General features: G+C 44.7%; 1 protein-coding gene and 2 long non-coding RNA genes across 4 annotated transcripts; 1 reads left to right on the forward strand and 2 right to left on the reverse strand.

The window, feature by feature from the left end:
* Positions 1-20,358: 20,358 nt before the first annotated feature.
* Positions 20,359-22,417, reverse strand: LOC135374166 (uncharacterized). The gene is made up of 2 exons (XM_064607179.1): positions 22,175-22,417; positions 20,359-21,671 (listed from the first exon to the last, which is right to left on the reverse strand). The coding sequence occupies exons 1-2, from the start codon at positions 22,415-22,417 to the stop codon at positions 20,988-20,990; spliced, it is 927 nt and encodes a 308-aa protein (XP_064463249.1). The 3' UTR covers positions 20,359-20,987.
* A 19,547-nt stretch (positions 22,418-41,964) lies between these two features.
* Positions 41,965-49,061, reverse strand: LOC135374155 (uncharacterized). 2 transcript variants are annotated; one of them, XR_010416785.1, is made up of 4 exons: positions 48,934-49,061; positions 44,526-44,668; positions 44,136-44,290; positions 41,965-42,484 (listed from the first exon to the last, which is right to left on the reverse strand). It is a non-coding gene; the product is annotated as an uncharacterized LOC135374155 (long non-coding RNA). The 2 variants fall into 2 exon arrangements; XR_010416784.1 differs by lacking the exon at positions 44,136-44,290.
* LOC135374157 (uncharacterized) lies at positions 44,286-46,891 on the forward strand. Its single transcript, XR_010416787.1, has 3 exons — positions 44,286-44,316; positions 44,541-44,688; positions 46,872-46,891. It is a non-coding gene; the product is annotated as an uncharacterized LOC135374157 (long non-coding RNA).
* Positions 49,062-60,948: the final 11,887 nt, after the last annotated feature.

Genomic DNA, 60,948 nt, shown 5'->3' on the forward strand with positions numbered 1-60,948 from the left:
ACGCACGATCTTGGGAAGCGCGGAAACGAAGTGGTATTTTCCGGTTACTCTAAAATAGCGTAATATTCTGTCGTGTAAAGTGCGTATCACGCAATGCTTTGATTACTGGAGAGAAGGTGGAATAGATGTGTACCTTCATTCGTGAGAGATACTCTTTGACGGTCTTGTTGTAGAATTCCCCTCCTCTGTCGCAAAAGATGCGTGTAGGTGCGTTACCTCCCCGAAAAAGTCTTATCATGGCCCTTTTCATTTCGGCGGGGCGCTTCGTGCGCAGGGAGGGTGCGCAGAAAGTGGGAGAGGGAATCGATTGCCACAAGAATGTAGCGGTAGCCACCGTTGAATCTCTTGTATTTTGAAAAATCTGCGAGGTCCATTTGCCACACGTCGTTGATCTTGAGCGCGATGATGCGTCTCCTATTATACTTTCTTCTGACCGGATGGTGTAGCGTGTAGGCATCTAGCTTTCTGAGAATGGCGAGAGCCTTCTTTTTGCTCAAGTGATGCGCTTTTCTATAGCAGTCCACACCCCCCAAACCACCCTCTGGTTTCTCATATCCCTCCATAAGTCGTCCACCCAATGGAGGTTTGCTGCTGCTGTTGAGACTCGCGAGATTTGGGCAGAGAAATCAGGCGCAATAGTTTCGAGACTTTGGGGAACCAGGTAAGCTTCTTTTCCGTTCTACGTTGCAACAAATAATTGATGCGTTCGTAAACGGAGGAGTGCCTGATGGGCTTGCCCGACACGGAGACACAACCCTCGCGATCCCAGGAAAGAACCTTCTTTAATTCCGAGACGACCCTTTCCGCTTCCTCTTCGTCCACCTCTGGAGAGAGGAGCGAATAGTCGAAGTCATTTATAGCGTCGGACGCCTTGTTTTTATTGTCGTAGGGGTCGAATCCGTACTGGCTGAGTATGTGATACAGTGCTTGTAGTATGAGTTTCACTTTGACGTCGTCACTCTCCTTCGAGGAAATAATGTTTCAGATGGAGGAGGAGGTGGTCACTTCAATTCTCTTGGCCATTGGCGAAAAGGTTCAACACGGCGGAAAGTAGGAGAGTAACCACCGAGGAAAGAACGCCCTGTCCTCGCTGCTGAGACAGTTAGCGCTTCAAACGTTGCAGATTCTTGTGAATCCTTTTGTAGGCGAGCCATCGTAAGAAGCGTTTGTGTTTCTTCAAACGCGCGAACGTGTCTGGAGCTAGAGCCAGCTTTCCATTCAATACATTGAGGCAAATTTCGGACAGGTGTTTCATGTCGGACGAGGAAGAACGTCTCAAGACGTCGCGACGGCGCGGAGGGGGTAGAGTGGAGAGTACTTTGAGTAAAGTGAGGTGAGGGCAGAGATTCATTTCGGGGCGTAGATATATTGACGGTCACCCGGAAGGATATTGCTACGCAACCTGTGATCCTCGTGCGTATAGTTGTGAAGATCCACGAGTAAATAAGCGTGGGGCGACGACATCGCTTGTTTATATGCGTCCAGAAAATACTCCAATCTTTTTCTGCCAAATAGCTGTTGGCCGAAATGTTCCATCTGGTGCACGTTGCGCCACAGGACGACGTAACTGGCGTTGTAGGATATAGTTCTAAAATGGCTACTGTCGAAAAGATGTTTTGAACGAGCAAGAAGATCGATGCGTTGGCGTGGTGAGAACCCCGAATGAAAAGATCGGTCACCTCCTTCAAGGAACCGGCGTCGGTCATGTGATCGTCGAAGACGATCGGCATAGCGCGCGACGTGCCCCATTCTTGCGGTAGCTCCTTGGTAAATTTTACGATGTCCCCAAATTCGTCCTGCATGCTCGGCGAAGCATATTTCTAGAATATGCAGAATATAGAATATAAGAGAATATAAGAGAATATAATATAGAATATTGTAGAATATTTGTGACGGAGGCTTGTCCACCACGTCGTTCAGGTTCCTCAGCACGTTCGCAACGAAAGTAGATTTACCGCACATGGAGGGGCGGCTTAAGATACAGCGAAAAGGATGACGGAAACGAAAAGGTTCAGGGGAAGACATGTTGCATGCGTACACGTTGCACGAAGAAAAAGAAGAGACTGAGACTCAAAGAGAAATGCATCGCTTTTATTTACATGTCATCGTCGTCGTCCTCTAGATCGGAACTGCGTTCCCAATACAGATTATCCAGGCTAAAGTTGGACTCCTTTTTCGTCAGTCTGTCCGCCGCTAAGATGCGGTCGAGCGTCTTCATCTTGTCCTGACACATTTCTTGACGTGCTTGCAACCATTCCAGGTGGTGGACTTGAAAGGCTTCCTCTACGATGCCGCAAATAAATTCGCGAAGTTCTTCGGTTTTTGTCTTTCCTCGCCGATGAGAAACGCAGGAGAACAAACCACACATGGTGTTTTCCAAGTATCGGTCAGAATGATGAGGCAAGCGCGGTGCGCGCTGCCTTTATACAGATAAACGCGACAAAGAAAGGAGAGCGAAACCGAAACTGAGAAGCCACCCATCGCCGCTAGAAGCGCGCGCGCGCAGCGGGAGGAGCGGAGAGGCGAAACCGAAACCACCCGCGGGCGGGCGGCGCAGAGGGCGCTAGCAGCGCGCGCATGCGTAGCTGCCGCGGCGCGTCGCCCCAGTCAGGTGCTCTCGTGGAGAGCAGACGTGCGCTCGGTTGCTCCGCACTCTCGGATGGAGCAGTCGCCGTGGGGGGAAAGTGAGTGATTTGCCGCGTTGTTCTACCGCGCTCCTTTTCTTGCATGTTTGCTGTGCCCCCGTATTTAGCGGTGACCAACGAGTGATTTGCCGATGTTTGACTGCGCTCGTGTTAAGCCTTTTCTCGCATGTTTAGACTTGTTCAGCAGTGACCAAGCCTTTTCTCCGTGTTGACGCACGCTTAGCGGTTCCCGCCTTGTGTTAGCTGCATAGTGTTGTGGCGCTGTAGTTAGGCCTAACCGATCCCTCCCCCTAAGCCTTTTCCCCGATGTGTACTGTTTTCTCCGTGCTGTTTAGCAGTAGCAGTTAGACCTTTTCTCTTGCATGCCTGAACTTGTTCAGCAGTGTTGCCATTTTTTACCTGCCGCTAGTGTCTTGTTCTGTCTTTCTCGCATAGAGCTACGATGGTGGCGCCATCTGGTGTGATGTCTTGCTACTAAGTGGCCACCAGTCGTCTCTGCAACTGCTGGGTGCCAACTACGAACATGGCGGACGCTGGTCACATGGACGTTGCTGGTCACTCGGGAGAGCGGTTTCTTCGCCGCGCCATCATCGATTTTCGAATAAATTTTTCTCTCCACTCTATTTCTATATATCTATCTTATTTTCTACCTATTTTTTTATTTTTATGGACTCTCGTAGTGCACAACGCTCAGCTGGTCTGGACATGAGTTAGATGCTCCCCAATTAGTGCGGTGGCTCCCTGGAGGGTGCTGATTAATGTGGGGGTCCCAGTTAGCTCTAATTGCTAATTAATGGCATCAGATGACTGTGTGACTTGCCGGCTTCTTGAGCTGATCCCATACTACTACTACTTTGTCCATTTCAGACACAGGCTTGTTCTTCTCTTCTTTCATTAGTTGCACGTGTGTCTCGATAATTTTAACAAATGAATAAAAGTGCGAGGCTTAACTGTTGCATAGTCTGGAAGAACCTCATCATAAACATTGCGGAGTGAGGCTAACACTCCTCCATGAAGGGAGTGCACGCAACACCCCTCATTAAATACGATCATGGAAGGGTGCCGCTGCAACGCCTTCTCCGTTCCTGAGGGTGTCCGAGAACCATTTGACTCCCTTTTGACTCCTTTTTTTTCTAAGAATGTGGAGTTTCAACCCCTGTCAGTGGTTTGTGGGGTAAATGACCTCATTTGCCCATAAGACTCACCAAAGAACACCTCAACTGCACCTGGGTTCTGTCCATCAAGCAGTGTACTTGTTTACGTGTTGCGAGGTATTATGAGGGACAGTCAGGTAGTTTTGTGATCTCAGTGTATGCAATAAAGTTTGGTCTATTCAATGTGAAGTGTAAAATCACAGTATCTGTGGAACGTCTGGAGATGTGCACTGATGCAAGAAGTATCTTGGCTCCTGAAACCAGCATGCAGATCTAGATATAATAACGGTGCAGATTGCGTATGGAAGCAACTCATCATCTTGATGTTTTTTCTTTATTATTTTTTTAGTGGGTGACTACTGTGTTGTCACATGGCTGCATTAGACTAGTGAACCAGCCAAAATAAGGTGCGAAGATATCCCTCATAATTACACTTGCACGGTGTACTTGTACTGTGCAGTGTATTTTTACCATGTATTTTTTTTCTTCATTCTTTCTGTGCAACTCTTGAGCTCTCATAAGCCATGTATGCCCTCATGTAAGTATCTTGCTTGTTCTTGTACCTGGTGCTTGCTTTCTCGACAGTGTAAAATTTCGACAAATACGTTCATCGCGAATATGCACTATAAAGTTGTCATTCACGCCTAATTCGTACGTACGTGCCAACACTGTGTATACGATAACATGGCGTTGCCAAACACAACTCGTTCAACCGTTTATGATGCCAAGAGGTGTGATCACTGCTCACGTCAAACGTGTGATCACGTCAAACGCCAGGTATTCGAGAAAGAGAGAAAGAGGTGTGCAAGTGCATGCAGCGGTGAGCCATAACGATGAGAGAGTGAAGTCTTCAATTAAGCAATGGATTGACTTACTTTATCAAAGATATCTACAATGCAAATAAAAATATATTTCGTATGTAGGCGTAGCACAGTTCGGTTGACAATACGTGAAGTTCATTCTGTTTTTCGCCAGTTTGCCGCAGGCCGGCAACATGACAGCATAATTGCACGAATCTTCACTGCACAAGCAGTATCAACAACGAGTTTTGGCCAGGGTGTCGGAGCGAACCGAAAACCGGAACCGAAAACCGAAAAAAAAAACGCTATTTTGGTGCGAACCGGTACGGAATCGAAACCGTATACGTTTTTTTTTCGCTCAGGAGGGAAATCGAAAAATATATTTAACGGTTTTCGGTCCAAGAAAAAACTTCGCCGGTTTGGACTACGGGTAGGCGAATGAAACAGACGTCGTGTGCTCTGAAGTCATGTCATGGATACTATACGAGGGTTACGGTTACGGTGGAATGTATGTCGGTACGTATAGCATGACCCTTAGGCTGCCTTTCTAATGGTTTATCCTTGGCGCACGCACACAGACTTCGAGGTACATGTGACTCTCTAGCAATGTGCCGTAGTGTTCGTTTTCATTTGATCCCCCCAAACTCTCCTCAACTAAACAGCGACCCAAGGGGCTGCATAACGGCTTCGTTATCGGTAATGTCGCGCAACGTGTCCCTTGTTTGAGAGCAGCTAAGTTGAATACATTTACGTATACTCGAGGGCAAGCCCGTGCAAAGTGGTAACTCTTTTGTGGACAGGGCACGAAGAAAATAAAACGGAGCCGTCGAGCGCGTTTGTGAGTGAAGGTGTTCCTCGATTTGCGTCGTACTCGTGCGGTGGTGCTTGCTGGCTAGACATTAGCAACAGACATTCGGATGGGACGCAATCGCTCCAACCCAGCAAGAAAGTACTTTACGTATGACATCACGACAAACAAGTCCATTTGTAGCATGCGCTCCAAGAAAGGAGAGAGCCCATTTGAACAGAGAGTAACCTACAGGAACCAGGAGCTACCAATTTCACAGCTGTCTATTAATATTAAATACCATGTATGCGGAATAAACGGGTTTAGATTTTGTAACTTCGATGATTATTATTTTTTTGTGGGGATGAATATTCCCAGCAGAAGCGGAACCGGTTAAAAACCGGTATTAACCGTTATTTTTTTGCTCCGGAGCAGAACCGGTACCGGATCGTTTATGATGTAACCGGAACGAAAACCGGAACGAAAAACGTTTCGGTTCGACACCCTGGTTTTGGCGTTGGCAGATTATCCCACCAATAAAAAAAAAAAAGAACGATGCAATTACGACGCCTACGTCGATCGAGCAGACGGTCCCTGCCACAATCGCCTGTCTACTAGTGATGTGTCGTTCGCGAATGAACAGTTCGGAATGAACGAATCCCATGCACAAACTGAATGAACTCATTCACTATTGTCGATCGTACTCGTTCACCAGTTCACTTAGACGTCTCCGTTTCGTCAAGTTTCGCTGCGTTCGCTTCACAATTTCTAGTATGGTAGCTAGAAAGGGTGGTACTTCGACCGCGCCGCTTCTCTCGTACATCGGAGCACGCCGCCGCTGGAAGACGGCGCCAGCGGGCGCTGGGAGTCTGAGGTATGCTATGTTCGCCGCGTTCGCGCGTACGTTTTGCTTGCGTCCCCGGCCCGCTCGTCTATTTTTTTGCCTTTTTAGCGTTTTGTGTCTCTCAGCAAGTGACCACTTGGTTCTCTCAGCGCACAGGGATGACACCTGAATGCCTGGACAACGTAAGCAGCATGTAAAACACTGTTTTGTGCCCGGCTGCAACACTGGATACCGTTACACAACTGGAAAGTTCGCGCTCTTCGCCGTTCCGCAGGACCCAGAAAGGTTTCAAGAATGGAATCAGCGTACACCAAGTGCAGACATGCCTCTCCAAATGCATTCGGCCGTTTGCGAAATACACATCGACGATTGCGCTTTTACGCCAAAGCACCTGTCGTGAACGTCAAGATCGAGCCGATGAAGCGTGACCGGCCTACCCTGAAAGATGGTGCGGTACGTACAATACTCCCGGACCCAAAAATTTCCGGACAAATTCCAAGAAACTGCCCGCTCAGCGCAACAGCAGGAACGGCAGCGTGGAGTCGCCAGTGCCTTGCAAAAGAAGGAATACATCTGACCCTGACATGGGCGATGAAGCTGTAGACGCCGGGAATACGTCGGCAGAGAAGGACCCTTCCCTTCTTCCCTGTTTCCTTGGAAGCAGCTTTCACTAGATTTTTCAACATGTACAAATTACATTCTGACAGCCTCCATGAGTTGACCACCAGTGCTCGAGCCTCAACACACCAAGTTGGTTGGGATCTCCACAGAAATGAACTAACAGGTGCTGAGTGCAAATTTTATTTCATCACAAGGCTTTATTTTTACGTAAAAGGCGTAAACCTCGACAGAGAAGAGTACGCAGGAATATGCCCAAACAGTCTCGACTAAACTAATATAGCACGCAGGAAGACCAGGCCAAGCGCTTTGTTTATTTATTTATTATTTATTTTAAAAATCTTTATTTATTTTATTTAATATTTATTTTATTTTCGTTGCGGTAGCTGCTATGCTAGTCGCCAAGACTTCAGGGCAGGGCTGTATGACTGTCCAAGCCATAAATAGTCAAATGTATCCTGTTTGTGCAGTAAAGTGCCGTTATTGCTGAGGAAAGGGCGGATAACGAAAAGGTATAATATGTAATTGGAGCAGCCGCGGCAGCTTTTTGCGCTCGCTAGAATCCGTCGGCTGCTATCGTACGAATTGCGTTTTGTTGTTATTGTTTTTTTCGTGTGAAAGCCCCGCAATCGTTCAAGAATACACGTAGCCCCTGTTCGTAGTGTCTCGGCTAAGAATAAACTCGCAAGAAAATGCTTCCGAACACAATTATTGGCGAAACTCATCGAAATGCGAACCGCCGACTGGGGAAACAACGCATACCTCCGGCTCGGAGCGCCCTCTGCGCCTTTCTTCCAGCGGGAGCGTGCGCTTCTCTCGCCGGTCGGGGTACCAGTTTCTAGTTTCTCCACTCTCCAGTCGATTGTGCGCGTGTCGCCATCTATGTTCGCCGCTGTAAAGCAGTGTTGAACGCATGCGCAGTAGTTAGCCAGGCAGAGCTCAGCGCGCGTGGCCCGAATATCTCATGTGTTCGTTCAAATCAGTGAACATTAGCGACTCGTTCGAAAGATTCGTTCGCGAATCATTGACACCAGTGGGTCGTGTGACCCTGATCATTACTAGTTTTCTATGCGGAGCCTCTACCGTAACCACTGAGGCGCCAAATTCGAAGTAGGCAGGCACCAGGGGACTGGCCGCCATCTCACATACTAGCCAGAAAGGGCCTTTTCCGGTATACCTGACAAATAACTTGGATTTATCGAGTGCAGATCACCACCAGCGATACGTAGAGCGAGCCGATCATAAACAAAAAATCAGAAAACACATTTTTGATTCTGAATACTTCCACCCATGCGACGTCCGCCACAAAGCTGGATATCGACGCGCCGTAGTGAACCAACGCAAAGGGCCAGTTCTCACTTGGCGACGCCCGACGCGGCGTCGTGAGCGGGCGGCGGAAATCGACGCGCATTTCCGGAGTCGGGAGAGGAGAGACGTCGAGCCAAAAAAACTGCCATGTCGAACTTCTTTCACGACGTCGGCGGGAGCTGCCGAGAACGACAGCTGGCGACCAATTAGGTGACACAGAAAGGCCACGCCCCCTGGTTTTTCGTCTGCTTTGGACGACGGAAGGCCACTGTGGTGGGAACATGAAAATTGTGCGCGCTGACGGGGCGGCGGATATGCGGCGCTCACGACGCCGCGTCGGGCGTCGCCAAGTGAGAACTGGCCATAAGATTCCAAAGGAGCAGCTAGAACAACGCAATTGTACGCAGCGAGTCGCGGAGAACCGACGAACCAGTGCACCGTTTGAGAGCAAACGATTCCGTTGCTCTTCGATTCAGCTTGCGAGTGAACGGTTCTCTCGTTCTCTTATTCCTTCGATTCAGTTGAGTTCTCTATCGTTCTTCGATCCCCGGCTTTGCGACTAGCTTCAGTGCTCTCCGATTCATCCCAGATCGTGGGGCTTGGCCAATCACAAACCGGTGAGATCTCAGTGTGGCCAATCGAGCTCGTGCCCTGTCATATTCAAGCTTCAGAGGAATGCCGACAGATGGCGCCCGCACGGGAATAGTTGAGTGTTGATTCATTCGATCGCCGGGAACGGCAGAAACACTACCTCGATTGGGAAGTAAGCTCGATCGTGGGTGGCTTTCGATTCTTAGTAACAGGTCGCAGTGAGTCCCGCTATTTCCCGTAGACTAAGTTCATTCTTTTCGAAAGAAAAGTGCTGCACCGGTCCAACACCAGTTCTTAAATACATGAGAAGTCAATCGAAAAGAATGTGAGAGGGTTGCACTGCTTGAACTAGTTCAGGGCCGGGGTGGAGGCGAAAAGAATGGACTACTATGAAGGGGACCAAAAAGTAACTATGAAAGTGAATTTGCATAACCAAAGAGAGCCCTGCCGAGAGGCGGAAGCAAGCGGAAAGTGGACTGAAGAAAATGTAAACTACGAGAGAATTACAGTGCGGCAGAATGAATTGTTTATTTTCTTCATGAGAGCGAATGACGGTCCCATAAACATGTATTCGCTTATCGCAACATATGATCAAAATGGCCGGCAGGTGGCTGTCAGATTTAACGCGGTAATGTGCTGTACGAACCCCCCCCCCCCCCCCCATCATGGAACACACTCGCCCACAAAACAGAACTCTTACTCAGTTACTGTCTACAACCCTGCACATAAGTAGATGCCGGTTCGCCGTTGAGATCGGTCACATGATGTTATGACGTCACGGAAAGTTGAACGAAAGAACGAATCTTTTGAACGGTTCAGTGAACCAAACTGAACTGTACGAACGAGTTCACCAAAGTGAACTAGATTGCCTATCACTACTGTCTACATTCCCGTATGCGCCGTAGAGAGGGAGGGATATCTTGAAGCACACTGATATCACCTACGTCAGCGGTATAGACCGCGTGAACAGCTGCCGTCATAAAAAATGGCGGCCCCCATGTCTGTTTCGAAATGGTTAACTTATGATTATTTAAAATATGGGGCTGCTCTGTAGAAATGAAGGGTGGTTTCAGACATAGTTCGGTATGGGCTTCCAGAACATCGTTACAGTTTCAAGAAGTCAAGGTATCCCCGGAGCTGAACTTTAATATACACAGTCTTAACATCTAAATCATGCCACTTACTGTTCGTACTGCATCCTTGAGGGGAGACAGGTGGCGTGAATTCTTCACTGCTTAACAGTGAAATACACTTTCGCTTGCCTCGCCCATTCAGGTCAGACGTGTTTCTCTGCTTGCGGCAACATTTGTCTTGCCTCACTGTATGCGTCTTAAGGAAAAGTCCGAACATATTTCTGTTTGATGATTTCAAACCATATCATGCCATATTCGGCAATCCTCACACATGCCGACAGCCATATGTATAGGGCTCCTTCGTTTCCGTGCGTATCCCGGCCTTCTGTTCTTCTTTTTGTGGTGACCTGTAACACTGTCTCTCACCATTCATCCAAGACCTTGGGAGAACTGCTACTGTGTTTTGTTCCTCATTAAACTGTACGATTAGGAAGGGGCGTGGTTCTGTTTATGGAGATACAGCATTCGAAGAAAAGCACCCGGACATCATATCGACAGCAGCAAAGCCACAGCACAGCCAGTCCACGTGGGCACTCGTATGCATAATTTTACGTGACCATTTTGCAATTTACGAATGGACAATGCTCTGTTACAGGAAATTATAACTCAGGCATCAAGATCATTATAAGCAAAGCCAACCTAGCTCTCCCACCGCATATACACAGGTTTCTTTGTTTTTTGGGGCTTTTGTTTTTTTGATATGTAGAAAAAGAAGACATATCAATACGCAGCATATTTGCGCATGCAACCACAATGGCAATAACGATAGCGGGGGAGGGGGACCGATGGGGGGAAATGCATAGGGGACATGTTAAAAGAAAACTGCAGAGTATGTGCCAAAGGGAAAACAACGTAGTTATTGCTCCTGTGAGGAAACCGGATGCATTTCACACATACATTAGAAAAGGGACATACAGTTAAGTGTGATCTCCCTGAAACTGTGTGAATGTCTACAGGATGTCTACAACTGGTGAGATAACAGGGTAGACATAGAAGTAATCAACTTTCTTAAACCTTCTGCCAATGATGCAGGTTTCCCCTGTTGCAGGGCTACGGGCCACCCCTGTAACTTCCATAAATGTGCCATTCGGGTAACATATACAAGTGTTGTCCTTTGAATTTGCCTCAAGGCAGAAATGCCCAGGAACAGTTATACTTCTAACCAGTGGAAACCTAACCTTCTAACCAGGAAAGCATCGAGTCTCCAAAGATACACTCTAGGATTGGTCACCCTTAGTAAAGGTGAGAAATTTGCAATTTTCTCAACCTCCCTCCATAGGTGACGCTATAACACTTACGCAAGGGGGACACAAAGGCTTGTCCATAAACAAGGGTGACGATCAGGGTCGCTCTCGTGTCCGTGTGCTAGGGGTGACGCAGAGTTGCTCTTGTTGTGCGAGTTTGTATCTCGCCCTGATAGAAGGCACAAATAATTACCCTTTTAGTGTGCTTCACCTCTTAGCAGCTGTGCTCTTCAGCGAAAGCCCTCTTGCACTTCTAAATGTATCCCGTTGCCTACTAGACGGGGACTTGCAAACCTATGCAAGCTTGAGCATGTAGGCCATGTCTGCAGACTGGTGAATGAATGAGTTAAATGAACCGGCTAAAAATATGCTTCCCTACTGAAAATAATTCCCGAGGTTACCTCAGAGTTCTTTACAGTGTTTGAGTTACAGAATCTTCTCAGAGTTACCTCAGACGTCTTGAGGTATTATGGGACATCTGAGGTCTTGAGGTTGCCTCAGAGCTTGAGTCCCTGCGGTTACCTCAGGGCCTGAGTTTTCCACAGATTCGACTTGAAGGCATGGACAACGCAGAGTGCCCGTAGCACGACTTCGTGTTCAAAGACTTTTTATTAGTGTTGAGGCCATCAGGTTCTAAATATTTTTCATACACTTTAAACTTGTCGTACAGTGTCGCGACTCTCTACATTTTCTTTGTGGTTTCTTCCCCTCTTCTCTTTATTCCCTCTCCAAATAAGCTTAGTAGCCCTATGCATATACCAAGAATATGCGTATAGGTTGTGAACAAGACAAAATAACGAGAAATGCTTGTCAAACGATCTATGACAAATCAGTCTGGTGAGCAGCACCCTCAGGCACGTTGTTGAATGAAAAGGAACTGAAGGACAGAAATTTTGTGTCGTGTTAATATACCGTTCAAGATATGTAAACAGTCACACTAGCCTACGTTTTCTGCGATTCCGGCTCACGCCTAGATGGTTTTCCTATCCTCTTTCGTTCGTTCGTTAGCATGCCGAACTTGGTCTGGCAGACCTTTCCGTTTAATAAAGACCTTAAAGGAGCATGGAAGTGACCCCAAAAATATCTTTAGTTTTTTGCTGCAACGTCTTCTACAACAAATAAAATGAGCTGCTGCGAAAGAACGATGAGCGCAGGTATCCCAGAGAGCACGCGCAAGGCTCTGTTCCGCACAGCTTTAAAGGGACTATGAAACGATTTTTTTCTTCGTTTCGTTCGAAAGAAGACATTTTTCTGAGTCTAGAACCGAAATTTTACTTTCGTCGCGCGAGCGGATTTCTCGGGAGCGAATTTAAACGGAGCGGCGAAGGGAGGACAGCTGGCGCCGCGCCGTGATGAGCTGCCGAGCGGAGACACAACGGGTAACTTGACGCGACCACGGCCGGCTCAGCAACACGTCATCGTGACGTGTTGCCGAGCCGAGGAATCCCGCCAGGAGCATGCGCCGTAGGATCCCGCGTATGCGTTCATCGGGAGTGGAAATCTCCATGACAGCAGCTTTCACGCGATCGGCAGATTTCGGCAGTGGCGGCAGCCACAGCGCGAGCTCGCGGCATTAGTTGCCATTGTGCAACACCGGTGACGTAACGGGGAACCGAAGAGCGGTCCGTACAGTTACACCATCGGCAGGGAAATATGCGCGGGAGAGGATGAACGCGGAAGAGACATTTCCAGCGCGCGCTCCTCGCAGAGTGGAGCGATTTCGTCCGGAAAAATTTGTGGCATATTAGTTTCTCTGCGGGAAGAACAGTTTCCATCGAAAAAAAGTATGGGGGTTCGGGAAATTTCATAGTCCCTTTAAAGAACGCTCTCCACATCCGAAGAGCGCCGAAGCGAAGCCGAAGACGGCGTGACATATCACGAGCTAGGGCACGTGGCCAGTGACGTCCAACGGCACAGCTGAAACATGTATAAGCGGCGCGCGAGCCGCGGTGAAAAAACAAAGAAAAAGGCACCGAGCAGCTTGTACGTCACACGGGGCTCGTGTCTCTCTCCCGCGACTGCCGTTCTCCGGCTGTCTTTTGTAAAGTGTATTGCGCAGTGACATTACGCCGCAGGTAGGAAATATTTTGCATGGTTACTCCTTGTGGACAGCTTCACAGATGAGGCAGGTTTTCGAGTCATGGTAAATGTCACTTCCATGCTCCTTTAAAATAAAAACCTTTCCTTTTAAAATAAAATTTTAAAATATATCCCCCCCTCTTTCGTTCGCTGCAGGCCTTAGCGATATCCTCAGTGCCTATCACGCGACATGCAATCGATCTGGAATGCATCGTAGGGAATCTGAAAATACGGTATGACAAATACTAGAAATTCAAAGTTACATCGACTTTGAAAGTGCTACTTTCCATTCACAAGATATTCAAGCATAATCTTTCGTTTGAAACAAGACACACGCACGCACGCACACAGATATAGCAAAAACTGTATGCAAGACAATTTCATTCACATACCTTCCACACTCCACAGAGAAGCTTCCACGTGTTTTCTCGCCCTCCGTCCGGAAAGTAGCGTGCACTGGATATTCCGTGTTCCGATTGAAAATCTGTGCCATCGTTGTCTTCAGAAAAATTCGTCACTTCGTCCACAGAAGCAACAACTCGAATGTCGTCAAGAACCTCACGTATACACACGTCACCATGACACCTTATTAATAAGCGCAAACAGGACGAAGCAAATACACACGCATGCCATGGAAGCCGGCGCGTATAACTGCTCTAAGCAGAGGGAGGTGATTCCGAGAGTCGCTTTACAAAAGCGGGAACTTAGTGTACGGCCCCCAAGCGAAGCCACTGAGTGGAGCTGTAAAAGCGACGCCGACACATGTTTCCCGCCGTTGTTGTTTTCTTTTTTTTTTTCTTTCTTGTCAAAACAAAACGGAACGGAATATTCCATCTTTTGTAGATTCTCTGCACCACATTCCATTGTGGCGTACGCCAACCTGTTTGGAGCTCATAGAAGCAGAAAGTATCGCAACAACTCCTGCTTGCAACTCTATCTATCCATCTTAATTTTTCTTGTATTATTTTCTCTCACTGTGTGGCAAGTTGCCGCCCGTCTCGGCAGGCGCAGACCGCTCTCTCTTTCTTATTTTTTTTCTTCCTTTCGATAAACGATACCACCATTATAGCCTCTGATAGAAATTCAAGAGTCAATCTACCGTTTACCCTATATTGCGCTTATTGTGTTTTCAGATGGCTGGTCATGCCAAAAATTTGATTTGTAGTGTATTTCTCACACGAGCAATGTGATTTCTGTTAGCATATTACCAAGCCCCCGGATAGGGAGCTACGAAAACAGACGCACGCGGACAGTGTCCATCCAGCCACTTTTTCAGTGTCCATCTGTTTTCAGAGTTCCTAGCCTCGGGTTTTAGTAATGTCGATTATAATTTCCTGCTCGCTTGCTTTTTAGCAATTCTTTCATTGTGAGTTTTGTGTAACGTTCGTGTTGGTGCACAAGTTGTAGGCGCTTTGTGCTGGCAGAGCTTTAATCTATAACCGAATATGATTGACTTTGTGCCTTCCTGATGGTTTATGTGGATGACCCTTATGAAATGTCACGTTTTGGCGTTACGGTTTGGTGTAGGCTTAATTAACATTGTCAATTTAATGAAGGTAACATAGTTAAATTACAAGTCCCCAATCTAAATTCTACTCCGAAAAACCTTGCGAACCTCTCCAACAACAAAAAAAAAAAAAAGAAAAGAAAAGAAAAAATATTCCGAGAAATTCCCACAGAAATTCCCAAGGTTGTATGGTGTACAAAGGTGTGAAGCCTTTGTTGAATCTCAGGATTCGCTGAGGTAACCGTAGGAGAGCTACGGCCTGGTCTGAGGTCTTGATGCGGGACCTTAAAAGAATCACAGCGGGGTCTGGGGTTCTGAGGTAGAACCTTAGAATTTCTTGAGGTTACCTCAAAAGAGCGAAAGCGAGGTCTGAGGTCCTGAGACAGAACCTCAGAATTTCTTGAGGTAACCTTAGAGGAACCACAGCTGGGTCTGAGGTCCTGAGGTCGAGCCTCAATATTTCTTGAGGTAACCTCAGACAACCTCAAGATATCCTGAGGTAACCTCAGGACGTTTTCCAACAGGGTCGTGTTGTAAGTGATGCAATAGGAGATATGCGAAATGAAGCGCCATCTCGTGCAAACCAGACGAAACGCGCCCGCCATCTTTGCTTAGTCGAGAAACAGATGTCCGCATGCGGCCCGCTGCATAAATTGTTCATTTTTTGCTCCCTGTGGTACTCAGCAAGTCAACTCTCGGGCTGAAGGCACAGACTGTAAGTAGCTGCAAACGTTCTTCGTCTCCAGTGAGACTGAACTATAGCTCAAATAATTTAATGCCATCGTTTTTCTAAGGAAAGAGCGTCGTCCGTTTCACAAGACTGAAGATGCTGACACACTGCTGTGTGCCGCTGTGCAAGCAGAGAGGGACAAAAGATTAAAACGGCAAAAAAGTGCGTATTAACCATAAATAATAAAGTAATAAACTTGAAAGCAAGTTTATTCCGTGCTGCGGTCTTCGAGAAGCATGCTCAAGGAATAGGAGCGATGCAAAGAGCATGCACACAGATCTTATGTCCCTACCAAAACAATGCCCCTTTGCCTACTCTGCTCGCGTCCAGTTTATATGACTCTGGCAAGTGATAACATGTGTACAAAATTCACTTGTATTGCAGGTCTCCTTTCATCGTTTCCCGAGACAGCAGGAACTTTACAAGAAGTGGGTTATCGCCATAAAGCGGGATGAAGGAAGGCATTTTAAGATCACAAAAACCAACAGTAGTGTACTCGAGACACTTCAGAGAATGCGACTTCCTTCCCAACATTGCTAGCGGGCTGCATATTTTGCGGGACGCCACCGTGCCATCGTTGTTTGCATTCAGAAAGACTGTGCCAGCCAGGAAGCCACCAAAAGTTCGGACAAGTGCATCAGGAAAGGCAGTGCACTTCAAAAGTGATGAAGGTTTACAGCAGCTCGAATCCAGCATCCCAGTGTCTGACAATGCTGCTGGTGCTACCAGTGTGATGGAGCCCATCAGTGAAGATTTGCCACTGAGTGAGTCAGATGTGCCAACCAAGTGCACCAATGCACACTGCAATCTGCTATTTAAAGAACAAGAAAGTACAATCAAGTGCATGAAGAACGAAATAGAAACGCGCAGGAGTGAACTTCATGAGGTCAAACAGAAAATGTACAAGGCTGAAGCCGAGAAAGAACTGATGATGAATGAGCTGAGAAAGGAGAAGGAAAAAAAAACACCTTTCTGCATTGAACGCTTCGAGGACTCTGATGATGATTTCCACTCATACGCAGGCATGGTTGATTACAGTTACTTTTGCGCACTGTTAGACCGACTAAACCCAGGACCCGATGGGTGCAATGTACGGCGAGGCCAACCAGACACTGAAGTGAGGTGCAACGGAGGTGGGCGTAAGAGGGCCCTAAGTGTCGAGAACGAACTTTTCCTAGTCTTGTGTAGGCTCCGTGTACGCCTCCTGGAGTTCGACCTAGCCCATCGCTTCGGGATATCACAGGCAACTGTCTCGCGTATCTTTACCTCCTGGATAAACTTTGCATACTTAAAACTGGGTGCCCTACCCCTATGGTCATCGCGACGTCTTGTTGACATGACAATGCCCCCAGCTTTTGTAGAGAAATACACTCTTAAACCCGTACCTTTTATTGTAACTTTTAGAAACATGTAACTTCTATATAGACGTAGATTTCGAGATTTCTTATAGGTTACACCACTGTAACGTATATTTAGAGGTTAAAAGCGACCAAAGTCATGTCTTTACAACACGAATAGAAGTTACATCTCGGAAAAAACAAAAACAGCTTGTTGTAACTTATAAATGTACCCTCTACTCCGACACTGTAACTTCTAAGCGAAATCTCCAACGATAATTTCTTTGTTAGTTTCTTATCGTTTGTTTTCCTTCTGTTTTTCAGCATAATGCCCCGTTTCAGCCTCCCATTCGAGACGACAGTTGCGAATCTACGCTGTTATTTTTTATCTGTTTCAGCGTCATCTATACGTCGACTACATGTTATCAACGCTGTATGAACACGGATTATAAGTTCGCAGTCTGGAATACTGATAGTATGTTTCTTTCTAAAGGGTGGAAAACCATTGTCAATGCCGCAACCGCCAAGATTTTCGATTTCGCTGCGTAGCCGAGCTTGGTCTAGGTCTATCCACACTGAGAGCGGTTTCCTTGAAACGCTTAACGCTCGTCGTCCGTCCGTTAACAAGTGTAATCTGTTTTAATCAGTGGTTTTCCTCGCGTTTATCATAGTATCGTCAGGAACAACGGAAAAGCTAGATGTCGCTTGCAAACAAGGATATTTTCGGTGTTCTCAGGAGAAAGTGTAGTGAGTGCGAAGATTGCAAGGAATATATAACCGAAAACGAACGTCACCACCGCAGCCCTAATTCACACACTTCATACACTGGGTAAGTGTACTTTTTGTGCTAGGTACGTGCGTTATTGTGATAGCAAGAGCTCTTAGCGCATGTTTGTTGTGATTATGGCAAGCGTTTTGCGGTCCTGCAAATGAACGCCACTAACGCTTGCTACTTTTCAGCTCTTACTTGGTCGCCAAGTCAATAGACCTCTATCTGTTTGTAAACAAATGACGTCATAGTGTTCGACAGCGCCAAGAGTTTGGTAGAGTTGAACAAAGCTAGTGGCGAACAAGGTCATGCCCGAAAGCCACGGTTTTGAAGGGATTACGATGGTCTCTGCAAGGGACGCGACCTTCGGTTCTACTTTTCTTTCAATAGGAGGCAGCAAACAATTGCCAATTCGTGGAACCCAGCTCCCCCCTTCCGAGCTGTTTCGGTTTCTGTCTGCCTACCAACGTCATGATGACGTTTCTCGGGTAGAGGTTTATACACCGGCGTGCATTTTGCGAGCTGCGGATATATGCATCGAGATATATAATTCGCAGCTTCCTACTTGTTGTATTCTTACGATATTCTAAGACTCAATCGCGGAGTGAACGCCTTCCCGCATTTATGCTGCTTTATAGCTTGTGCTTTGTACGGATTTGAATGGTTCCGTAAATGTTACTCTCATTGCCCAAACTTTTGTTCCCAGGATCCCACATGCAGGTTCACATACCGTCACCAACGCAATGCAGTACCTCACAAACTCGTCCCAGAGCGCCTCCAACGCTGACAACGCAGTAAGGTAGTGTCTCCTGCGTTACTGTACACTCATATTCCTCAAGGTTGTGTGCGTTTTATATAATACTGCATTGCCATTTGCGCTCGCCTCTGCAACACGAATGTGGAATAAATTTTTTTCTGCTGCAATTCTCCATTGCGTTGGGTCTGTTCAGCTTAGCAAACATAGGTCAGTTGTTTTGACTCGCTGGCTTCCTCGCACTTTTATGCATTGCTTCTCACTTAGAAGATAGTTCTTTTTTCCACATACATGGTAAAGCGACCATGGTTTCTCCTCACATCAGAATCGCACTTGTGCACAATGTGTCACCTCTCGACAGACTTCTGTTTTTGTAATATACATATGTTCAAGATCTCCTTTTCTGCTGGTTCATTTTGGTACCTTGGTGTGTTCTGTAAAGGTCTGTCCATATCCCACGCACAGGGTGTTTGCTTTTGTTCGCATCACACCAGCGCCCATTCGACAGGTGGGTTATGTTAATTTTCGCAAATTAACCCATCCGTAGTTACAAACATTTCCGACATTTCCTGACGCATGTGTTTGTAACTACGGATCGATTAATTAGCAAAAATTCACATAACACACCTGCCAAATGAGCGCTACTCTGTTGCGAATAAAAATAAACATCCTGTATAAAAAGCCGCACGTTGGCGTAACCTTTAGGGGCAGGTGCTGGATTGAAGGCCGTAACCTCTAATTAGTGGGTTTCCTTGTAACTTTTATAAAAGGTACTGCTCAGAGGGTACCTGGTAGCTTCTGAAATAGAGGGTAAAATATTGCGATTTTTTACCCTTTACTAAAGGGTACCGAGTTAAGAGTGTACCCGTCAACCAGAGTCATCCTCGATGCCACTGATATACGGTGCGAGGTTGCCAGTTCACTTGGTTTGCAATCAAGCACGTACTCGAACTACAAATCGGCAAATACCTTTAAATGGCTGATTGGCATATCACCTATAGTGGGCTTGTGTCTTTCGTCTCTGAACTTTTTACTGGCTCTGCATCGGACAAAGAATGTGTGGTGAAGAGTAGCTTTCTGAGGCTTCCGTTTGAGCAAGGGGACTCCGTAATGGCGGACAAGGGGTTTCTCATTGGTGACGACCTCCAGCGCCTTGGTGTTCAGTTGAATATCCCTCCATTCTTGAGAAATCGGGAACAGTCACTTGAGGAGCTGAACGAAACAAAGGAAATAGCCTCGCTGCGTATCCATGTAGAGCGGCGGATTCAGAGAATGAAGTCATTTCATATTTTTGATACCCCAGTGTCTGCAAAATTATGTGGGGTCATTAATCAGATGTGGACGGTGGCTGTCATTCTGACTAACTTTCAGGGACCAATCATTGTCAAGTCCCTTACCGGAGAAGGACAAACGTCTCAGTGACACCGATCACATGTTTCAAGTCCTTTATTTTCATTGTGCGTGTGTCTCACACAGTTGACACCAAAGTTGCCTCTTGTACAAAAGTGGAGGACCAACCAAACTTATTCAGAAATATTTCTTTAGAAGTTGTTTATAAGGTTTTATATATAATGATAAAATATTGCACACATTTTGGACTAATGACTCTTTGCAGTGAAGAGCACCACTACCTTGCCACACTTCAGATCAACATCCTGTCATGCACCATTATCTCATGACTTATTACAGTCTCATGAAAAAGTGGTAGTGAAACACACAGGCTCTGCAAAAGGCTTCAATACATCATGACTATCACAAACACTTGGGCGGTGAAGGAAAAAATACACAGTCCAGTCTGGTAGTAGTGGGAACACAATAAGTCCAGGGATGAAGCACTCTTTGAAATAAAACTTTAATACACACAAGCTTGCGTGCAGAACCTGCACTTCATCAGGTGAAGATACAAATAAACGTACAGCAGAACTATAATAGCCCGGTTCTGCTATACGTTTATTTGTATCTTAACCTGATGACGTGCACGTTCTGCACGAAAGCTTGTGTGTATTAAAGTTTCATTTCAAAGAGTGCTTCATTCCCTGGACTTATTGCTTATCAGAAACACAGAAATTCACCACATGGCTTCACCATGTTGTGCAATATCACTGAGTGATTAAACATCACACAAAAAAATCCCAGCAAAGGGCTCCACTTATGAAATATCACAGTACCACTGAACAATCAAACAAAAATTCAGCACAGGTCTTCACTGTTATGAAATATCACAGCGTCATTAAATGGTGAAACTAAAAAATCCCAGCAAAGGGCTCCACTTATAAAATATCACAGTACCACTGAACAATCAAACAAAAATTCAGCACAGGGCTTCACTGTTATGAAATATCACAGCGTCATTAAATGGTGAAACTAAAAAATTCAGCAAAGGGCTTTGCTATCTAGTGCCCTATCACAGTGTCGTTAAACCAGTGGTTTATCCAAAATCCCAAGCAAAAAAAAGGGGGGGCATTGTTAGTTACGTCATGACAGCTTAACATATATTATATAATATATAAATGCAGTGCAAAAACAAGATAGCAACGAGTGAAGACAAAACAGAACAAAACACACTCAGTGCAGCACAAGAGTTCAGGTTAAAAACATTAAAATATATCGTACCAAAAGTAATGTGATGCAAAACCGAGATAAACAGAGCAAAGCAGACTACATATTACTAGATGCATCACAAAAAATCAGTTCTTAGAAAAGTAAGGCAACAAGTGATTGAAGTAAAAATAATCAAGCTTTCGCTTGGCATTCTTCCATTTGTCTTCGTCAAAGTAAATTCTCTCTACTATCATGAACTTTTCTGAAAACACAACAAAGTCTCCCCACTTCAACCCCGTGATAGCCATCTGTCCTAGTATCTGGTAGTAGTAGTCGCTCTCTCTCTTCACCATTGGGTGACCACCTTCATCAGACTGCATTTGCTTCAATTCTGATTTAGCATGTTCAAGTTCACTGTCCCTGAGGCTGTAAGGACACTTTATTTCGAGAACCCCATGGGGTGGGGACTCCTCTGGGTCAAAAACAAACCTATCAGGCGACGCGCCTAACCAAGGGCAGCTCGGATGCACAGCAATGCCACAGTGAGAAACTACAATGTCATGCCCCAAATTCTGCAGGGCTCTGCAATAGTGCTCTGCAGCTGTGTCCTCGTGTTTTCTTCCATAGGCAACAGGTCGACATCTGCTTAAGTCTTTATGTGCAGTTAAATTGTGCAGCCGTTGCTGTGTCCAGTTTTCACGACGCATTACCAATCCAAATTTAGAAGCGGTTAGTCTGTATTGTTGGGCTGCAAGCCACCGGTCACTCTTGCTTTGTTGTTGGGTATTTTTTTCCAACTCCAAGGCTGCTGCTTTCGTGAGAGCAATGCTCTGTAAGAGAAAATATTTTGCATGGCGGTGTGATCACAATGCAATGACAACAACAACAAAGGGCGATACTCTACCCCATTGCTGGTGGTGACGGGGGGAATAAAATAGTGAGCCCCTTCAAAATAAGGATCGAACTCCCCTGGTCTCCAAAGTAGGTGAAGAGAGCTTTGAGGGCTGAACGTTAGTGGGCTAGATGTGACCAGGGACCAAGCAATTTTGTGAGAGAGAGGGGGCGAGAGTCCAGCTCGTTCAGGGATCCGGAGAGTACGGTTCAGGAAGGTTGGTAGTGTGGGCAATGAAGAAGAATGTGTTCTACAATGTATCTTTTGCAGCCCGACAGTACAGACTAACCGCAGAATTTAACTGCACACAATGCAATGAAAAGAACCTGTTACATAGCTACTATTCTTAGATGTGAGTGGTCTAGGTTAGAATTTGGTACATCCACACTAGCAATCAATCATGCGTTTGAAATGTTGCATAACATGGTGTAATATCATTACCCTGAGAATGTTGGCATGAGAGATGTCAGTAAGGGTGGGGACCTCGTATTCGGTGGACTCCTGAAACAGAAGGGGTGGCACAGGGATGCTGCTGGCCTTTGCCCTGGTCAGTGCTATATTAGGTGACATCCACACACTCCGATCTTGTAGCGACGGTGACTGCTGGTATACCAGCGGCGACCCAACGGGGGCAGGGCCAAATTTCGTGTCTGCAAATCCAAAGCTGGCTTCTTCAAGGACCATGGCAAAATCTGCACCCCCCTTTTGTCTAAAAAATTCTGCGAGCTTCGTGTTCATCTCAACTGGTCTTGATCCGCACCGGCTGCTGCCCTAACATCCTGAAGGCGAGGTGGAGCTGGAGTGTCATTACCACCATCAAGTGGCCTTCGCCAGTCGATTGTTTGCACAGGGACTGGCCTTATCGCACGCTTCCTTGGCCTTCTCCAAGCCTGTGGGAGGTCCGTACAAGACAGTTCAGGTGGGGCTTCGCTGTAGCCACGGTCTTTGAGTATTGCAACAGTTCGCAGGAGTGCCAAAATGTGGCTGCATGCTTGTCCAACACCTGATGGGCACTTGCACCATGCTCCAGCAACCGCCCCTGAGGTCTCCAAGGCCAAGTATGCTGTGTATGGATCCCCCGTCTTGCACTGGCTCCTGTAACACTGACCACGGATATGCACAGTGCCAGGCCTGGATGTATAATGGTTTAAAGTTAGAGCGCATATATACAAAAGAAAAGTAGTCACACACACACACACAAATGGGACGATGATGTGGTGGGTCAAGTAGTCAAATGTGTGTGCATATATTCAAAAGCTTAAGAGGGCAGTTGACCACGAGAATGAAATGTGTAGGACAAGTCAGAAGACGAGAAAAAATTTACAGCAGCAGTCAGCGCTGCCTTTGATGGGACTGGGCTTTGGTGACAAGAACACGCATTATATATATATATAGATATTACATACACACACATAGCACACGTAGATGGGAATAAAAGTTGCGCAAGCGGTAGAGCTTTTACATGCTACGCTGTGGGACCATCCCGTACTAATATTTTTTCAGCGCTAAAACTACTACGCTCTTGTTCAGCATACGGCGAACCGCTTTGATAGCTCATGCAGCCCGCGGGTTGGTAAAGCGAAAGCCAGCAAACTAGGTAAAGTTCTTGCTGTACAGCGTAAGACCTGGAATTCGAGGTATTTTATTTTTTCCAGTGCCCACGAAAGTATTTCCTACTTCTAGTGCACCGGTAGTCACAGCTAAAGAACACCCATAAGACTTTGAAAAGCGTGGGTCCGCACACACAGTGCACTGTCAAGATATTATGCATATATTCTTGGTGGACATATATCATCTTACATAACGTGTGCTGCGTTGACCATTATGGACGCGGCGTCAACATAAGACTCCACAGCGAAGCTGCACGATTTCTGCTTCTGCCGCCCGGAGTGGGGCCTCGATTCGCAAAATTCTTGAACGCATTCTGCAGAAATTGTCGGCACTGCGTTTAAAAGGCTGCACCAGTTCTCGTCGTTGTCATTTGGCAAGAACTTCGGTCGCGGATTGAGTTGAGACGTCATGGTATTTGCGTAGAGCCGCTAGCGGCTACGCATACGCGCTCTTCTTTCCTTTCTGAGGGCCACCGGCCTCCTTCACGAACTGTAGGGGTTTCCTTCCCTCGTCATCCTTTCATGTGAACCTTTTTGGAATGGGGTAGGGTCCTGCACTCAACGCAGGGAAACATCCCACATCATCATCATCCATTCATCTATGTTGTTGTTGTTACGCATACGAATGGAGTGCAGGCTAGGCAGGCTATCAGCCAGCCTTTATCATGGCGGCTGCTGCCGAAGTGCCCGGCAGTTGGCGCCGTTTTGCATATCTCCTATTCAGATTCCGCGCTTTCCAAACACATCACGCTGTATGCAAGAAAAGCCAGGATCAGTATACTTGTTTACATATGTAGTCAATTTTTGATAAAAACTTCTTCAGCTTTCTACTCATGAGTCATTTAGCACTGCTTTCGCCTTTTACAAATTTGGACTGTAGAAGGCCCAGGAGCTGACCAAAGTGGGAAGGATATACCACTGCCCTTTAACGCAGTACACAGTTGGGCACAAAATTAAAGCTCGCTCGAGCGTACAGTCCAAGTTTAGAGTTACAAATTTGTTTTCTTCCGCTCCATCAATGCAGTTACCTGTAGACCCAAAGAAAATTTTAGGTCATGGTGTTACCAGTGGGAAGGGTATATCCGTCTAGAAGCGCTGAGAAAAAGGAAGGCATAAGACGTCGCTGATTCTCTAGTGCAATGAATTCTCTAGTGCAATGGTGCAACGTTATTTCTAGAGTTCCGCGTTTTCGGCTTTAATCGGAAAACACCGAAAAACGCTGGGCAAATTTTCCCTCATTCCGTTTTAATCGAAAAACACCGAATGTACAGAGAGACATTTCAGGAACGATGGCAGAGATAAATTCTTGCCCATGCCCTGCAAGTTGTTTATGCAGATCAGAAACCATACAGAAATATGATGGCTATGAAGAATGTCTGTTTACTTTTTCGTTAACCGCAAAACGCCACCGCAGCGAATAACGCCATTGTTGAATGGGCGTCATGCGGAAATTAAGGCTGCGTTCCAACACCTCGCGCCTGCGAAGCCGCCTGACTAGGCAGCTGAGTAGACCCCTTTGCTTGTCACTATAGGAACAGGCTTGCCTAGCCGAGGCGCCAGTGGAGCCATCTCGTTGCTCACGCAAGAAATGCGTACGGCGCAAGCGCAGCAGGACTCCAATACCCTAAGTTTGTAGGACATCGTGCATAAACTCTCACCTTCACAACCAAGGCTGCGTTCCAATACCCCGGTTGGTCGACTGCCTAGCGGTCTAACCGGAAGTGCCGCCATGGTAAGTCTCGTTCCAAATCTCGCCAAGTCCGCTATTCAGTCGGCTACCGCCTAGTGCGCATCGATGCAGTCTAGTTATACGTTTGACCATCTGACAGCCGGGGTGGAGACGCGCGTTGACGGTATCAGCGTGCCCGCTGTTTCTGCTGGCTTTAAATGTGAAGTTGCACATAATGGTATGTTTTTTTTTAAACTGCGTAGAGAGTTGCAACACATGTTTAGTTGTGAAGATGACAGTTTATGCACGATGTCCTACAAACTTAGCGCATTACAGTCCTGCTGCGCTTGCGCCGTACGCATTTCTTGCGTGAGCAACGAGATGGCGCCACAGGCGCCTCGGCTAGCCAAGCCTGTTCCAATAGTGACAAGCAAAGGGGTCTACTCAGCTGCCTAGTTAGGCGGCTTCGCGGGCGCGAGGTATTGGAACGCAGCCTAAACATGTGTTGCAACTCTCTACGCAGTTTTAAAAAACATATGTGCAACTTTACATTTAAAGCCAGCAGAAACAGCGGGCACGCTGGTACCGTCAACGCGCGTCTCCATCCCGGCTGTCAGATGGTCAGACGTATCGACTAAGCGTAAGATTGCATCGATGCGCACTAGGCGGTAGCCGATTGAATAGCGCACTTGCCGAGATTTGGAACGAGACTTAAGATGGCGGCACTTCCGGTTAGACCGCTAGGCAGTCGACTAAGGGCCAGTTCTCACTTGACGACGCCCGACGCGACGTCGTGAGCTAGCGGCGGAAATAGACGCGCATTTCCGGCGTTGGGAGAGGAGAGACGTCGAGCCAAAATTTTTGCCATGCCGGTTTCGTTCACGACGTTGGCGAGAGTTGGCGAGAACAATACACTGGCGACCAATAAGGTGTTACAGAAAGGCCATGCCTCCTGATTTTTCGTCTGCTTTGGACGACGGAATGCCACTCTGGTGGGAACATGAAAATCGCGCGCGCTAAACGGGAGGCGGAAATGCGCCTCTACTTCCGCCGCCCGCTCACGACGCCACGTCGGGCGTCGCCAAGTGAGAACTGGCCCTAACCTGGGTATTGGAACGCAGCCTAAATTTTGATTTCTATTCGCCGATAACTGTCGGGTAAAGCATGTCCACGCCAGGGAAAATATGGAAAAACGCCGATTTTGTGAAAGTTAATAAACATCGAAAAACAAGCGCCGAATATGGCCAAAAATAAAAAACGAAAACGCGGAGCCTTAGTTATATCATTAGGTTAAGTGAGATAATCAAACAATAGAGGGCGCTCAAACACCGGTTTTGTCTCTCGCCATTGCTTTCGTGAGTTTTGTCACTTGAGAGTTGCAATTTATTTTACAGACACGAGGAACCTCTCGTGTTGAACCCCGCATGTTCTTGAGCTTCCGTCATACCTTTATACAGGGCGGTTCACTTTAAAAGACATATATTCCACAATCTACGTTGTCTACAAGCATCCATACACACCCTCATCCTGCTGGTGTACACACTACCAATCTGAACTACTGCTGAAGTACGACGTTGGAATTGTCCATGGTGTGTACAGCTGCTGGGTGTAGGGTGCTCGTCCGTGGCGTCGGAGCTGCCCACATTTCTGGGCAGTTGTTCGCCATCGTTCAGTGGTCACGTAAGGCAGGTTCACTGTGGTAAAAATAGGTTAGAGAAGAAAATTTACACAAAAACAACAGCAAGAAGAGACTGGCACTTTGCATCGCCACACAAAAAAGAAGCAATAAATTGGAACACGAGAACAACTTGGGAACCCTCTGCTCACAAAAACAACAACTTTATTTCAGGATGATGGCTGGGGAGTTTCATCGCCGATACGCTACCCCATTGCTGGAGGTGAAGCAGGGAACGAAGGAATGGGTCCCGTTACAATGAGGATCGAAGTCCTGTGGCGTCCAAAAAGGCGAAGAGAGCCTTGAGGGCAGAGCGTTGGTGAGGTGGATGCGGCCAGGAGCCAAGCAGTTTTGTGAGGGAGAGGGGGGCGGGAGCCTAGCTCGTTGAGGGAGGCGGAGATTACGGAGCGGGAAGGGTGGTAGTGTGGACAATGGAGAAGAATGTGCTCGAGATCTTCAATAGCACCGCAGTGACTGCAGTGGGGAGAGTTAACTTGTCTCAAGCGGTAGCGCCACTGTGCTGTGAAGGCTACGTCAAGGCGCATTCGATGAACTAATGCGGCGTCTTGACGAGAGATATGTGCTAGCATGCGGAAAGCGAGTGCTGGGTCAACTCTGCTCAGCATGGCGGGGGGCAGTATGTCAGCGGTCCGCTGGCGGGTAGCCAGAGGAGTCACAAGTCTTCGAAGTATGGACCGCCGATCGCCTCTCAGCAGTGCAATACGCGTCCGTGTCCGAGAAGAGAGAGCTGCTTCGGCGGCGCTGTCCGCCAGTTCATTGCCTTCGACACCTCACATGGGCTCACAAAAAAAAAAGAATGCCGTCAGTACTTTTTTTTTCTTTCCTTCGTAAATAAATAAATAAATGCTCCCTCCCCTATGCTGTTTTATGGAGTCGTTCCTGCTCAAACGTCCCAGTGGTGTTGTTCGACCAACGTCGATTTCTGATAAAAAAAAATTATGATGTTGGGACATGCGTAAACGTGGACCAGAAAAAAAAAATCCCAACGCACTCTAGAAGGGCCGTAGGGCGGGATCGAATGTCGGCTCCGGGCCAGAAACCAAGGCGCGCTTCGGCGTATCCATTTGTACACACGTTACAAAAGCTAACACCGCGCATCAACAGCACTGCACTGTACGAGTAGCAACCCAATAAAGCAAAACTGCGCCCAGGGGTGGGAAAGCGGAGGAAGCGACAGTCATGGTCATCTATGAAGGGGATTCCCTTCCGATAAAGCACAGCCTCCTATACAGGATGTCCCAGAAAACGTGTCACTCAATTCTAATCTAAAAAAAAGAAAAACAAACTACGCCACATAAAATCAGGCGGTCAACGGCATTTGTTCTATTTGGTTTTTGCCACCTCCTGATGAGCACGTCATGTAACCTCAGTTTAATTATGTAAATTTTTGCGAACTGAACTCGGAAATTTGCCAAGTAAATGTCACTTTTTTACCCCACTAAAGTGAAGGGCGTGCCGTATTTACTCAAGCTACCTTCGCATAGGCGCACAGGCCTTGGTATTCCTCATCACGAACAATGACTGTCACAGTTTTTTTTAAAAAAGCAAAAATAGAGGTACATAAAAGATCCCTTAGGCCACTAAATTCGGCGTGCCCACTTAGAAAGGGGGAATTGCACACGAATGCAGCGAGATTTCCTTTCCAGGACAGAACAGGTACGACTTATCGCTTGTCTTCCGAGCTTCGGCTAATTGTGGAGATCTGTTCGCACCTCAGTCGCAATGTGAAGCGTCTAAGCTTAATTTGATTTCATGCATGAGCAACAATGAGGTCACGAGTTTATGGGAATGAAACTAAACTATTATCCGGACCACGTCCGTGTTTCCTACTGCTTTGGTTCGAGGCATGCAACCAAAGTGGAACGTGGGCTATGAAACACTATCGCCATCGCCTTTTCTCCATTTGTAAACAAATGCTCCGTCTAACGTACCGGCAGGGACCCTTCGCCGACGTTCGTGCTACAAGACCGCAAGGAAAGGCATAGCAAGCTATATTTTACTGCGCGGCGCGTGCATAGATTCCTTTCCAATCCGTTGATCTGTATCTGCAATATTTGTTTCTAAATTGTATTTTCTGTTCGTAATTATTTTTGCAATCGGTGCTGTTACTTATTTATTCATTGATTTATGGTTATACCTCGAGTGCCCTCGCGGGCCTTTACATGAGGGGGGCGGAACGATCGCACACATGAACATATAAGAACACGTGCTAAATGCACGTAAGAACAAGAGATTCCGGAAGAGGTGGCAAGATGAAAAACCGACGTATGTAGACAACCTGGCTACGAAAGACAACAGCGTCAGAGACTGTGACGAGGGACTGGGGAAGGTCATTCTAAGCAGCTATAATATGCGGAAAATAAGAATACAAAAAATAAGAAGTGCGGCTTGCGATGGGCATTGTTATACGTGAATGATATCACACCTGGCTGAGATGTAATCAGCTGGGGCAACAAATGAGGGACGGATAGAAGAGTCGTAAGAGAATTTATGAGAAAGACAGAGACGAATGAAAGTTCTACGAAGCGAGAGCGGGGCAAACGAATTGACGACTTGAGAGGATAGGATTAGTCGGAGAGAATAAAACGAGTCGCACGGTTTTAGACAGATTCAAGGAGATCGATAAGGCTAGTTTGGTGGGGCGCTCCAAGATGGCCGAGGCATATTCCAGTTTGGGTCTGACTAGTGTTATATAAGCGAGTAATCGGACATCGGTCGGTGCCCATTTTTAGATTGCGTCGAAGATAACCGAGCTTGCAGTTAGCATCATTCACGACATTGTGTATGTGGTCAGCCCAGGAGAGGTTAGTTGAAAAATGATCAGACCCACATATGTGTAACAGGAAGAACAGGGAACAGGAGTGTGTCCAACGTGGTATTGAAGGGTTTTTGAGAGCGAGAAAAAGGAGGATGATGGCACGGTTCAGGGGAAGAAGCCATAATGAACACCATGCGAGTACTGTGTCAAGGTCTTGAAGGTCCATATGGTCGGAATGAGTGTGGATGCATCTGTAAACAATACAGTCATATGCAAATAGTCTCACCGAGGGTGTTAAAGAATCTATCTGGGAGACCGTTAATGAAGATCAGAAACAGCTGAAGGGGTCCAAAGACAAAGCCTTGCGGAACACCAGAAGAAACAGGGACAATGGAAGAAAGAGAGCTGTTTACAAGTTTAGCCTGTGTTCGATCGGAAAGATAGGACTGGATCCACAGGACAACATCCGGTTGAAGATTAAGTAATGGCAGTTTATGAATAAGGTCACAGTGTGAAACAGAGTCAAACGCTTTCTTAAAATCTAGGAAAATCTCTGTTTGTATACCACCCCTATTGAAAAAACCCATAAGTAATTCATATAGGTCCTGTGTAAAATTATATAGGATGCTACAGCATCCCTATGGGTTATTTAGGAACCTATATAACTCCTGTGTAGGTCGTTATAGATCCTATACGAGTCCATGAAGGAGTCATGTAGGAGCCATAAGGTCCTATATAACTGCTGTGTAGGCCATTATGGGATCCTAAACGAGCCCATGCAGGAGTCACGTAGGACCATGCGGGACCCATAAGTTCCAAAATTGAGGGTGTAGGAGTTACACGGGTCCTATATGTAGACCATGCAGGAGTCATACAGGGTCACATACGGCCACATAGGGGTCATCCTTTGTCGACCAGTCATAAGTCCCTGAAACCCTGAAACAAGTAAGAACGTGCAGGAACCCCCCCCTCATATCAGCCCTCCTAAAATCAATATAAAATGTTTACATATAAATTTTTTACATGTAACAATTTTATATTGATTTTAGGAGGGCTGATTGTTTCATCAGTTATTTTAAGCTGCAGCTTAAAATAACTGATGTTCGATTCATTTTTGGAACATACACACAAGTCCATTATTGATCGACCGAGCATCAAACATAAAATGATGCGTGCGTTCCATGCACACATTTGGCATGTTACAGTACTTGGCGTTTTTCAACCGTGCAGTGGTTGTTGAACCCCATCCAGCGACACTGCTTTGTCGCTCGATGGGTTTCCGGGTCTAATATCTCGGCCTGCAGCTGTCATATCGGGACGCGGTTTTTTGTGACGAATTACCGTTTCTTCCCTCTTCGCCTGCATGCTCGTGGCTTGTGAGAAATCCTGACAGTTGCCGAGATATTTGGAAATTGAAGGCCCCCGTCGGTGCTTCCGACACCTCCAAAGTCCCGTACCTCTCGCCCCGTTTGTCGAATCGAGACCAAAATTTAGGTCCGAACAGGTCTGGAATAGCTCTACGATCGCTCAAATCACATTAGCAGCTGATCTCTAGTGGTTTAAAAGTTGTACGAGGAGACGCGTTAGAAACGCCGTTTCTTCCAAATTCGGGGCCCTTTTTCGGAAATAAGCTCTCGTCAGACATAATGTATCTTTGGAGTGCATACTGTTATCGACGCGGTGCATGTGGTAAAATTTACCACACTTTTCCAACTATAGCGGTTCTCGAGTTACAGGTTTCCGCGTTTACTGGCCTCCCAGTACATGGGACCAACGGCTTCCCCCCCCCCCCCCCCAAACGTTCTCCTTGCTGCGACACGGTCGTGTTTCCCTTCCTTGTGACAGTCTCGATGTGCTCTTTCGAACAGCGGTGATCCCGAGGACGCGCGACATTCCGTTCTCGCGATGACGAGGCGACCAGTCTGGCTAGCGCAACTCTGAAACGCTTCCCACTGTTCGGAGTCTCAACTCGCACACCCGACGTCCGATTCAGGCGAAATTTTGTGTGCATGTGCTCTGTTCTCTGCTCTACAACTTTCTCATTCAAACCACGCGTCAATTTCCAGAGGTTAAGGCGTCATTCTCGAAATTCCTGACACCGACCACCATTTCCTGACTTTGTCCCCGTTTACAGGCTCCAATCCCGCGGCGGATGCGAATTTCTTTTGAATGGATAAACGCACTCGACATAGGCAACGCGTACAAACTTGCGGCACCTTTCTATCGCTCTCCGTTCCCGAGTTAGGACATCGTGGCAACGGCGGCCCTCTTATACATAGAACTGTGGGCATTTTTCTCGATATCGGGTTTTTGTTGGCGTAGAAAGGCGATTGAGGTCTCTTTTTGACGGGGAAAGCGTCCTCTTTCCGATAGTATTCGTCCCGTCCTCGCGCGACTTTCCGTACTCTTGCCATAGTGCGAGGAGCAGGTCCCCCAAGGTCGCCATTTTCCCATGTATTTGTTCCTATCCCGATGCGTGCAATGCCGGAGGCCGCCCTTAGATACCCCATTTTTACCAGACGTTGGCTTGCGTTTGATTGTAGCGCGCTAAATATCCAGTTGAAGCACAATCCAAGCCAGGCCAAGTCACCGAAGGAGAAATGGACGACTGCGCCTGCGACGCCTGGTACGACAGGTACGCTATGTGATGCACGCAGCCGTGCGCTAGATCCTTGCGATCGCTCAACACGTTTAAAAACGGGACCAAGTGATATATTAACACAGCAACAAACATTATTTGATTGCATATATATATATATATATATATATATATATCCTTCAAAACTGGGGCCCAGAACGAACTAGTCATATTCAATCATGTTTGCCAACGCGCACACATACGGCAGGTTGTCAAGTGCGAATTCTATTAGAACCACTGCAAATGAATATATTTTTTTAGGTTGAAAACAACTGAATGGACCGGTTGCATTCATTTATGGAACATGCATAGAGTATGTCCATTACTAGTCGACGAACCATCAAGCATACAATGATGCGTGCATTTGTTTGAGTGCTATTTAAGCACAAACTTCGACAACAGTGCGCAACAGGTCGAGGTGGCGGTTGAACCCCATCGAGCGACATTGCGGTGTCGATGGGGTTCTCGGTCTAATTTCTAGGACTAAACCAGTTCTATCAGGACGTGGTTTGTTGTGACGGATTCCCCAATCCTTCGCCTTCACGTGCACGCTCACGGCTCGCAGGAATCCTAAGAGTAGTCGAGATACTTGAAAATTCCAGGCCTCCGTCTGCACTTCCGATACATTCGGAGCTCCGTAACATCCGCCCCGCTGGTCACGTCGACGCCAGAATTTCCGTCCTAGTAGGACTTGAGTCGCTCTACGATCGGTCAAATGGAACCATGGGTCGGTCTTTAGCGGTTCGGGGGTTGTGGGCAGAGACGCGTTCGTAACTCTGTTTTTCTAAGCTTTGATGCCCTTTTTCGGACGGAAGCCCGCGATGGACAGTTTTCATCTTTCTAGAGTGTACTCGCCTCAACTCGGTGAACGTGGCAAAATTTACTACAGCTGTCAAAGTCTTCTGGTTCTCGAGCTGCCGGTTTCCGTGTTTACACTCCTCCCAATACATGGGACTGCCGGCTGTTTTTTCCCTAAAACCGTTTCCATCGCACCTACAGAGTCGTGTTTGACATAGTTTTGAAGCTCTTGTCGTGCTCTTTCCAACCGCTTTAATCCCGTAAGCGCGCGACTCTCCGTTCCCCAGATATGGGCTTTGGAGTTGGAGGGTCATGACACTGGCGCCAGCAAGTCTGGCTGACGCCGCTCGGAGACGCTTCCGTGGGTGCCGTCCCTTTAGTGCCGTAATCTCGCTTACCTAACCTCCAATTTACTGGAAATTTTGGATGCGTGTTCTTCGTTCTTTGCTCTACAACTTTTCAATTCGCACCTTCCGTCTATTTACTACAGGTTATGGCGTTATTCCCGAAATTCCTTAGGCTGACTGTCCTTCTGCAACCTTCGGCCCTGCTTTTAGGTTTGAACCCTGTAGGAGATCTGAATCACCTATTAAAGGATTCGTGCACTCCGAACACCGAACGGCTAGAAACTTGCGGGATCTTTTTATCTCTCTCCATTCTCGAGTGAGGACAACATGGCAAAAGTGGCTCGTTATACATGGGGCGGGTGTACGCTGTTTTACACCATTAAAAATAAGTAATTGAAAAACACACGCTTAAAATTCCAGTCACCAAAATCCATCCGCTGAAATAAACCGCCGAAAAATTCATCCCTTTGAAATCCACACTTTCAAAATAAATCATAGTTAGGCTTGTGTACACTATGCCGTGCTACATTGGGTGGGCAACGCAGTGTTTTATGTGGGCGGCAACAAAAGATTAGGGCATTTTGCGATGTTCTGCCTCGCGTTTATCGTGTTTCTTCAAATTTATAGCTGGTATTATCGAAATATTGGCAAAATGAAATGTCGCGTATGAATACACCGATCTACAGGTCTCTCACCGGAAAGCAACTGACACGAGGCTATCGGAGGCTATCATTGTCCGTACGAAGCGAGAAGTTACGACGTAAACAACGAGAATTGCCGAGGTAGACCACAATTCGGGACGACACAGACATGTGAGCCTCAAACCCCCCAAAATGAACGAATTCCAACGACTCAAGGAAAAGAGGTGTTGACGTCAGGAATGGAGCGATTGCTGGCGTGAGTGGCGTGAGCACCTAGCTCTTTTCTCCGAGTTGTTTGAACTAGTGGTAGTTGTATCTGGTTGTGTTTGTTCAACTTAATATGGCGAGTTGGAGCAAATAAAAACATAGCGAATTTCCGCATATGTATCCGTTTCTCATGCGGTTGATCTTGACACATAACACTGCCAAGTTTTCCCCTTTCGTGTATCACAGATTGCTTGTACGGCGTCTAGCTGTGTGTAGAACTATTACACTTCGTGTCTTCGTTTCTTTTTACACCTGTCATTCGTCCCTTCAAGTATCCCGAATCCTTCTCTAAGCATTTTTCTTCAAGGTACTTAACTACGTTCGAGAAGATTATGCGTTCGAGAATTTTAGATACTATAGAAGTGAGTGAAATGGAGCGGTAATTATTAACGATGTGCCAGCTGCATATACTCTTGCAGCAGGGTTTCATCAGTGGTACTGATGGTCTGAGGATGCTCAGGTAGGAGAGTCAGACGCCTTCCAACCAGAAAGTGAGATGGACAGAGTGGTGAAAGGTCTCTGGGAACGGCTGGTGAGATCAGTCAAAGACGCCCTGCGCAAGACTTTAGGACGTAGCTCACTGACGTTCGAGCAGCTGACAACCATCCTCACTGAAATTGCAGGGTGGGAAAGCATAATATGTAAAATTGAAACCTGCCTCCACCCGTCTATGTTACAATATAGGTATTGCACATATGACGCTATAGTTAATTTCTGAACTGCACGCATGCCACAAAACTCTGTTTTATCTTTATTGCGGCTGTGTCTGTAGCGAACCTCGCACAGGAGCATTTCAAGGATGGCCTCCTATGCGGGGAAGCAGGCAAACTGCTGTTTTCTTCTTCTTTTTTCTTTCAAATGGCCGACTGTGTCCTACCCATGCGCCCTACCTATGAGTTGAATTAAATTGAGAGAACATGAGAGAAGAGAAGATAATCCAGAAGATGTCGGTTCGAGTCCTACAGCTGGCTAACCTTTTCAGTAACTTTCATCTTTGTTCGTTACTTTCTACGTGAATTAAATTGCCTGCTTTTTCAAATAAAATAATAATAATAGTAATTTATTTCACCAATGACAGTTGGTGAGCGGATACAGACAAAAAGCTGCAAAAACTGCAGCTTGACGAGGTCTGACCCCCCTTTGTACACTCGACAGATACAACAGAGCAATGACAAATAGCAAACCAGACGAATTACGGAGTGAGACAATGGTAATGAACACAATGCATAAAACAAAAAAGCTAGTGAACATACATGGCCTTTATAGAGCGAATTGAAAGACAGCTGATGTTAATGTTGTTTTGGATATGGCAATTGATATGTCGTGGAAGATTATATGAAACCAACTGTGAGCTATAATTAGTTCGTGCACACGGTGTGAATTACGGCTCATTGTAGCGTAGTGAATAAGGGGTTAATCTCATGGTTAAATTGGCTAGGGCTAGAAAGATGTGATTATTTTGCTTTACTGAAGTTGCATATGTAATGGACATACGGTACTTATAGAGATCCATAATTCTGATTATGCTAAATTTCGCGAAGAGGGATCCTGTTGGGATGTAAAAAGGGAACGTTTGCTATATGACGAAGTACCTTCTTCTGACACAAAAGTAACCTTTCAAGATTTGTTTGTGTTGTGGTTCCCCAAACTAGGTGACAGTATGTGAGGTGAGGGTAAACCAGTGCGTTATAGGTCATAACTTTTGCTGTAGTTGGAAGGACGTTTCTGTGTCAACCTAAGATGCCGATCACGCACGATATTTTGTTAGTGATGTAACTGACGTGTTTATCCCACGACATCATATCAGTGAACCAGACGCCTAGTGACTTCACCTCCTTGACAAAAGATATCGTGCTTGTATACCGATAACAATAGATTCGGAGCAGGAAATAGCCTTATGCAGTGGGTGGAAAACAACAGCCTTGGTTTTAAGGGGGTTCATTATCAAATATATTTTTTTTTTGTAGACCACGTGTAGAAGGTTGATAAGAAGTTGCTCATCTTTGTTGTTAAATCTGTGAGACCCTTTCCTTGCAGGAATAGGGCGGTGTCACCAGCATAAGCTACTATCTTAATGTGGTTCGATAAGGCAAACATGTCATTCACATAGATAATGAAAAGCAGTGGCCCAAGAATGCTCCCTTGTGGTACACCGGTTGTGATGTGGTGTATACCCGAACATTGACCCTGAATATCAACAAACTGTTTGCGATGCTGAAGATAAGTGCGTATTAAATTTAATGGAACACCGCGGATACCGTAGTGCTCAAGCTTTAAGAAGAGAACACCGTGATTCAGTAAATCGAAAGCCTTGGTCAAATCGATGAACAGACCAAGAGTAATGAGTTTTTCTTCGAACCCGGAAAGGATATATTCTTTCTGGGACAGAAGAGCTAGTTCTGCCGAGCGTTGCTTTCCAAATCCAAACTGAGAATCGGAAAGCATGGAATTCTTTGTTAAAAATGATACAAGACGGCTATGGATTAATTTCTCTAAACCCTTTGAAAATACTGGTAGGATTGATATGGGCCTATAGTTACTGAGAACACTAGGGTCCCCACCTTTATGTAAAACGACCACTTTTGCAATTTGCATGTCCTTCGGAAACACACCGGAATAAATTATTTTGTTAAAAATAAAAGCTAATACAGCAGCAATTATCACAACTACTACTATTCTTGAGGTTTTTAAAAATTGAAATGACCTCCTGTGAATCTGTTGGAAACAGAAAGAAACCGGGTCTTGGCGTGGAACGGAGTGTATGCCAGGAGAATGTGAACTTGTACCTGTGGAATTGTGTAAGTTTGACAGGGTTGCAAAAAAGTGTGAAACTCTCCAGCTAACCGTGCACCAGTAGAACCGCTCCGCCTATGGCCAACTCCTCGACACGGCTGTTTTCCCGACTGTAAATTGATTTAAGACTCTTCCATGCAATATTTGGCTTAGCTGAAACATTCTTGAAAACTGTATTGTAATACTGTATAGCTTTGTTGCGCTACGTAACTTCGAGTTTACATTGTTTCGGTATTTTTAAAAAATAATTAAATCTTCAGGTGACCTACTTTTTATGACATTTCTATAAAGCTTATTTCTAATATTTAACATTTGTCTCAGTTCCTTTGTTACCCAAGGTTTACGAATAATAAAGAACATGTATAATTAACAAACACCTGCAGACCTATACCAATATGCAGGTAATGGGACTGATACTATAATTTACATAAACAGTCTCTAGGGTCTAGAAAGGGGGGGGGGCGGATGTCCTGTCCACCCCCTCAATTTCCATTGTTACATAAAGCTTCAATTGGCCTTGACAGTGTAGCAGCAAGCTATCCAAGGCAAGACCTCCCCCCGAAAATCCTGGTGCAAATCTGCTTGCAACAACGTGAAAAGAAGAACTCCAGAACAATGAATCAACTAGAAAACAACAATGGCACTAAAACACTTATACACTCTTGTGCGTTACCTGATTTGGACAAATCTAATGGAGCCACTCAAAACACAGAGCCTAGTGAGGGCAGGTTTAATATTATGCACTCTATTTGTGTCTACAGAATCCCATATCTTCTCCTTGAAATGCTGCAGACTTGTGACCATATACATTACTGATCTTCCTAAGATTGGAGTTGTCTAAATCCTTCTCCCTCGTCAATCTCAGTTTGGGATGTAACAAGTGAACTGAAAATAGAAAATTACAATTAACAATACTATGCGTGAGTAGAACTGTACATTGTTTAATGACGTAATCAAATCTAGAACTATTTGGTTTAAAAATAAGGTCAATGAGGGGCTGTAGTAGTTCTTACATGCCATGATTCATAGACATCTTTTCTGTAACCTAAGAATAGGTTCATCATAGGGCTGTACACTGTGGCCCCATGATTCTGAACAGTAAGCGAGATATGAATGACCTAGCGTGAAATAAATAGAGCGTAGTACACTAATTGGAAACAGTTCTAAGTAAGAGCAGGCAGGCTTTCAAAAGGGGACGTCACATTCAGGGAGGCTTTCGAGGGGAGGCAGGGAGGCTTTCATGGGGGACGTCACATTCAGCACCATTGTCAAAAGGTTTTGACAATATGGTGCTGAATGTGACATCCTCCATGAAGATGTTCGTCCATAATTACATTGAGGTGTTTTCATCAGCCTGCAGTATAAGTTTACCATGAATAGCAAGATTAAGTGTAATCCTTCATAATTTAGATAATGTGCTACGAAAAACAACTGCATAACTTTCATATATGTTTAACATAATTTTGTTTTGTCTAAACCACTAATCAGTGTATTCCGAATTATCTTCAGCATGCCATCGCATTTGTGCGACACTTGTGTCGGGCATAAAGAAATTGATGTCATCAGCATACATTACACATTTGGAATTGTTGAGCCCCTTCTGAAGATCATAACTGTATAAAGGAAATTAATATTGGTGTCAAACCTGAGCTCTGTGGGACTCCTATAGAGGTACACAGAGGCTGGGAGGGAACATTGTTACGTACAGCTGCTTGTGTTTGTGAAGACAGGTAACTGCTGCAAAACTCTGAAAAAAAAAATGAAGGCATGACCATGGAAGCCATTTTTCTCAACACGATCTTGTGGTTTATCGTGTCAAATGCTTTTCTTTTTTAGTATAGAAAGATGCCAGCAGGGAAGGTTACAAGGTTATCTTTTAACACGTTATTAATAAATTTTGTGGCAATTAGTACAGCGGAAGAAGTGGATTGCTTTTCTCGAAAGCCATGTTGCTCGGAAGAAAAAAGCTGAAACATTTCTGAAAAAGAATTGACTCTAACACTAACAAGTTTTTCAAAGACTGTGTTAATTACGGATAGTACAGACATGGGCCTGTAATTATGATAATCATTTCGGTCGCCACTCTTATATATGGGAACAACCTTGGCCTTTGTTTAGTACACGTATCAGAATACTTGCCTACCTCAATAGAATGGTTATACAAAAGTGTTAGTGCGTCACCCAGAACATCAAAACTGTTGTTAACAACAGTAACCGTATCTGACCAGAATTTCTCAAGATAAGCTTTGAGTAATATTGTTTTAAATCCCAATTTTTGTTGTTGCTGAATTACGATACCTGTAGTTCCTAAAATGCAAACGGTAGTATATGTTTCTGTTTTCTTACCTCTAGAGTAGCAATAGGATTTTTGCTTTAATGAGTTTAAACACGTCGATGTCATCCAAGGACACGTCGGATGGTCAAAACGTAAATACTGAGGAATACAGGGTGTTTATTTTTAGCATTTACAGAATTTTTATAAACAGCTATGAGTGCAGTATAGATGTTGTATTTTGCTGTTGAGTTCTACGGCCAGTCGGATACCCTCTGGACGACAGTATTGAACTCCCAGATGACTAATTACCCTAGACTCATTAATTAACTTTTGAATTAGTTGATTTCAGGGAAAAGCGAGATAGCATATTGAGAAACTATCCTCGTTGAATGCTATTCCACGTTTTAAAATGCTGAAAAATGCACATATGTTACAGTATGCATCCCAGAATTTTCATACACAAATGAGCCTAAATGGGGGGTTGTTGCAAGTGACCACTGCTTGTCAGTCTCAGAAAACACCTTCGTCTACAACCTTTGGTCTGTTGGTAACCGTTTCTATTTGTACCAGTCCTCTCAGTGTGTGAGTGATACATAATGCTACTGGGGACTTCTTCAACTGGCTGGTATCTAAAATTCCAAATATCCAAAATTCTACCCCTCAATAACAGTGGCATACTTTGCTCGGGCAACAATTGCTGCTGGCAGTGGTTTGAAAGTTGACCATACATTGCTCACTATGGAGCATTACCAGAGGTGGACCTACACCTGGTGAGACAATGCTATGGAGAACAAATCAATCCAGCTGACCTTAGACAACTAAGCAATGTACCCAGTCTGGCGCTGTTTGGATCCCTGATGTTGTTGTGCCAGAAAATCCCAGTTCATACCAAATCAGAACCAAAGTGATACACAATGCATTAAAGCATTCATCCAGAAATTGTTGCATGTTACCATAATTAAGAGGGGCAGAAAAAAATGTCATGTTGTGGTCTTGAACAGCTGCCAGGGAATGCTCATCATTGATGAGTTGGACTTGATTTTCATTGAACGAAACAAAAGGACAAAAGGAGGCAAGCGAGCGGATGTAACATATGCAAAAGTGACTTTTCCTTTAGTTTGAGGAGCAGGGAACGAGACGCCAACACAACATACAAGAAGTCTACCTGCCTGCAGCAGCATTGTCGCAAGCAACATGCAGGTGTAGTGCTCATAGTCACAGTGAGATATTACATACTGCTTTGCACCAATCGATGACTACAGATAACTTTCCAATCACGGCTTTCCTAAACAATGTTCACAAAAAGGGCCAACAAAGAGCATCATGCTGCTTAGCGGCCTCCATATACAGCCAGGTCATTACAGAATTCTTGATTACAAGTTGCTGATTGTTTCTGTCCAGACTTATTGTTAGTATTTAATGAACAGTCTGTGGACAAGTAGGAAAGTCCCATCCACAAATCATTCTCTGCTCTCTGCAAGCAGGAGAAAGTGCTCTTCACTAGTGAAGAAACAGTTTTGTTTTGCCCATTGCTCTACAGGAACCTCCTCCTGTTCAGTCTCACTATAGTGACCACTGAGTCCATGGTCTGCTGCAGCCTGTGGACAGTAGTGACCTTTTCCACTGTACATTATGGCTTGGACAGTATTGCACAAAACATACCATGCAATTCTAAATTAAAGAGTAAAATTCCTAATTAAAAATTCCTATCTTAAGTATAACTTTTACTTCAAAATAGCCAGTGTCAAATTCTACAGTCAATCCTCATTTTGTTCCAATTCCTAATTCTACATTGAAGCATCATTTGAAATTGAAAATTTTAATTTTATTTGTTTTTCTATGTTATGTTAGTGTGTTATTTGTCGTTTATGTTTGTTACGTTATGTTTATGTATGTCCAAAGGCCTGCATATTTTGCCTGTACTGCAGTTAAAATGGCACACGTTGTGCCATGCAGAGACAAACACTGCCCACAGTGCACCTATTTCAAGGCCAAAGACGTGCAAGATTTCTCTCGCATTATCTGCTTAAAGCCTCCAGATGCATGCTCACAGGCCTCCCAGCTGTTTGTAAACCCTAAGAAGGTATTAAGCATTTCTTGTTCTTGGATTGTCAGTATTTGACCTAAATCTGTGGACAAATACTCTGAAAATTCACATATTACACTCTAAATTCCATTTCTAAATCAAATTTCAAATCCCTAATTGAAAATTCTGTGGACAACCAGAATAAAGACTGTTCAAGCTGGTGCTGGCACCCTGATCTGGCCTGTGGCCCAAAAGGGGGTGGTTCCCTCTGTTTTCACGGTAGATGCATGGACGGTGTTATGCAAGAGCATATTGCGGTATTATAAATTGAAAAATCTCATTTTGCATTCTAAATTCCAATTTTAAGTTCAAGTGTGAAATGAATCATTAGGATTCTGATTTTATGTTCAAAATTCCAAATTGCACAGCCAAACTCTAAATTGGAAATTCTCATTTTATATTATAAATTCATATTCTAAATTAAAGTGTTAAATTTATCATAATTCTGATTTTATGTTCAGAATTCCCAATTGCAGAGCAAAATTCTGAAATCAACTAAAGACCATGACATGAAATTTTTGTGTACAACATTACCAAGTTTGCATACAAATAATCTTGTTCAATTAATGCCATTAGGCTAATTACTATGAGATGTAAATATGAACTAACAATGTGTTGTGCAATTTTAAATATTATGCAGGTGACCTCCAGCTGCTGCTTTCAGATTTCTCATTAGGCACCCTCTTTATCTGTCCTAATTGCTGTCCGTGTTTCTATGATGTAGAAAGGGCAGGAAGTTCATACCAATGTATGTATGCTGCCACGATTCCATTGCATTATTTGTCCATGCACCAAGGTTTCCCTGTTGGTTCAATGTTAACGGAGGGTACTGCCCATACATCCACATGTTTTCGAAGTAGACTACAAAAGCCCCCACCCCTGGCACCTGGGGTGCAGTAGCCTTCAGTAGGCCCCATGCCATCCGCACAAAAGTGGCTAGCACAAACGCCAGTGTTACAGTCTTTCTCACAAACACACACACATTTTCTTTGTGTCTGTATGCTGCCGCTAGTCCACAGGCCTGCACATTGCGCCATACAGCCTGCCCATAATGGGAATGGCACCCTCTATGCCAGGAGGCATGAACACAGCCTGCAACGCACCAATGAGCGCCTGTTCAAAATCACTTCTCGTCAAGTCCAAGGATAACGCAAGGTCTTGATCTTGCATTTCCTGCAGAAACCGTCGAAAGGCATGTTCAAAGGTGTCCCAGCTCCTTCCCGGCATCAAGAAGAGAGCCACGATTAAGTGCTTGCTATCCTTGTCAACATTAATAGTCAATATTTGGTCGAAATATGTGGGCAAGTGAAGAATGCCCCATCCACGAAAACCTTGAAAATTCTCATTTTACATTCTAAATTCCAATTCTGAATTATAGTGTGAAATATATCATTTTATTTTTGATTTTATGTTCAAAATTCCAAATTGCAAAGCCAAATTCTTAATTGAAAATCCTGATTAAATACAATGCAATTCTCATTTTTTGTTAAAATTCAATTTCTAAATTGAAGTGTAAAATCTGTGATTGAAAATTGTCATTTTGTGTTTGTATAATGTGCATCTGAGAAGGACCAAGTTAGGGTTGCATTATTTGTTGTTGCACCACTTTCTATTCCTATTTCCTGAGCAAGTAGGGCCCTGTGCATGCAGGTGCCCCCAGACACCCTGAGTGCAGTTGCCTTCAGTAGATCCCACACTGTCTGCCCAAAAGCAAGTGGCACAAATGTGCACATATTTTCATTGTGGGTGTAAGCAGCTGCCAGTCCACAGGCCTGCACATTTCTGAAAATGACACCTGCTGTGCAGGCAAAAACACTGCCTGCAGTGCACCAGTGAGTGCCTGTTGAAGCTATGTTTCACTAGCAATTTCTCGCTGAGGCTTCAAAATGCAAATTGATGCACCTCCAGCTTTTTCCAGGCATCAGGAAGGCACTTCTCTCGTTCACACTGATGATCAATATTTGACCTAAATTTGTGGACAAGTAAAAAGAATGTTTGTGACTCTCTGCAAGCAGGAGGAAGAGCTCTTCGGTAGAGAAGCACAATGTGTGTTGCCCATTGTTTGCCTCACTGAAGAGCAGGAACCTACTCCTATTCAGTTTCTCCGACCACTGAGCCTGCAGCACCATGCGGCCAGGAGAAGCCGATTCTGTCTTTTTTCAGTATAGATTACTGCCTGGAAAGTGTCCGATTCCGCACTGTCAAATTCCAAATTTAAAATTTCTCATTTTGCATTCTAATTTTCAATTCAAAAATGGAGTGCAAAATTTGTAATTAGAAATCTGATTTTATGTTGGAAATTCAAAATTGCAGTCAAATTCTGAATTGAAAATTCTCAATTTGCTTTTTAAATTCCAATTTTACATTGAAGTGTGAAATTTCGGATCATAATTCTGATTTTATGTTCAAAATTCTAAATTGCAGAGCCAAATTCAGAATTGAAGATTCTCATTTTATTTTAAAGTGAAGTGTAAAATGTATCATTAGAACTGATTTTATGTTCAAAATTCCAAATTGCAGCCAAATTCTGAATTGAAAATCCTCATAATACATTCTCATGAAATTCTACAATCAAATAGAATTAAATTCTGATTTTCTTTTTGTTCTAAATTCCAATTTGAGATGTCTGTCAATTTGCATTTTTACATTCTGCAGTTCATAGACTTATTGTTGTTTACTTTGTTTTTCCTGTGGGTGTGTCAGGGCAATTTACATAGCTATAGCTCCAAAAATGATCATAAATTTACTAAGAGTAATATAGCTTACAGGTGCAGTGTTTACATAAATGTGTGTTGCTGTTGTATGAAACTAGGACGTGCAGCACCTCTGGACTTTTCTGAGGAATGTGTCCATAGTTGTCTCCCCCGCCTGAATGCCTGTTGCCGCTGAATGGCACCATTTGCTGCTTGGAGGTGCCCCACACGTGCCGATTCGATCTGGCGCAGCGCTTCCAGGCACGTGTAGATATCTGGATGGGGTCTGCCCACCACCACAACAGCCATGAGGTAATAAGAATGTACGGTCTGTTTATTATTATGCCTTTGTTTACACCATGTTGTATGCAGTATAGTAGTGAGTGTACTTACTGTATTTCTAATCGTTAAGCTTTGTTTCTGTTGGCATCTGCAATTGTTGTTGTACTGGCATTTTGCATCACATAAGATGTGTGACTCATGAATGTTACTTTTTGTGATGCTGTGGAAATGCTACATACATGTGCTCTGTCCAGGGATACGAGCTCCTGCTCATAAATGTCAGGGACAGGCAGGTGAGGCTCCTCCCGTGCCCAGTCTTTCAGCCTCGCCCGCAGCCTGTCTTCTGTTGCACAGGCAACCACAGGAGCACGAATGTGATCTCCTGGAAGAGAAAAATTCATGGTATGGCAAGTATTGTCCTAGTTCAGGTAGGTGTTCAACCCACTTTCAGCTCAAGATGTACCATATTTTCTGGTGTATAACCTGCATGTTATACACATTGAAAGAAAGAGTTGCAAAGAGGCAATGTGCATCTTTTACTAGTGTGTGCTATACAGGGTGTTCTCTTTTTTTTATTCGTTGGATTTTTTAATAAAAAGCTATGACATCAGCAGAGATGCTGTTTTTGTGATTCGTTTTCACATCAAGGCAGATATACTCTGGAAGACAGTATGTAACTACTAAACAACTAGTTAGCTAAAATTTCCTCCTTAACTCTTCAATTAAGGGACTTTGGATAAAAGCGAGCCTTCAGAGTGAGAGACAATCCTCGATGAAAGTCATTCCACCTTCTACAATCCATGAAGTGAGTCCATACATTGAAATATCCATTGTCAAATATTGCTATGCGAATGAGGCAAAAGCACACAAACCAGATGCGCTGAGGAAAAAGGGTTCAATCCACGTCAGAGGGTGTGGCCCTATGATGTGCTGCCAAGACTTCGCAGCCTTGATAAGGCTGCGGGGACCAAGGATATGCACTTCTCAGGTGAACAGTTTCGTCTTTGCCTCATCTGCATACCAGTGTTTCGTGATGAATATTTTAACGCACATGCTCATTTCAGGGTTTTTAGAAGGTAGAATGGCTTTCATCGAGAATTGTCTGTCACACTGGATGCTTACTCTTATCCTAAGTCCCATCATTAAAGAGTTAATTAGTGAATTTTACATAATTAATCACCTAGAAGCTACATACTAGTATTTTCGAGAGGACGTCTGCCTGGTCTTACAACGGAACTGCAAAAACCGCATCCCTACCGATCTCGGAGCTTTTTTTATGAAAGATCTGTGATCAACCAAAGAAAAAGACACTCTGCATATCAGTTCCTTTCCAAAAATTCAACCTTTCTGGGAGATGCCAGGTGACTTGTAGCCGGATAGCCATGAATGGAGTTTCATTGCTGCACCCCATTACGACGGGGCAGATGTCCGGCAAAAACGGGACACTACCTATTGGGTTGCAGATGGATAGCTGCTATCCTTTGCAGCGGGATTGCTCCTGACTGAGGGCGACATAGCACACGAGTCAGATGGGGTTCCCCAGATATCTTCGGAATACCCGTCTACCCTGCTGTTTTCACGTGACCTCACGTTCTCTATATCATCACTCAGGTGGCAGACATTCCTACTTTAAAATAGAGGAAGTACCTTGTAGGTAACTAAAATGTAATAATAATATAATAGTGAGAACAGTAGGTAATAACCCGTACTTGGACAAGACGTGTTCCTCTCTAGTTCCTGCTCAAAACTGGGAATTGCATGACGTAGATGTTCGTTATCTATCGGTGTGCATCACACATGTAACTGTCAATTTCTGCAAATTTTAAGTGGTGTGTGTTATACGCTGGAAAATCGATAAAGAACGTATAGCAATTTATATTCCATTCAGTATAGTTTCCTGTATACACGCTCTTATCTTGCATTCGTAGGTCTCTCCTTGCACACAAGCAATTAACAATTTTCTTGACCAATGGGCCATCCCGTGTTATAGATTGTGATTAATGAAGCAAAGTCACACCAGACCTGAACCAGTTTTGCGACCGTTGAGAGACCTTCACATAGGGGCACCTGCTTTGTCGCCACCTGGGTCTGTGAGGAGAATACAGAGAAGCACCACGTCACAACAAGCAAATGTCACTTTCCAATAATATAGCAAGTTGAAGTAAGCCATCCCACAAATAAATGCAGTAAAACAAACCATCGAATTTCAGTTCGGTTTCCTAGCATATCTGAACCTTGTATATTTGTCCCTTTATTTAGATAAATGTAAGCAGTCTTCTTCTTGTGTAGGGGAAGGCTGTGAGGAAGCTATAACATGCTCCATTGGTTTATCCAGAACTCCAAGCATGGGGGTAATTATTACACATATATCATTACCAGTATCTCATCATAACTGAAGTAGCCATCCCTGTGGGGTTTACACATTAGGGGGTGTCACCAAACATGAGGGGATTGGAAAAATAAATATGAGGGGATAAATGAGTCTGAGTCTTGTTTTGCTAGTGTTGATGAAACACAACATTGTGCTGTTTTCCTAGTGCAGTTTGAGCTGCTGGGTATTCATACTTACCACTGATCTCTTGCAGCTGCCCTTCCACAGTCCGAGCAACAACTGGGCAGTTGATCATCCAATACTCCTTTCATTTCTACATGCTGGAGTACGCTGGAGGACGTACTTATATCCGTCCACATGCAAGGAGTCTTTTCCTTTCCAAGTTTCGATGAATTGGCCATCCATCTTGCCACTTCAGAATCTTTGCACCAAACGTCTGTGTTGCGTGTGCGTGCGGGCGAAGCGAACACGTGCAAATTTTATTTTGTATGGTGTAATGATACAAGAAGCGTAAAGTGAGAAATAAATATATTTTCAGAAATGCAGCGACCCAGTTTGTGTAAATGTACAAATGCTTTACGTTGCAGTGTTAGTCATTAGAGGGGTTCGGTATCGAACGTACATGTTAACCCATATGGCCCATACAGGTCTGCAGGACTATGGCAATGCAAGTTCAGTCTAGGAGAGGACCCAGGTGCCTTAGGCCACTTATTCCATTTCCCCATGAAAGTGCCTGGCAAACATCAGCGCAATTTATTTGTTTTTGAGCCAGTGGGAAACCGAAACATAACGTTGTCAAGACCGTTACTCCGGCCATTGTTGCGATCTTCTGAATGGCCTCTCAGCATTTTGCTTGTCAGGCGAACTGTGAAACCGGTATGAAAGTTGTTGTGAAAGGTTCACGATTTCGAACCCAGGCAATTGACCCAAACTCGTCGTTGAGGAGCTGCCCCTCGTTTCCAGTTTCCTGGATGCAATCGGAATTGACTCAAACACATTTGTAGGCTCCTAGCTTGATTGTTGCTGCTCATGCAAGCATAGCAGATGTGACGTATGAAGTGCACGATGAAGGAAAAAAGGTTTATCAGGTTTCGCTTCCGCACGATGCCGCTTGTATTGATGGTCGAGCTATGCCCTACACACTTAAAAACATAGCTTCACAGCATGGCATGCTCCCAGACAACCATCATCCCGCATGACAACATTCACTCTCTTCTCTTGTTGAAAACTGGAGACGTGCACCTTTTTTGTGTCACTGACAAGGTTCCTAATTGTCATAAAAAAGATGTACGCTTCCCGTTTTCAGCAAACCAAGGGAGAGAACAATCTCACTCGGGATGATTGTTGGCTAGGAGCATGCTTTGTGTTGAAGTTTATTTCTAAGAAAGGAGAAGTTTCGAAAACGTGGTCTAGCTGTCCGCCACCTGTAGGAACTCTTTTCGTAGTGTGAAACCAAAACCGAGTCAATGAAAATTCCCATTGCATTAACCAGTAATGTAATGAAATCAAATTCTCCCTTTCGGTTCACTTTCTCCATTTCTTTTTTTTTTTTTTGCATGTGTGCGGCATGTGTGTGTTCAGCTATCTGGGTACCTTTCTTTTATGATTGTTCTGTTGTTCTGTTTGTTGGGGAGTTCTGAATCATCTAAAAGTACAATACCCAAGGCACCAAGGTATGTCTGGTGTGGTAGTTTTCAGAGGAACGGGATCTGGATCTAATTCTGTACATCAGCTGTTGACTCCCACAGTTCAACATGGCAGCTTTGAGGCATATTGAGTCCAGAATATTGTGTCCCGATGTAGGAATGCTTCCACTTCAGCCTACCTTCTGCTGGAACCCATGTTCCAAGGTAGGAGGTTCCGCTCAAGTAGAAGCAACTTATACAAGATAAATTGCTGCACAAAGCAGAAACTACAAACACGCTAACAAATGAATAAAGTGACAATCAGCAATAAATTCAAATATTTATTTTAACCAGAATAACTAACACCCCATAACAGGTATGATAACAGATATACTACAAGTAGTGTGCATGCAGCAACAGTGGCAACACTATGAGAAAATAATGTGATATCACACAATTTGATGCAAAGTTTGAGACATGTATATGTGAAATCACAAAGGTCATTTTTCAGTCGCTCGTTCTCATTTAACTGTCCGACAAAGTAAGTCCGTCCCGTGCAAGCGGGACAATGACACATCATGAAGGCAGTTCAGATAACGATAGACAAGTGTCTGGTCGTCTGGTCACTACTGCACCTCTTGGTTCAGATTGAGCACTTTTGTGTCAACCGTACTACACACGGCCGCTTACCCTTTGTCGTAATGGAGCTTGTGCACGGGCTCAGGAACAAAATGCATAACGGAGCATACGACTACACAAATGCAAAGACGTTCACATTTTTATATGGTCGGCGAAGGTGAAATGTAGGAGGAAACACAACCGCCATTTCCATTCTGAGTTGATGCCGATGTCGCTTGGCCGCATTTTACGATTAGAGCATTATGGCTATAGTTTCGGTTTGACACGGGAAAGCTCATGTCTCTCAGCATAAAGCCAATCAACAATAATTGTTTTTTGGTTTTTTTTTTTCAATCTACTTATGTACGTGGAGTTATGTGAACCTTGCACACTTTTGGGTATTTATTTATTTGTTTCTTTTATTTACTTATTTTATTATATCGGGCATAAATTATTTGCACACATTTGTGAAATTAATTTCCGTCTTTTTTTTTTTTGCTTTATATAAGCCAAGATTATCCTCACAGCGTTCACAGCCAAGAATCTCGCACGATCCAGCGTACTCGCTGGAACATCCCATTTCCAGCTCGGCTCCAGCAGGGAACCATCCGGGTTTCGGAATGGAAGTTGGATGGTTTCAGAATGGAACTTCAAACAGCACTCCTATATTATCTCCATGACAGCACTAGACCCAGCATGGAAACAGCCTTGGCCAGCCCAGCTCCAGCATGGGATGGCTTTTCCAGGCTGGTTCCAATATGCATCCAGGCTATCTTTCTTTTTTCTTTTTTTAATAACTAGGCATACATGAATGCTGCGTACCGATTTCACCATCTTTTCAAACCTCCTTTGCTGTATGTGTCTACTCAACTCCATATAATGTCGTGTATCAGTTTTGTGAGCGAATCACGGGTGCGCGCGTGGGCGTCAAGATGACGGAAATTCGTAGTAGACGACGCAGTTGTCGTCACCCTTCCGTAAGCTACAACCGGTGGCTGCGATGGTGGTAGTGGTGATGGCTCGTCGTTGTCGGCCTCAGACACGGCTGACGCCCTAGGGGAATGTGTGTCCTGGGCTGACTTCGGGAACTGTGTCGACATATGTTCGAAAGCGTCTGAGGGAACCACTGGAAAAACCCCAGACACAAACACCAAGCCGGCACCGGGATTCGAACCCGGGTATCTCCCAGTCTGCAACGCAACGAAACCGCGGTACCTCCTCACGAGCATGTGTTTTCAACCAGTAGCAGACGACATTTCAGAGGGCGCCACTCAGATGGGAATGCAAATACAGCTGTCGCGCGTGGAAAAACACGTATCGTCTGCATCGAATAGGAATCACCCTGTTTATGTACTGTTTGCGTATACCATTTAATTCTGCAAACAAATATGCGAGCACTAAAAAATGACACGTAGAATAAAGTGCCTCCCTTCTTTTTCCTCACACACAAAAAAAAAAGGTGGCGGGGGGGGGGGAAGAAAGATCAGTTGGCAAACAGCAGTAAAACGTAACAGGTGTCACGATGCCGTTCATCGAATGTGAGAACCTGGGTGTACAGCGATTAATTCGCTCATAGAGGTTAGCGCATGTACCCGCAGATAGTCCCGCAGTTTTTTTATTCATCCCACGCACAATCCCAGCGCTTTGGAAATCGAAATCCCTTGAGCAAGTATCGTCAAAGCGAAAACATTTTTTTTACATCACTCTATCACCACTGAACCAATCTACTACGACTTTGCTTACTCATGGACTGATCATACAGTACTGGACAAATCAGGGAAGAAGCAAAAACGAAACTGAAAGCCATCGCGAATTTTAGATAACTTGGCTAAAAACGTAATACTGTAAACCGAGTGGGAAACATGGCTGAAACGCGTCATCATTTTCCATAAAACGTTGTTCTGAACGTGGCTGTCTAAAAAGGAGCCTCTCAAACGAGGCTTGTTAAACCGGCGGGCTCCGGACAGACCTTGCATCGCTTGTTTCTTTTTGAACAATTGTCCCAATAGAATTACGGGTACCTATATAGTGCCTAATGCTTCAGTAATAACTGTGAGAATACGTATTTCGAAAAGGCATATGGAAGCATATGCGAGTATTCGACCCCATTTCTTCCTATGCCTATTTAGTGCAGGGTCACTTGATTTTTCATGTTTACTGGACAACTACTAGTGAAACTTATTTGTGATTGTGCAGCTGAGTTGTACGGCTGTAACCTTAACCTTGACTGTCTCTAGCCAGTACCTTATCCAAGGGTTTGGTTCGGGAGGGGATGGGCAGAGGGCGAGACCTTCATCCCTATGCGAAGTCTCCATCGACCCTCTCAGAAAATTACTTATGGCTCATACTAAAATCTCTCTCCTGAAACAAGGGAAAGGGTGCAGGCTAGCTGGTATAGATCCATGAAGTATAGATCCATAGATCCGAGAGACACTGATACAGAAGACGACACACGTGGGTTCTCAGACACAGAAATAATTTATTGAACTCATGTTCTGAGGCTGGAACAACATAGAAAGGACAAACACATACAAAGTAATCCAGAAGATGTGGGTTCGAGTCCTACAGCTGGCTAACCTTTTCATTGACTTTCATCTTTCGTATTTTATTGGTTCATCTCAACTTAAAAGCTAAAAATCTAGCTTTTAATTTTTAGCTTTAGCTTTTTAGCTTTTTTATTTAGCTAAAATTTTTAGCTTTTATGTTGAGATGAACCAATAAATTTTTGCTGTGTCTGAGAACCAACGTGTGTCGTCTTCTGTATCAGTGTCTCTCTGTCTTCTTCATGGCTCTCTCCTGAACCTCGATCCGTATGTCGACCGGGTAACTCAATTTCTTTCCAAGCTTTCGTTCTCAGTCTCATGTAACCATCACATATCTTCAATCAGACGGCTACGAAGTTGAATAACAGTGAAATAATAAGGCTTGGACTACAGGTTATAGGAACGTTAACAGAAACTAATTTATTTATTGGGCAATTTAACACATAGATTAAAAAAAGAATGGTCGACGTTTCGACAGTGGCACTGTCTTCGTCAGGACAAAAAAAAAAAAAAAGTCCTGACGAAGACAGTGCCACTGTCGAAACGTCGACCATTCTTTTTTTAATCTATGTGTTAAATTGCCCAATAAATAAATTAGTTTCTGTTAACGTTCCTGTAATCTGTAGTCAAAGTCTTATTATTTCACTTTTATATATATACTATATATAGTATAACGACCTTCCTTAGGGCATATCATCCACTGTCAGACTATTCGCTGATGATTGCGTTGTCTACAGGGAAAATTACTATGCTGCTGATCGAGTACAGCAACAACAACAGCTTTATTTTGAGGGGATGGGAGCATCATTGCCAGGGGCAATGCTCTGCCCCATTGCTCGTGGTGCAGTAGAAGAGAGAAAACAACGCGAATCCAGAATCGCAAGGGGAGGTGGTGAAAAATGGAGGGTGAATGGTTGCAGCAGCTTTACATATCAACTGCCGACACTACCTAGGTGGAAATTTTTTCGCAAGTGGAACCACGTGCAAGTGCTGTAATAAAAAGATTCCCAGATTCCCATTTTGGAGAACCATGCAGAAAGCCTGAGCCTCTCAAGAAGGCACGTACGGGCTCAAGGGCTGACAAATTTGGTTGTCAGCACTTGGGCCGTCGCATGTTCATCCTTCTTGAGTGTGCTGCAAAGCTCAGAGTTATTCCTTCAGGACCTTTCCACCAGCTGGCCTGCGCGCATCTGGCATTGCCGACATGCACCTGAAGCTGAAAATACGTAGAGGCTCAGGAAAATTCAGCAAACCAGTAACAATATTAGGAAGGGAGCCGCCGATGTGTCAAGCAGAGACATCCTGACCAACCCATCACGTTCAGCCCCGAACACCTTTTTGCGCTTTTAGTTGGGCTCGATGAAAAGTTTTGTTAAGGGTGCTCGGCGTCATGAATACATTCAGGGACAGACGCTACAAAGCATCAAACGCCTGAGAACGTTCAAAGACCTATGAATGGTGGCTATGTTCAGGAAAACCAGGCAGCGAGATCAGTTTCGCGACGGCGAACTAGTGCGCTCCGCTGCGTTGCATCAAACGGACTCGTAACTACCGCCCTCTAAACCGGGCCCAAAAAGATTGCTCAAACGAACCGGCCTTACCTCTGAGTGTAGAGCATATGGTTATGGAGACATCAGCTGTTTCTTGTGTTATTTGTTATTTGAAGAGAATGCGTGGGGATGTGTGATTCACAGCAAATGTAAACTGTCAGAAGCAAAATTGCTGGTGATGCATTTATAGCTGAACCTGACAGCAAAGATCGCAGTGAATATACACAATTTCGTCGTGGCCGTATGGGTATTTAATGCTTGGATGTGTCTCTGTGTGTGTATACGTGTGGTAGCTTTGCAACACCGGTATGTGGAGAGAGTTTGATATGGCAGCATAAACCTATAGATAAAAAGTAAACTGCATACAGTTAACACCGCGAGGGACAACGTAAGACAGCCAATGACCCAATGCTGATGACATCTGCGGGGTGGTGGTTTGGGGACCGTATCAAGAACCTGTTTCTTTTTTTCTTTTTCCCGGAACGAGTAACAGAGTCGGTGGCATTTGCGGTGGCACACCCACCAGTTATCCACGGGAGATCTTTGAAGGCTAAATGCATACTGATGAGGTCATGTATGCAGATTCATGTACCCATCAATGGGCTAAGGGGTTACGTGCATAGAAGCGGGCGGGCGCGAATGTGCATAAGGATACTCCCTATGTATGTGAACCAAAAAAGAACAGGTGACTGTCTTTGTGTTATTCACTTCCAGGAAGCTGTGGGGATATACAGGTGGAAATTTTTGTACCAAACATAGGGTATTTGAAGCATCAGCAACTGCTACTATGATGCCCATAATGCCTCTTCCATGTGTATTCCTTTCCTCTATATGCATTTCTTTCTTTGTTGTATTCCTTCCGTCTGATGGCTCATACTAAAATCTCTCTCCTGAACCTCGACCCGTATGTCAACCATTGGATAACTCAATTTCTTTTCAAGCTTTCGTTCTCAGTCTCATGTAACCATCACATGTCTTCAACTGTTCCTGTCCTTTTGGGAGTGTCACAGGGCTCAGTTCTTTGTTCCCTCCTATTTCTTATATATGTTAACGACCTTCCTTCAGGCATATCATCCACTGTCAGACTATTCGCTGATGATTGCGTTGTCTACAGGGAAATCAATTCTCCTGCTGACCAACTATCCTTACAAAGCGACCTTGCCCCAATTCATTGTTGGTGTGACGAGTGGCAAATGCTCCTGAATACATCTAAGTGCTGCATCATGTCACTTTCTCGACGACGTGCCTCCTGTCTTCCTCCTTTCTGCTACATAATTAACAATAAAGCATTCATCGGAGCAGATTCCTACAAATATGTTGGCGTTCATCTATCTTCTAACTTAACTTGAAACGAACATATATTAATCACATCATGTCAAATGCTTCTCGCTCCTTGGACTTTGTCAGACGCACTCTAAGATTAGCCCCTGCTCATCTCAAACTTCTAACTTTCACCACCCTGGTACGAAGCAAGTCGAGTACGCATCTGCAATATGGGACCCTCCCTAAAACTATCTCCGTGAAGCCATTGAAGCCATTGAAAACTGCATTGCCTGCTTCATTGTCAGTGACTACTCTTCCACTACCTCCGTTTCCACGTGAAAAATAATTCTCAACCTTGAGGCACTGGAAGATTGTTGTGGCTTTGTCAGATTAACCCTCTTCCATAGATTTTTTTCACCTTGCCTTCTCAACAATACCCATCACTCGCCCGAGTGTCATTTTCCCTCGCTTCAATCACACTAACAAGGTCACTCGGTTGCACTCTATTCATTCTCTGAACCATTTTTTTGCACCACTACCATTGAGTGGAACAGCCTCCGATCATCAATCACAACTATTGATGACCATGCAGTTTTCCGTAGCTCCCTTTCTTCACCCGCAATTCCAGCGTTAGTTTTTTTTTTTTCCTCTTGCTTACCCGTTGGTGTTTGCTTTGATTTCTTATTTCTCTGTGGCTTTACCTTGTCAGTGTACCATGCCATGCTGTTCCAATGTACTGATGTTCCCACCCACATGTAATGTTCCCAGACCCATGGGTTTTTTTAAATAAATAAATAGTTAGTGAAGATAGCAGCAGCATTTTTCACAGGCTGTACATTTAGGGTGTTTTTAGATGGCTGTTAATAAACTGGAGCTTCCTCAACGTCAAGGTATGGTTAGGACTCTTTGGTGTTTCTTTTTTCATGAACACTGGCTGTGGGATTCAGTTCTTGTTAACAGATTCAGTGCCATGAAGGAGAAGAGTTGTGCAGAGTGTAAGAAAATATCATATTCTGGATGAAACTCCCCATTCATCATCTGAAAATAAAGTTGTTCCTTTTTGATGTGCACTTGCGTTACTGTGATCTACTCGGGTGAAAGTGAATATGAACATCCACTTGTAGCTTTGCCATATATATATATATATATAATATCCAGGAGATTACGTTCCTTACATTGGGGCACACACTCAACATCTTTTAGAGAAATCTGGAGCTACTAGATAGCATGAATATCAAATCTGCCCATGGCATAACACTACATGAAAAAATTAGTAAGAGTTGCAGGTTAATGTGAAAAACTTTCCTCCCAGTGTACTTAACTGAATGAACATGATCCCCAACAACAAGATAACTATGGTCTTGAAACACAGCTGTACACACATTAAACAGCCTCTTTTATGATCATCTGCACCTACTATATTGAAACATGCCATCTAAAACATGGTTACATCAATTTTAAGAAGTTGCTTTCATGACGTGATGTTGTGAATACCTGAAGCCCTTATATCTTCAATTTAATGCATGTTCCTTTGCCTTTAGCAGTGTCAAACTCGCCATCTGCAGCCAGTGAAGCTGTTCTGGTGTACGTGGGACTACATCAAGGCTGCTGTTAGAGACTTTTTCCCTTTTAATCAAGGTCTGCTTTTATAGCAGGAAGGTATTTCCATAACTGTCAAATAACAAAGATAACAAAATAAAATTTGTAATTAATTCCGTTCAGTAGTCATCCAAGTGAAGGTTCGAATACAACTCATTTAATACATGAAGTCAAGATTAGACGAACATTATACACATAGCCGGCTGACCATCAATCTGCACGTCCGTATATCACGGAGTCCACACCCGAAATAAGTGTTCTTTGCAACAGAACACACAAATATATGAGCATATAGAGACTTCAAGGCATACGTAAAATAGGAAGTATGTCTTGTTTGAATAGTATGTAGTATTTTTTGAATAGTTCGGCTGCTGCTGCATGCAAATCTGCATCTCTCAGTCAGCTGGACTCATGCAGTTTCACTTTGTCAGAACTGCTTGGTCCATGGCCAAATCAAGCCCACAACGCTCTGTGCTAAAAGCACTTCTAAACTCCTTGGACACCGTAGTACGTCAGCCCTTACTCTGAGGTGATTCATTATTGAATTTCACCACACTGCCACAAAGGGGTAGGACATCACCCCTGGCATTGAAACTCTCCAATCATTAAAGATGGTAAAAATCCCATTGCAGGGAAACACTTAAAGGACAGCAGACACTTTATTTTCCAACTTTAGTCACTCTCAAGTCATCATTAAAATAAAGTTGTTGCTCATGGGGATGTTTGGTTTGTATCGGGGGTGCTGTGAAGGCACACCCTAACATTCCACTCTTGCTGTCAACTGGTCACAGAAAATAATGCTACCTGATCAATACTTCACCATGAAGAAAGCAATGCCATAGTTTCCACTAGTCCTTGAAACCCTTGACTACACTTAAATAACTTTTTGAAGGCTTTGAAAACTGTAATTTTCCCACAGTCCTTGAAAACCTTGTCTTTGAATTTGCACCTTTTTCTTATTCCCACGGATCTGCAGTGCAAACTCTACATCTCCGATATGTACAGAATGGCTCGAAAACACAAGAATTAGCGCTCATTGTAATAACAACAGCTTCATTGCGAGATGATGAATGGGGAGTTTCATCGCCAAGGGCGATACTCTGCCTCATTGCTGGTGGTGATGCAGGGAATGAAATAATGAGCCCCTTCACAATAAGGATACCATTCTGGATACTATGGGACCATAGTATCCAAAAAGGTGAAGAGAGCTTTGAGGGCAGAGCGTTACTAGGCTGGATGTGGCCGGGGACCAAACAATTTTTAGAGAGAGAGACGGGGGCAAGTGTCCTGCTAGTGCCTAGACCTGGAGAGTGTGGTTCAGGAAGCTTGGTAGTGTGGGCAACGGAGAAGAATGTGCTCGAGATCTTCAACAGCACCGCAGTGACAGCATTGGGGAGAGTCAATTTGTCTCAGGCGGTAACACCACTGCGCTGTAAAAGCAACATTGAGGCACATTCGATGAACTAATGCGGCATCTTGACGAGAGGTATGTTGAGGCATGCAGAAAGCGAGCGCTGGATCAACTCTGCTCAGCATGGCTGGGGGAAGAATGTCAGCGGTCCGTCGGCGGGAAGCCAGGGAGGTCATGAGGCATCAAAGTACGGAACGACAATCCCCTCTCAGCAGCGCAATACGCGTCCGTCTCCGAGACGAGAGAGCTGCTTCTGCCACACTGTCGGTCAGTTCATTCCCTTCGACACCGCAGTGGGCCCATTGGAAAACCAGCCTGTGACCTGCTTCATAGCCAAGGTTGTAAGCCATTAAGACATCCATCACCAACGGTGTGGGTGAGCCTCGGATGCCCGAATTTTCAATAGCTTGCAGCGCAGATGTAGAGTCAGTGAACACGACCCATTCCCGTGGGGTAAAATCAACGATGTGCAGCAGAAAAAAAAGTACGGCATAGAGTTCCGCAGCTGTGGATGAGCTCATTCTAATAAGAATGAGTATTAGAAACAAGAAGTATGACGAATAAATGGCACCCTTCATTGTATTAATTTGCTTCCTTTCTTTCCTATGATCTTTAAAGGTACTGTAAAGCAGTAGACAAGCAGGATATGCTGGCGACGTGGCTTGAGACTTTGTTACTTGTAAATCCCATATGCGGAACCATACGACCGACAACGCTCTCTAAATATTTTTAATTTATCATGAAAAATCCGGCGTAGTGCAGCGGCGCTACGCCTGGTGTCGAACAACCCCCTGTGCAGCGGGCAACACTGTCGAATATGTATTATGCATGCAGCACTATTTTGTCGCGTTTTGTTCTTTTGGTGGCTATATTATTTCGTATCATATTTCCATAGGAGTGCAGAGACCCCTGTTTAGTGTGTTTTTTGCGAAATAAAATCAAAAAGAAACACAGCGCTGTTCGGCTGTCGGGCCCAGTGTTATACGCATGCAACGTGGTTGCCGCCGTACGCGGCTGAGAGTACGAATCCCTTCCGAATACTAATACAGTGTTGCCCATAATCTTTAATTGTAATTTTCTAATTAACTGCACCACCGATTGGAATGAAATTTGCGCCGTTTTTGTACTGATGGCTTGGACTATCGAATAGCCATGCTGAATAAAATTCGGCTTCTGCTGCTTTACAGTACCTTTAACATTAAGAGACCTTCAATCATCGATGAAAGTCACTGAAAAGGTTAGCCAGCTGTAGGACTCGAACCCACACCTTCTGGATTACCGGTCCAGGACTCTACCAATTGAGCTAAGCTAACACGCCTTCTCAGCGACTTCCAAGGATGCGTCATCTGAAGGGACAAACCAGCCACTCTCTCTCACTCATCCTCCTTTCACTCTTACATTTTTGCTCACTTATAAACACATTTATGCGACGGGGCCGACACAAGCAGCAACTGTTGAACATGAGACAACTGATGTTCTGAGGCTGGAACAACATAGAAGTATGTATGTTTTTGTCCCTTCTATGTTGTTCCAGCATCAGAACATCAGTTGTCTCATCCTCAATCATGTTTGTGATCACTATTTATGCTAGGGACCCCTGGCAAGGGGTATTAGATAATGAGGAGGACTGAAAAAGGTGCGATACCAGCTACTTCATTGAATGCAGCACTCCCCATGCAGCTATTCTGTCGTGTGATGACTCTAGCTTATAAATATTTTCGTGAAATATGGATAGCCATAACACTTAGACCCCTGGCAGAACGACAGTTGAACCTTGAAAGGTCCTTGAAACACCCTTGAATTGTTTATCCAAAATTGTTTGGGAACTGCATTCTCTTCTGAGTAATATTTATCTGACTTGCGGGAAAACATGTGGAAAGTAGGTCTGTACTTTTATGCACTGTGCACAGCCCTTGTATGTTACAAAAATTCAGTCTGCAAAATAGAAAGCCTCATTATTCAGCTCATAAAACTCCTCAGCTAAATGGTTTCTTCAGAGGCGTAGAAAGTACAACGTGACAAGCAGATGGGCGATTACAAATCACTGACTCAGGTGAAATCCTCCACCCTCTACGTGCATAAGTTTTTTTTAAAACAAACTGTGTCATGGTATATGGAATTTGAGACGTTTTGTGAGGTGTTTGGAGATTAATGATGAAAGGCTGATGAGGCTTTGTATGTATTTGTCCTTTCTATGCATTCCAGCCTGAGAACACCAATTGCCATCATGTTTGGAGAGTCCCGTTCTAATTTTTCTCAACTCTATTTTTTAATCAAACTTTTCTACGCTAGTTATTATGCCATAACCTTCACACTATTGGTCTGTAGTTACTGTCAACAACAGGTCTGTAGCACCTTGTGCCATATAGAAGTAATACATAAGTAAAATACATGATCCGTATGAGTTTTTAGGAGTGTGCATGAGTTTGTGGAATGCCATCTTGACTACTTTCCACATACCTAGAATTCAGACATAGTTCACACAACTTAATAATAAATTACCCGCAGTGACAACCTCTCGGCGACAGACATTGCTCCTACACGGATGATGAAGTCAACGTAATTTCTTGGAGATGAGAAGATATGCAGTGACAGTAAAAAAAGGATGCAACGCGACGTACACCAAACTGTACACCACTGCTAGAATGAACACCCGGCACTGCTTTGACAGCGACAAAGCAATACCCCAATACATATATTTTAACTCAAGAGCAGCAAAATAAAATACACGCAGTACTAATCAACACAAGCAGTCAACCGCAGCACGTCAAAATATGAGATCGTCGAAAAGGCTATGCAACACAGGTTTCGTCTTGTCTGGTTAATCCTGTTTATTCCCCGTCCACCAAGCACAGCAGAACAGATCACTCACACAAGTCCATCAACCGACATTTTCATCAAAGAACAATAAATCGCAGAAGCACACGGGCGAGCTTGTACCTGGTACTTCCGGCAGATATTCTCGTCCCCAGGAGAACTCACTGAGGGAGGGAACTACCAGGAACTACATTAGACGCGGATGCAGAGAGCCTCGGCTGCTCATCTTGTCGACCAATCACAGAGGGTTTATTTCGAGGGTTTTATTTCGCTGGATTGATAGTACAAAGTTTATGTTTACGTCTTTATTTTTCCATCGTGGATATGTACACGATTGATTTTGACGTGTTTGTTTCGAGGGTTTTATTGTTATAGGATTGATTTTTCAGGGTTTAATTTTTACATGGTGTATTTCAGCGGACTCCCCATGGGGCTGGGGGCATCTTTCGATGTCGGTTGTTTGTTGGCGTAGAAATGTGATTGAAGACTTATTTTGACGGGAAAAACGTCCTCTTTTCAATGGCACTGGTCACCCGTACACGCGGCTTTCTGCTTTCTGGATGTAGCGCGAGGAGAGCATGGCGGAGAGCCGTTACAGCCAGGTGGCGCCATTGGAGCTTGGAATTCCTCCAGCTCAATTGGAAGGGAAATCTTAGAAGCGTTCGGACGCATGTCCAGAGAGCTCTCGTTCGGGAAGCGTCTTTCGTCGTAGTTTTGGTGGTTTTGGTGCCCCGCAGTGCTGTGACTGTATTTCATGCCTTACTAGTGGTATCTGGACCTGTTTCTGTGTGTGTACCTTGGAAGACCGAAAGCTGTTGGATTTCGTGAATTGAAGGTGAGTTGTGTCCATGTAATGCCATGTTTCGTGCAAATTTTGCTTTGTGTTCTTCCTAGCGTGTGGGTT

Source organism: Ornithodoros turicata, unplaced genomic scaffold (assembly GCF_037126465.1).
Source record: "Ornithodoros turicata isolate Travis unplaced genomic scaffold, ASM3712646v1 Chromosome45, whole genome shotgun sequence".
In the NCBI taxonomy this organism is placed as follows: Eukaryota; Metazoa; Arthropoda; class Arachnida; order Ixodida; family Argasidae; genus Ornithodoros; species Ornithodoros turicata.

Bases quoted from the DNA above. Each gene is read 5' to 3' on its own strand.
- LOC135374166 (XM_064607179.1), bottom strand. From the start codon at position 22,417: ATGGTCCTTGAAGAAGCCAGCTTTGGATTTGCAGACACGAAATTTGGC. The intron at 21,672-22,174 runs GTAATGATATTA...TTTCTCTTACAG, and splicing joins CTCATGCCAACATTCTCAGG to AGCATTGCTCTCACGAAAGC.